The sequence below is a fragment of the Malaclemys terrapin genome, chromosome 8, assembly GCF_027887155.1.
Source record: "Malaclemys terrapin pileata isolate rMalTer1 chromosome 8, rMalTer1.hap1, whole genome shotgun sequence".
Classification (NCBI taxonomy): domain Eukaryota; kingdom Metazoa; phylum Chordata; order Testudines; family Emydidae; genus Malaclemys; species Malaclemys terrapin.
The window spans coordinates 21,462,583-21,523,530 of record NC_071512.1 but is presented as its reverse complement, the minus strand read 5'-3'; the positions used below and the strand labels follow the sequence as shown (position 1 = coordinate 21,523,530).

The window sequence follows — 60,948 nt, the reverse complement described above, 5'->3', positions numbered from 1 at the left end:
ACCTCAGTCCTGATCTGCAGCCTCCGCTGCTCCTGTTGATCTAGTTCAGGTACTCCCACAGATCTGTCAATAACCCTCAGTCATGACTCACAGTATCCTCTCTTATTCCCAATTTAGGCACCTTGTGACACTGTTTGATAGTTCTGGGATATGGGCATAATCATATGTAGGCAGCAGGACTAAACTCATTTACTCTTTTGTTTTAAGGCAGGAGTTGAACTCAGGCCTCCCGAGCTGAATGGCCAGTGCAGGAGAATTAAGATCATTGCATTTCAGTTGCTGGACAGAATTATGTAGTCAGCAAAATCAAATTTCCTTCTAGAATTCCAGTAACTTGACCTGAGCGATTCATGTACAAAGAATACTTTATTCAGCTAAAGTTGCCTCTTTTTCTGCCAGAGGAATGACCACAAATGTATGGAGATTTTGTCAAAATGATTGGTTAGTCAAAATCATTCAATGATTTGTTTTCATAAATTTCCTTTTCCAGGTGGTTTGATATTCTAAATTTGAAATCTGAGCTGTGTCTCTTAGATGTGATTGGTCGTATAAGTCATGTGGTATTGTTTATGCTCTCTGATTGACTGAGCATAACCCTTAACATCACATTTTTTGGTGTTCATGTGCACAGAGAAATCAAACTTAATATTTCATTCTTGTTATTATTTGAGCATGAGATTTAAAATTCACTTAACACTATTAAACTTCAACTACATTAAGTTGCAATTTTTGGGGGAAAATTTTAGTCCAAAGATGGACAAAATTGGAAATTTTTGTAAAAACAGGTTTTTGTCAAAAATGTCCGTTTTTTGGATTAGACTGAAAAATGAGATTTTTTGTTTGTTTTGATTTTAAGTTTAGCATTTTTCTCCCCTGCCACTCCTTCCACCCATAGTGCAATAGCAAAAAAATTTTAAAAAAGGGGTAAAAAGGGGAGGCAGGCATGGGGGAAAGCTAAATGGAGGGGGGAAGGGAGAAAAAAAAGAAAAATTAGGCATTTTGAAAATGAACATTTTTGATAATTTCATAAAAAAATTCCTATAAAAATTGTTCCTATTTGAAACCCACAGGATGAAAATGAATGACATTTCTGGCAATATTTCTTCCAGTTTTTTGACAAAATTTGAACAAATCTTTGCAGAAAAATCTGGTGCAGTGTTTGCCTATTGTGTTACCAGCCTGCAGTGCCTTTAAAGCAGAGACATAAAAACAACAGACCCTGTGGAAAGGAGTTGGACTTTTACTGGTCACTCTTACATCATGGCACGGAAAATGATTTTGGGGAGTTACCAGCAAACACTTTCTAGTATGTGTTTGCGGCAGGCATCACCTAGTTGAACTGGGACATCCACTAAGGACAAATGTTCTCTGAGTCTAGGCCAGTGCCTCTCAACTTTTCCAGACTACTGTCTCCCTTTCAGGAGTCTGATTTGTCTTGCACACCCCAAGTTTCACCTCACCTAAACTACTTGCTTACAAAATCAGACCTAAACTTACAAAAGTGTCACAGCACACTGTTACTGAACAGTGGTTTACTTTCTCATTTTTGCCATATAATTATAAAATAAATCAATTGGAATATAAATATTGTACTTAGATTTCAGTGTATAGTCTATAGAGCAGTATAAACAAGTCATTGTCTGTATGAAATGTTAGTTTGTACTGAGTTTGCTAATGTGTTTTATGTAGCCTGTTGTAAAACTAGGTAAATATCTAGTTGAGTTAATATATCCCATGGAAGACCCATACACATACCCCTGGTTAAGAACCACTGTTCTAGGGGTTAATCAGAGACCAAAATAATTTCACTTGGGCCACGGCCAGGTGCCCTGAGATGGAAGTTGAGGATGCTATTTCACTATGTCACAAGCCTTTCCCTGAATTTGACTCTTTTTGTTTTTGTTTTGTTTTCATTTTTTCTTACAGCTGCAAGGATCTGAACGTCCTGACCCTAATCTCACAGTATTTCCCTCTCTGACACGTATATCACGAAGTACAAAGCTGTTTACTGGGAGGCCTGTGGCTGGCTGGTTAACTGGTTAACTGGACTTAGTGTATTTTTACAACTCTTGTTTGGACTTGGAATGATCACAGTGAGGGAACGGGTCTTCATTATTAAAGGAAAGGGTTCTGGTCCTGACTCTCACTGACTGGGTGTGTGATCGTGGGCAAGTCCCTCTGCCTCTCAGTGGCTGTTCCCCTAGATCTAGCTGAATTCCTGTGTGTGAAGCATGGCAAGATCCTTGGTAGGAAGGCAATAGAGAAGGGCAGTGGGTTAGATTGCTATCTGGAATCTCACTATGAGCAGAAATTTGAAATAGGGTTGCCAACCCTCCAGGATTGTCCTGGAGTCTCCAGGAATTAAAGATTAAAACATTGTCATCTGATGAAATGTCCAGGAATACATCCAACTCTAGTTGGCAACCCTAGTTTGAAAGTATGTGGTCCCCTCTCCATTCCAGAAACGCCAATCTCTCCCTGTGGGTAGCTGTGTGTCTCTGCGGTAGCTGCACACTGTCAGCTCATAGTCAGAGCCCTGGCTCATCCTGGGGGCAGGCCTTGTTCTGTATTGTGCTGCACTCTGCTTTTCCCTCTTGTGGTCCAGGCCAGCCCCCAGCCCAGCTCTAACATGCTAATTTCTATGGTCTCTGGGGATGCCGCCTAAGAGGCATGTAGCCAAGTGCTATCCTGACTTGGTCTCTGCTGAGACCTGAGATGTTTCTGGCACAGTAGCTGCTGCCACCTACTGGCTGTAACAGTTAACGCCTCATAGAACAGAATATCATTTGCACTTGACATTTTTCATCTTCGGAATAGCTTTACAAATACTAACAAAAGAAGCTTCACACACCCCTGGGTGGCCGGGGACTATTGTTATCTGTGTTCTGCAGATGGGGAAACTGTGGGAGGGGGCAAAGTGAGTTGCACAAGGCCAGAGTGGAAGTCACAGCCCAGAACTCAGGAGCTCCCGGTGCCTAGCCTCATGTTCAGACAAGTCAATCACCTGGAAGGCTGCCTGCCTAGCTAGTGCTGCTCTCCAGGTTCAGGTCTCCGTGTGTGAAATTACATCTAACAACTGACTGGACTACCAGCAAGAACCTTCACAGTGTCCCTCGCAGTGTCCCCTGCCTCTAAGGGCTGTTTGATGGGCTGTGGCCACGTGACTTGTGCTGGGTCCCAGTCCAGTTTATAGGGAACAAAGAGCCATCTCAAGGAATCCATCCCCTCAATTGCCCCTGTGTTGGCAGCCTCAGCAGAGGTGAACGGTGGGGACTCCTCCCCTCTCAGCTGTGGAGGCAGTCCATCCACGTCAGGGTTCAGACACATCAGCACTACCTGCCTCTGCCCAAGCCGTACCTTCTTTGGGGATCTAAACAGGGGGCTTCAGGCTCTTGCACGGTCAATCTGGGAATGCCAGACAATGCTAAATTCACCTGGATAATTTAAGGGGAAATTTAAAGGATCTCTAGCAAAGACCCTTTGCTTAGTTCCCCGAATCAATGAGAAGTTATGCAAAAAAGGGCTGTGCTCCAAAACTCATTAATGTCCTTTATTGTGCATAGCAGAACTGGAAACTGCAATCAAAGGTTCTTCTGAGGTTGTTTATTAGTTTTGCAGATAACAGTGGCCAAGTGCCGGCTGTGGGGCTGTGATACTGCAGAGTACAGGCTCCTCTGACATTCCAGAGGTAGAAGAGGAAGGGGAACTGGCTTTTTTTTTTTTTTTGTCTGACAGACTGTAACAATGGTGTTTTTGATTGCCTGCCAGTGGATCTGGGCAGTGGGGCTGAGCTGAAGGTTTAGCAGACTAGTTTAATGAGGTTTGTTCATGTCCCTTATCAGAGTTCCTGTCAAGGTTTCTGCCGGGAGCTGCCTCCTGCCAGGTGCAACAAGCAGCAAGAAGATTCTAGTTACCCTTCGGCCTGGTTCATTGTAGTCAGCTGGCCAGCCCCTCCCCCACATGTAGCAGGAGCTCCTCCTCACTACCGTGCATGCTTGGCTGTTGTGGTCTAGGATGTTCCTCTACCTCTCTATTCGGGGGAGGCTGTGCTTCCAGGCAGCGATCAACATGGTGCACAGAAGCCTTTGGCTGGGATTGGAGAACAAGGAAACAAAATTCGGATGGGGCCACAACATTTGGGATGCACGACCTGTCTGCTAGGAATCCATCCAGGCTAGGGAATACAGAGATCTAAATGCAGGGTGTGGCCGGTGAGTGAACTCTGACACCGAGTGTCATCAGGCCCCTCCCCCGGATTGTGACCACTTGGACCCATCTCCCCTGCCATTCACCCTCACCCAGCCCCAACTCCCATCTGTGACCCATCTCCCCAGCCATTCAGCATCACTCAGATCACACCTCTAGTCTCTCATCATGCAGCCCTATGGTTAGCGCAGCAATTACTCACATGGGAAAGTGATATTGGCAAAGTACCTGGGTATTTTGGCTGCCTTTAAAGTGGGGAGTGTTTTGTCGTTTTTGAAAAAAGCATCACTGAATCTCTCTGCTTCCTTTTGTTCTTCATTTGAACCCCCCCGCACCCCACACTTTCCATCTTTTCTCTTTAAACAAGGAGAGCCAGCAGATGTTCCCAGCCTGCTCTCGGCAAACCATCAGGCCCACAGAGTAGTTTGGGAATCTGTGTCCCACAGGAAACCAGCTGGGAGTTGCCACTTTCTTAGGTCTGTAGCCCAAATGTGCTCCGAGGGGTGACTTTTTGAGCCTTTACCTCAGGTGGCTTCTTGTTTCCATTTTACAGTGAATCTAACACTCATGAAAGGTTCTGTATCGCCAGGTCTGGAAACCACAGTCCCCTCTCTGCAGAGTATCATGGGCAACATGGACAAAAGTATCTTCTGCAGCCTCCACCTTGGTCTTGAAAGTTCGCCTTTAAGGGAGAGAAGGCAGATCACTCTTCCTGATCCATTCACTCTTTGACCTTTTTGCATAGACTGACAGCTGGGGGCTTTTTGTGGTGATGGCTTTTGTGACAAGAATGCCTGCCTACCGGGGCCCGAACTGAGCCTCCCAACTCATTTCACACCATCTGAAGTAGACTGGTAAGAATGAATGGAGGTGATGGGGAGACTCTGGACCTCTCACTTGTTCTGTCCTTGTGGGGTGCAGAGGTGTCACATGAGGAATCTCTGCTCCATTGCAGAAGAGTCAGTGGCAACCAGCATAGTGTCTGGGACTAACCTCTGCCTGGACCCCAAGGCTGGGTAGAAATCTCTGAAGAGCTCAGTGTACACTTGCATGCTCTCACCCAGTTCCTGTGTGTCACGATCAGGGGTGAAAATAGAAACAGGGACTTACCGGTACTGGGCTGGATTGGGGCCAGCTCTAGCCCCCGGAAGGGGCGGGGCCTCAGGCAGAAGGGACGGGAATGGGGGGGTCAGAGCCAGCCCTGGCCACCCTGTACCAGTAAGTGCTCTCCCCCTCCCCTGCCAGGGTAGCTGCGGCAGCCAGGGGCTCCGGCAGCAATTTAAAGGGCCCAGGGCTCGGCCGCTGCTACCTCCCCGGGCCCTTTAAACCGCTGCCAGAGCCCCCGGCTGCCGCTGCTACCCCAGGATTCCCCTGATTCTACTATCCCGGCCCTTTAAATAGCCCCCGGAGCCCTGGGGTAGCGGCGGCAGGGCTCTGGCAGCCATTTAAAGGGCCCAGGGCAGTAGAGGCAGCGAGAGCCCTGGCTCTTTAAATAACTCCCAGAGCCCCGCTGCCACTACCCCAGCGCTCCAGCAGCTGGGATCTGGCCGCTGCTGAGAGCCCCAGGCCCTTTAAATTGCCGCCTGGGGAAGCCGGGCCACCCCGGTACAGCGCACCGGCTCTTGCCAGTACGCCTACCGGGGCGTACCGGCTTACTTTCATCTCTGGTCACTATGTTATCTGTGTGGCTTGGATTTGGTTCTCATTCAGGAACCTTAGGGAAGTCTTTGAAATTTGCCTCTTTCTGCCACAGAGTTGCTAGCAGCCCCTTCACACTCTTTATTATAACAGTGTCTGGGGACGGTCAGGGGAGAAGCATGTAGAGAGGCAGAAGGTAGTGTGTTGTACTGAGAATGATGGTACCAGGACTTTGTGAGCCAGCTTCTTGGCTCTGGTTAGCTGTGCTTAGGGCTTATGGAAACCATACATCACCTGGAGCTGGTGTCTGTTTTCCTCTGCACTAGCAGCAGTAAAGTCTCCTAGGGACCATTCCATAATCTGAGAACTGCTGGAGCGCAAGATGTTCTTGCAAGTCACAGGGGTAGAGGAAAGGGGCAGGGCAGAGCTGGCATAGAGCGGGCTACACCTATTTTATGCCACCTGGGGATTCCCCTACATCAGCTTTCATGAGCAAAGCCAAGCTGCTAGAATGGGGGCTGAGGATTGGTCCCCTATATATCCAGGAGCCCTATATATCCAAGAGAGGGCACATGATAAATGATAGTGACTTATAGCATAGGGAAGATGTCCATGTTATTTCCCCTCCATGGTTAGCCACATGGAATTATGGGCCTGATTCGGAACTGAGTTATCCTGGGGTATAAAACAACCAAGTGAGTAATGACGCTTAGGAACCATAGTGATCCTCACCTCAGAAGTACCCTGGATAGCTAACCAACCTCTGTGAAAACACGCTGTTATCACTCTTACTTCACTCTTCCTCCCACCTTGTTGGGTAAACTCTCGGAGCAGGGACTGTCTTTTGCTGTGGTTCTGGTACAATACCCAGCACAATGGAGCACTCTGAGGGTGACCAGATGTCCCGATTTTATAGGGACAGTCCTGATTTTTGGGTCTTTTTCTTATATAGGCTTCTATTACCCCCTGCCCTCTGTCCTGATTTTTCACACTTGCTGTCTGGTTACCCTAGACCTTCACCACTGTGAGCCTCTGGGCTCTACCACAGTCCAAACAATAAATGACACATTTGCTTAGAAACAACATGTAGAACTAATCCTCACAACCACGTTATCACGGGGCAATGGGAAACGCTCTCACTTCCTTCTTCCTACTGCTTATCTGTGGCCTTCACTTTTGTCCCTGATTAGTCCGGAAACTCTTCTGGGCAGTGACTGTGTCTTTGTGTTTGAATCACCAGGGACACTCACAGTGTTAAATACAAGCGACCACAATAATATGAATTAATTAATAACCAAATATATGTTTTCCCACAGAGCAACAGAGATCTATGCCGCAGCCTACACCACTCTTAGTTCCTAAGCCACCAATGCTGTCAGCCACTCTCCTGCATGGCTTGGTCTCCCGACTAATCAATTTAAACACAGCTGCAGCTACACCATTTGTTGCAACAATGTATCTTTTTGTGTGCTCTAAGCAGCTTCTGGCCAATAGAAACACAGCAGACCCACGTGGCCTAATTTTCAAAGGGCTGAGCAACTCTAGCTCCGACTGAAAACAATGAGAGCTGCACGGGGGGAGGCTACGTTCAGCATGTGGGAAAATTAGACACATGGAGTGCAGCTTAGTCCAGTTGCTGGACTAATTGCGTAGCACTGTACAACAAGCTGCTTCAGTTGACTGCAGTTCATGCATATGAAAGGAGGTTAAGAAGCACGCATAAGGAAGAAGTGGATCAGTGAAATGTTCTTGATGCTGAGCTACATGTCTGAGGTACGAATGAAAAGAGGAGTCCGTAAAGGCAGGGCCAGCTGGCTCCATTTCAAGGCGTGGCCAAGGCACAGCTGCAGCTATGCGGCTGTAGCACCATGATGTAGATGCTCCTTACCTTGATGGAAGGGGTTTTTCCATTGGCGCAGGTAATCCGCCTGCCTGAGCGGCAGTGACTATGTCAAAGGAAAAATTCTTTCATCAACCCAGCTGCAGCGACACCGGAGGTTAGGTTGGCTTAACTACATCTCTCAAGGGTGTGAATTTTTCAACCCCCCCGAGCCACGTAGCTAGGTCAATCTAAATGTTAAGTGTAGACCAGGGCTCAGTGATCTCCAGATACAGCATTGCTACCTACTGTTTCAGTCAGGCCCACCGACGGGGGTGGGTTGGGGTGGGGAGAAAGGAGGCTGGGCCCGGGTGATTTAGAAGGACCCAGGGGCCCCTGGCCCTTTTAAATCATCCGGGTGGGCCGCAGGGCTCCTAGGCGAGCTCAGGATGGTACCAGCAGCGGTGAAGGCAACTGGGCAGGCAGTGGAAGCCCTGGTCATGCCAGAAGAACCCATCCTGCCTAGCCCAGTGGCGTAGCCAGCTTTTAAGAGGAGGGGGAGCAAACCTAAAAAAGGCACCCCCCTTGGCTCCTCCTCCTGACACGCCCCCCTGGCTCCTCCTCCGGCTGCACCGCTGACCGCCCCTCCCCCCGCTCCTCCAGCCACCATGCTGCGGTGCCCACTGCCCCCCCATGGCTGTCGGCCGTGCTGTAGGTGGCCAGCCTGCGCCCCACTCCTTCGGCTATGCTGCAGGTGGCCAGCCTGCGCTCCCCCTTGTTCTCCGGCCGGCGGCCGCCTTTGGAAAGGCGCCGCTTTTAGGCAAAGGGGTGAGGGGAAGCGGCTGCTTCCCTTGCACCCCACTAGCTACGCTATTGGCCTAGCCAAACACATGCCCCAGCAAATGGGTTCCTCCCACCTTCCCTCCAGACAAGAAACAGGTTTTCCCCTTTGCTGCCCAACGTCCCAGGGCCTTCCTGGCCTTCTAGGTGCACCCAGGAGACAAGACCCACTCCTCGCCCCCTTAATGCCTGGTGCAATCAAGAAGCAGGTCCCCCCACCCCCAAGCTGCCTGATGTGCCAGAACTTGTTGGCAGCTTGCAGTGCATCAGAAGTTGCAGGATGGATGTGAGCTCTGGGCAGCCGGGTTTTTTCTTCCCTTTGGCGCTGTGTCCCAGTGACTTAGAATGCTAGGCCATAGAGGAAATGGCTGGGTCAGCCCACATATAAAAGTAGTACCTAGTCCTTCCGCCGGAGGAGCTCAGTGCCTTGCTAACACTGACAGACTCCCCACACCCCCATTTTGCCCAGGGTCACATCGCAATAGGGCAACCACCCTTGTGGGATGAAAATAAGAGAAAACTGCAGGAAAGATAAGGGACAACCCGTTTTTTTGAAGGGACGTTTTAGAGAAACTCCATTCCCCTTTCCACTGCATGTATTTTTCTCTCCTGTACATTTCTATTGCCTGCAAGTATGTGATGCAATTGTGAGCTTCAGTTTAACATTTAAAATAGTCAAGGGACGACCCTTAAAATAAGGAATGGGTGGTCACCCTAAGGGACAAATCAATGAACTATGGGACGGGTGGTCACCCTAAGGGACAAATCAATGAACTATGGGATGGGGGGTCACCCTACCAGGGCCGGCTTTAGGAAGTGCGGGGCCCGATTTGAACAGTTTTGACGGGGCCCCGGCAGGGATGACTGAAAAAAAAACCCGTAAAAAAACACTTGGGGCTTGTACTCACCGGGTGGCACTCCTAGTTTTTGGCGGTGGGTCCTTCACTCGCTCCGGGTCTTCGGTGGCACTGAAGGACCTGCCGCCGAAGTGCTGCCGAAGACCCGGAGTGCTGCCGGGTGAGTAAAAATTAACAAGGAGCCTCTAGCCAGGGAAGGGATTCTCGGCCACTTGCCCCCACCCCGGCGGTCCTGCCACTGAGTGCGGGGCCCTCTTAGGCGCGGGGCCCGATTCGGGGGAATTGGTGGAATTGGCCTAAAGCCGGCCCTGCACCCTACACAGCAAGTCAATGGCAGAACCAGAACTGCAGTCAGATTGCCTGACCGTAGTGCTGTGCATAAAACCTCTAGACTATGAGAAACCTCCAGTGTGCTGTCCCAGCATAAGAGTCCTCTCCCCTACCGTCTTGGCAGCTTTCAGACTGGGGCCCGAGTCTCTCCTCATCCCCTTCCAGTCCAAGCCATCTTGCCTGGGGTTGTCTCTGTTGCCACCTGCTGTAGGGCCTGATGACAGAGCAGAGCTTTTCCACTCAGAGTTGATATTTAACCAGCATTAAAACGTCTCAATTTCAAGGGCACAGAGGGGAGTCAGAGGCAGGAGAGCAGGGCAGGTAGCCAGGCCGGAATAGCTTGTTTAGTCAAAACAACAGCTCAAGAACAAGACGGACAGGCTGCTGGTCCAGCCTGGACTGATGCTAATCTGGCTCAAAACAACCCCAACCTGTTTTCCCAGCCCCTTGTGGATTTACTTGCTGGAAACCCAGCTCCGAGGTAGCTTTGGTGCTTCCCTTCTGTGAGCCAGGAATCTGAAAGCGCTGAGCTGTTTACAGCACAGCTCCTGGGTAACTCATTGACCTCAGCATTCAGCAGCACTGCTGGGAAACAGAGGTCCCCTGGATGATAAGCTGCTCTCACAAGAAATTCTTTTCCTTGTGCGAGGGAGTGGCTGTGCTGTGTGCCTGCTTGCCTGGCTCATAAACACACACACAGCAGTGCTGCTATCCTCAGGCACAAGGGTGCCCACGCAGTCCCTCTGGGGCACTTCCTGAAGGGTCTGACCTGCACAGACACCTAGGGAGAATGCTGGGGAGCAGTGCGACCTTGTGCCGATGAAGAATCAGGTCAGTACAGCCGCTCGCTGTGCTGGGCAGTTGCATTTGCCTTCTGTGGCAATCTGCCTGTCCCGCTGCAATGCCTTTTGCCTACCTGTGAGATTTCTCAGCTGAGTAAACATAGCTGGGAGGCAGGGTTTGCAGGCATTTCAAACACCCCTGTGAATGGTACACAGCCACATGCAGCCCGGCGGAGGCGCTGGGGAAATGGAGCTGGGATTTTCAGTCCCAACTGAGTTAGGCGCTCAGATACCTTGGTGATGGGCATGGCCTAAGAGCCGGAGCAGAACAGACTAGTTTGGTTTCTAAGGGGACTCAGAGTTCACAGGTCTAATGAGCAGGGAAACGCAGAACAGAGCTGGCAGCCTTTCAGGTTTTACTGAAGTGAATGTAGTATTGGTGAAAGGTGCTATTGTGACAGCCTTGGAGACCGAAGCCTGCTGTGTTATTACCACAGTACAGGCAAAGCCTGGGCAATAGGCAATCGCAGGGCAAGGTCCCCACCCCATGGCTTAGTGCGCCCCACTGACACTGACCTGGAGAATAGCCTTAAGGGAGGGCTGGGAGTGAGTCTCTGTGGTTCACTCAGAACATGGCTTCCTTCCAGAGACTGCCAAGCAGGGGGCAGCTAGTGCCAGTTGTGCTGGAGGGCTCGGGTAGGGACCCCTCTCCCATGAGGAGTTGGGAGTGGAGACCGCTCACGCCTTTCACAGGGCTGGCTGTTCACCTAAACCAGGTGAGGCTCCTCCTCAAACCAGTGGCGCCCAAAACCAGGGGCTGCATGTGAAACTATTTGCTTAGTCACTAGGATGAGGCTTTTTCACTGAGCTTGGGGCCAGATTTCCAAGTGCTCAGTGGGCGGGGGCTGGAGAGGTAGGAAATGAGGGAAGTACTTTGCTGGGTGCCAAGTTCTTTGGAAAATTTGTTCCCAGCACAGCAGCACCTGTCTGGGAGGGATTACCCCTCTCCCCCCACCCCCAACCCCCTGCTTTCGCAGGGACAGTTGAAATCACCTGAATCTGAATTTCACCACTGGCTCCTGGATCTTTATACTGGGAGGCCAAGTACCCCCTAACTTAGGGGTTTTCAAAATCTGGAGCTAAACTTTGTGAGTTGAGCCCATTTCCAGTGTCTCTTATGTTACAGCCAGGAACATGCTCCTTTGGTCTGGAGGGACCAATGGGGCAATACTAGGGAATCCAGCATGGTTGCTTTCCAGCCCACTTTCTGTCTGCTCCCCTCAGCTGCACAGCTTTGCAGAGAGACTAGGAAAACAGGGCTTGTTTGTCCTGTACAAACAAAGCCAGGAAGAGGAAGTTGCAGCACGTCTGGAAGGTTGCAAAGAAGGCGAGTCACAACAAGATGTTGGTGAGAGTATGGGTCCCGGGGCAGGGATGGCTAAACCGAAGCTAGGCAGTGGTGGAGGATAGGAGTAGAACTGGGCAGAGAAAGAGAATTGCATGTGGCAGAGGATTTGATAGTTCAAAATTTGGGTTTTGTTCTGAATAGGAATGAAAACATTGAAATTCTCCCCAAAAGGGCCTGGAACCCTGGCTCCCCTCGAGGCCACAGACCTTGGAAGCCCTGGGGTCCCTGGCTTTGAATAGAGCTTGATAGTGGCCTGCCCTGGTGCCCTGGAGTCTCTGACTCTCAGACAGATTGCCTGGTGGGCTGTCCCTGAAAGCCTGGAGTCCCCAGCAGCTCTCCAGGTGGGCTGACATGGAGCTGGGTGGGTGAGCTGGCAGGATGCTTGGGGTCCCATCCGAACTTTGTCAAAATCAAACGGTCTCCGCAAAGACGATTCAGTTTTGCTGAATCAGCAAATTCTGATGGCTACAATGTTTCACTGGAATTGGTTGGACCAGCTCGAGTTAGGAGTACTCGGCGCTGGGGGCTAACTGGGCTAAATGCACTGATACCCAAGGCGGCAGTACCAACTTGGCCAAGGAGCAATTCCCTGTAGGATACAGACACTGCCATACATGCTTAAATGGACTAGGCTGAGCCACACTGCCTCCTTCTGTCCCAGTCATTAGTATTATTTATATTATTGTCGTCCCTAGGAGGCGCAGTCATGGCCCGGGAGGACTACACCGTGCTAGGTGCTGTCCATCACTCTGTCATGCTGCTGCTTCTTGGGAGAAGTACAAGCCACTCTCTGGCCTGGCTTAGTAGTGTTCTAAGTTGAGGAAACACTTTCTAAATCAGCACTTGTTCCTTTAATTCTCTCTTTGGCCTATTGTTCCCTTTGGCCGTGCCCTGCAACACAGCAGGAAGGGTGTGATATACACAGTTACTTTGGGTAGGCACAGCACTGCTAATTTAGACTAGTCATGTCCTCAGCCGATGATGCTACAGATGAAAACCAAAGCAAGGTATCCTGGGTAGGTTTATGACCATTCAGTTCCTGGTTTAACCCCCCTATTCCTACCAAGAGCACTGTCCATGCCATCTTTCCATCCCCTGGGCACTTTTGGAGGTTGTCCGATAGGCTGAGGCTAAATTGCACCCTGGCTATAGAGATTCTGCTGGCATCTGCCACTCTGAATGTGCCTACCTATTGGGGGGAACGCCATGGAGCTTGCAGTGACACCTGGCACTCTGAGTCTGGGGGTGGGAAAGGACCTTTCAGGCCAATGTGTTGCTCTTCAGTGACCTGAGCCATGAGTTTAAGACCTCTCCCTGTGCAATTAGGCTGTATTTGCATTTATAGTGCATCTCAAAGATAGGCCTGTGACAAGAATTAAGGACTGGGCAATAAGAGTTTAATGCCCGGCTCTGCCATGAACTCTGTGTGACCTTGGGCGAGTCATTTTCCTCTTTGGGCCTCAGTTTCCCCATCTGTGGAATGGGGAGAATAATACTTTCCTAATCCACACGGCGGTTGTGAGGCTTAATTCATCAAAGGTTGCAAAGTGATCCCCGGATGGAGGATGCTAGAGAAGCCACAGCAATATTATTACTGCAGGTGAGAGGTGCTTGTGAAAGAGTCCGATGCAGGGTTGGCTTTTGCAGGCAGGGATGGAGGGGAATTCAGTGTCAGTGCAGAGAGGGTGTATGTCTAAGATGAGGCAGGACAGCAGAAGAGGGGGGTCCAGATGGCTTCCAGGAGAACCCCAACCAAAGCCTACATGTGGATTTCTTCCACCAATCGCTGAAGCCTGGAATGCCAGGAATGTACTGCATGGCATTCAAGATATGATCTGAAAAGACAGAGAGAAACGAACCCACTGGAATCACAGAGCTGACAGTGGGCAGCCGAAGCCGCACCGGCCTGGGAGACGGGCCCAGCCCCACCCCCCGCCTCGCAGATACCCAGCAGCCATCAAAAGATGCATTGTGCATTGAGAGTCTGAGTCCCAGTGCCAGTGGGGATGGAGCGCCATTGCAGGGCTGGGTAGCACCGGACTCACCCCAAGGCCGTGAGAAAGGACGACCTGCCGGCCTCGGGCCTGGGTGGGATGGTGGACACATGGGCTGCTGCTTTGGTGTCCCTTTGCAAAGGGATCTTTCATTATGGTGCACAGGTAAGCTGTCTGTAAGGATATCAGCCCCCTGCATTCTCCTAGCTACTGTACAATGCTGAGCTGTGAGTCTTTTAGCCTTATATCTCACAGTTCTGCCAGACTTGCCGGGAAAGGTCCTCGTGTTCAGGTCTGGCTCTGTCAGACTGCTCACCCATGCACAGGGATAGCTGCTGTTCTCTCTCTTTCCCTCCCTTTCCCTTACCACTGGCTTGCCGGTGCTTCTGCCTTTGACATGCAGTGAGAGCATTCTGCAGAAACCAGCTGTGTCATCAGGGAGGGGAAGGAAGGAGTCATTCAGTTTGCTTGTGCGGAACTTTCTTCCAGGTTTCCCTGAGAAACCTTCAGCAATCCTTTGCCTCCACTTCTGCCTCCTGACTGATGGCTCCTTGGGGCAATAGTAGGGCTTGCAGACAGCATCATCTCATGGTGTTTGCCTTTTTAGGTCTGAATGCACATGGCAGGCCCCTTTGTCTTGGTGCTGTCAGGCCTGGTGACCTGATCTGGCAGAGCTAGCATGCTGGAGAATGTACTGTAGGGAGGAGTCCTGAGGTGGCATGAAGACTGGCTGGATGATCTAATAGGGATGGTTTCCCCCCAGGCTGTAACTTCTCTGAATCGCTGGGTTCTCTCTCTCCTGGAAGGAGAGGAGGGCCAGATCCTGATGTCAGCTACTGTGGCGTAAATCTGGAGTGAGTCCACAGCAGCAGAATCCCTGTGAATTTTCACTGCGGTAGCTGAGTTACAAACCTGGCCCATTGTTCTCTTGCACCCGTTGCTGGAGGAGGCATTCAGCCCGGGGTTGGGATTCGCTCAGGAGACCTGCTGTTAGACGTTACAAAATATCATCTCAGCGGAGGGGGGTGAATGAGTCACTGTTGGGAATTGCCACGAAACCCGACAACCAGTTTCAATTCATGTAACCAAAGCGCTCCTAGTTCCCTTTCCGAGGCAGCAGGAATAAAAATAAACACTGGTGAGGCAAGCCTGTCCCCCAGTCGTCCATGCTGAGCCCGTCTGAGACAAATGTCCCCAGCGATGTCCCGCCAGGGCTGTTTGGGAAACCCGCGGCAGCAGCAGTGTGAGTAGATGCAACACTCTGGAAGCACTGCCCTTCATTTTTGTTGAGGTACCATTCCAGCGGGGTCCCATGGCCAAGAATACCCTACTATGTGTCTGATCTGCTCTGTCTGCACCATGTGTTCTTCAGGTGAAGAGCCGGATTCCTGTTCTCCCACCCCAGCCATACTTCTGCCCACTTGGTCCAGTCTGCAGAACTACACAGCTGAGCCTCAAGAAAAATGTTTCCCGGAGGAGACCATGGCATCAGGTACCTGAAAACTGGAAAAGGGGTACATCCCACTGGGTCACAATGAGATGGACACTGCAATGTTGGTGCCAATCAGCCTCCTGCAGGGCTACTGGCCACACTGGGTCAGAGATAAGGCTGTCCTTGTTATAACAGCAATAAGAGCATTAAGTGTGGAGAAAGGAAAGAAAAAGTGACATGGGGGAGGGACTTGTGAAATGAACACTAGTCAAGCCCTAGTCTTTGAGGCAGTGTGGTCTAGCAGATAGGGCATTACAGAGGAGTCAGGAGACTTAGAGTCTTTTTCAGGCTCTGCCACTGACTTATTTCCTGGCACTGGGCAAGTCACTTCACCTGTGCCTCAGTTTCCCCATCTGGGGAATAGGGATAGTGCTACTTACACTCCTTTGTAAAGTGCTTTGAGTTCCTCAGATGTAAAGTGAAATATAGACGTTTAGATAGGGGCTTCTGCGTGTAAGCAAAGCTCACTAAATGAGCCGCCCGGGGCTGTCTTTTCTACTGCTAACTATAAATATGGTTTATAATTCCATGTGCAAATGGCAGTTTATTTTACAAACTGGCAAAGCTGACTAAATAAAAAGAACACTAGAGAACAGTTATGGTCAGAAAAGTGACTTACAAAAGCAGCTGCATTGTTACAGTCTCTCATCTCTTGGTGCACGGACCTCTTACAAGTCATATCGGCTTCCTGACAAAAACTGGGTTTTAATCCTGTTATCCCTGCAGAGCCAATGCAGCTGTGGAAGAGCAAGCTGGATTTTAATGCACTTCAGGCATCATTAATGTAATTGCCGGCTAAAGTTCCAATTCCAGAATCTTTATGGCCATGGTTGATGATGTGTGAAGCAGAAAGAATGAGGCTTGATTTTCAGATGCTGGCCTGAGCCAGCAGTTAGGAAAAATCTCATTTTGACTGACAAGATGATGAGAAAGGAATTATGCAAATTACTGAACCTCCTGCATTGAAGAAAAGTAAGAACTACAGGATCCCCCAAGATGTGGCTTTTACAGGGTCATGTTACTGCCCAGATCAGGGTCTGACTTGAAAGCAAGCACCACAGCTCAGTACTACTCCTGTACTGGGGCAAAACCAGACCGTCATTAAGGGGTGTTCCATGATGAGGGTCGTTAAGAACACAATAATCCCACTAATCTTTCTCTCTCTCTCTTTCATTCGTGAGTCAGGGTGATACACCTCTACCCCGATATACCGCGACCCGATATCACACGAATTCTGATATAACGCGGTAAAGCAGTGCTCCAGGGGGGCGGGGCTGCGTACTCCGGTGGATCAAAGCAAGTTCGATATAACGCGGTTTTACCTATAACGCGGTAAAATTTTTTGGCTCCTGAGGACAGCGTTATATCGAGGTAGTGGTGTATAAGAGACAGTGTGTAACCCCCTACATTTGTTTTAAGAGCGTTTTGTAAGGTAGAATTTACTGTATCTCCTGTGTGAAAACTGGCAACCGCCCTTCTGTCTCCGTGATGTCTTGTTAGGTAACCCCAGGCAGCTGGGTCCAGGCGATCAGCCTGCACAGGTAGCAGAGAGCCCTCTGGAGACCGAGTCCGTGTCATTGGCTGTAGGGGAAGGATTTCCAACTGGTAAGATATTGTCTTGTCCATGGTCAGTGTTTCTAATGATAGTATATAGCAAAGACTGACCCACTGACCAAATGGATCTTCCCAGCCCACCAGTTTTTACTCTTTAATATTAGCATCCAGAGAAACTACTTGGGGTGAGCACTGGTCTGACCTGTGTTATTTAAGCAATGTAGCTAATTGAGGGTCAGAGGCATGGGTGGGGCATGGGGGAGCAAACTCTATGCCAGGCGGGCTTTAATGCCAGGTGTCATAGCAGGACACAGCTAGGCTGGTCAGATGTCGCCATGTCCCATACCTTAATACCTTCCTCCTTCTTTACAGTGCCTAATCACCCTTACAGGCTGTAGGTAATCCCCATTAGGGTGAAGGGAAGTTCATAAAAGTGAAAGACTAAGAGCAGCAGATGGAGCAAAGCCAGTGCAGGCAGGCATTGTGCAAGCTTCTCCCACACAGCTCAGCCAGCAAGCCTCACTGTAGGGTCTGCAGCTCTGCAACTGCACCTTTTGCTATTCCACACAGCTAAGCCAATGCATCTCAGTCCTGAGCTGCAGTGCTCTGATGTTCCAGTCCTGGAGCCTGTCCTCTGCAGAGTCAGCCAGTCAGACTGTAACACACAGTCATGTGATGGTTTTGCATGTGGATGACAGTCCATGAGGATGAGCCTTCCAAACTCATCTGGCTTGTCCTCTAACCCAACCCCACTAGACTAATGTTCGGTCTAAGGGTGAGGTCAGTGCCCAACATGGCCAGGTGGGGTGCTGGTGCTTGGGTTATTGTTTTTTATTCTTCTTTATGTAACAGTTGCTCTTCTTTAATCAGCCGTGTTTCATTTTAAAGAGATTGCGCTCGTGTTCTCTGTTGAGAGTCGCGCTTCTCAGTGTGTCAACTCCCAGCTGCAGGAGGCAGCAAGGAAGAAGCTGTGGGCCCTGGAAAATGATGACAAGGATGTCTGTGATCTTTTCAAGGTGAGAGTCCCAGGTGTGTGCATGCAAGAGCAAGAGACGGTGGAAGGGAAACTGCTCACATACACCTTGACTGGATGGGAACCACATGGTGATAGGAGAGTGGTTGGTGCTAGAGGCAGCCAAAGAGTTGTGAGGTTTTCAAAGTTGTCTGAGGGAATTGGGGGCCAAAACCCCACTGAACGTTAGCCTATGCAGATAGATGGATGGTAACCACTTTAGAGAGAGTGCAATTCCCTTTCATTTTGTGTCAGCCAAGGTTCACGGAAGATGTTGGGATGTTATAAGACTAAATTTAAAAAGATGCTATGTATTAATGTTCATTGGCCTGGTCTATCCTTCTGCCTCAGTTCTTCAAGTCTCATAGTAGTACCACCATGCTCTTTGCTGATATCTCTTTGGTGGTCTCAGCTGCTCAGAGGCTGGCGGTCTGGAAGAAGAAATGAATACAACTGCTGGTGACAAGGGAAAGTCTCTTTACCTCAAGAGGCAGATCTACAGCTCTCAGAATCAGAGGGTCCCTTGGATCAAGTCACAGGAGGGAAGGATTTCTTACACCCCTTAAATCCAGCTGAGCAGTAGTTTGGGAGGTACCTCTGTCTTGATTAAACACTGCCCTCCCACCCCCATTGAACAATACAGATATCTGCATTTCCTAAGGAGAAGTGCACTGGTATGTGCAATAAGGTTAGGAAAGGATTTTGTGGGGAGAGAGTTAATTCCTTCCCACTCAGTCTGCTGCATCAAAGACCATCAGCAATGATAAGGAGAGAAAAACTGAAGAGATTCAGTCCTTCCTTTTGGAAGGACCCAACTGGCACAGCCTCCAGTAGGCAGCAAAGCCCTGCCTGTAACCCTGGCCATGAACTCAGAGTTCCAGAGCTCCAGGTTGGAGCACATCAGAATCCTGGTTCTGAATCACAGTTCTAGGCCCTTCTGTTATTAGCAAACATGAAATGTACCATGGTCATCCCTTTTGTCCTTCCCTCATAGCATGGCTGCCAGGGCAGAAGTTCCAGCTGAACCCCAGGGCCTTCTCACATCCTTGTCCTATCTTCTCTCTATAGGAGCTGTCAGCCAGGCTGGTCTGTATCCAGGCCCAGAAGGATCAGTTCCTCCTCACCTTCAAGACCATAGAAGAAATCTGGAAGTTTTCCACATATTTGGCTTTAGGTAGGTATTTAGGCTTTGGCACTCATCACACCAAGCTAGGGAGAGGGGGTAGTCACTAAGTGCAGAGGTTGAATCAGATCCTCAACTGCCCCATGTGACGGGTTGGATCACAGAAACCCCCTTGGGAGCTGCCACCCGATGTGCAAAGACTACCCCTGCTCCTGTTTTCCCTGCCAGCACAGGACTCCAGCACCCTGTCTTGTTGAGCCAGACACTCCTGTCTGGCTCCAGACACAGACCCAGGGTCTGAATCACTTGTCCCAAAGCTGCAAGTTTACCTGAAAACAGTAGCGTGCTTGTCTTTAGCACTCAGATGCCCAACTCCCAATGGGGTCTAAACCCAAATAAATCCGTTTTACCCTGCATAAAGTTTATGCAGGGCAAACTCATAAATTGTTCGCCCTCTATAACACTGATAGAGAGATATGCACAGTTGTTTGCTCCCCCAGGTGTTAATACATACTCTGAGTGAATTACTAAATAGAAAGTGATTTTATTAAATACAGACAGTAGGATTTAAGTGGTTCAAAGTAGTAACAGACAGAACAAAGTAAGTCACCAAGCAAAATAAAATAAAATGCGCAGATCTATGCCTAATCAAACTGAATACAGATAATTTCCTCACCAGTTCCAGAGTGCTCCCTTTTACAGGCTAATCTCCTTTTAGCCTGGGTCCAGCAATCACTCACACCCCCTGTAGTTACTGTCCTTTGTTTCAGTCTCCTTCAAGTATCCTGGGGCGGGTGGAGAGGCTCCTTCTTTAGCCAGCTGAAGACAAAATGGAGGGGTCTCCCACAGGTTTAAGTAGACTCTCTCTTGTGGGTGGAGACCTCCCTCCTATGCAAAGCCCAGCTCCAAGATGGAGTTTTGGAGTCACCGGGGCAAGTCACATGCCCCTGCGTGACTCAGACTTTGCAGGCCAACGCCATTGTCCACATGGCATCTTGCATGTCTCCAGGAAGACTTCTCATGTGGATTGGAGCATTCCAAGATGCATTGTTCCCTAAGTGTCTCCTGATCAGGTACTTAACCTGGCAAATTCCTTCCTAAAGAAGCTGACCAAATGCCTCACAAAGCTTACTTAGAAATCAGGCAAGCATACAGCCCATATTCTTAACCTCGAGTAGAAAATGATATATATGTACAAATAGGATGAATAGATATAGTAGACCATAACCCTTACGGAGATATGTTACATGGCACAGGCAGCACAAAACATATTCCAGTTATGTCATACATACATTTATAAGCACCCCCTCCCCATAAAGCCTTATGGGGTACACTGTCACACCCCATGCCACAGAAAGCCTGTGAGTAAGCATTAAGCCATGCCAGGGATGCCATTGGCTAACAGGGTGGAAAGCTTAATGAACAAGGACGGTGTAGGAGAAGTATGTAGCATGGTACCCAGCTAGGGTGACCAGATGTCCTGATAAAATCGGGACTGTCCTGATTTTTAGCTGTTTGTCCTGCGTCTCGACCGATCTCTGGTCAGGATGCAATTTGTCCCAATATTTTGCTCCGCCGACATTTTTTTTTTTTTTTGCTCCGCCAGCAGCACTTGTTCCCCCCCCCCCCCCCCGGTGTCCCGATATTTTCTTCCTCTCATCTGGTCACCCTAAGTGCAAGAGACACTGAGTCCATATCTGCTAACCCCTTCATTGCATACAATGGAACTGGGAATCACTGATAAGGATGGACAATATCATCACCAAAGCGGCTGTTGCTGCACTGATTGCAAACAGCTGCTCTGATGGATGGCAGAAACGGGACTTTGTCCTTTTACAGACTAGGAGTATATGGAAAAGGAGTGTGTTTAGACTGTTCTTTCTTCGGTTTATAAGGCTATGTGGCTTGCTGTTTGGAGCATCTTCTCTTCGACCATGGGTACTGGCTGAACTGTTCTTTGGTGGAGGATACTGAGATCAGAATTACTGTAGATGAAGATCACTTGGCCACCATGTACCTGGGTCTGCTACTCCAGGAAGGTGAGAAGCAACTGCCCATCTGGGGACATGCATCCCAGCAGGATTGTGGTTTAGAGGGTGCAGAGCCATTCTGGGTTCCAGATCGCGTGGGTATATAAGGAACACTGCTAATTGCTTCCCTACTTCTGTTTGCAGGTCACTTCTTTTCCAGAGCAGTGCTCAATGTGCTTCAACCCATGGAGGGGGGAGAGGAAAGCTTAAAGCTCCACAAGAACGAGCTAGTCCACGTGAAGGACATTGGGAAAGAATCGAAATGGGAAGGGATGTCCTTATCGACAGGTCAGCGAGGCCTGGTGGCTGTGGCAGCCGTAGAGCCACTGTCCCACCCATTTTACCAGTAAGTACACTGGCCGTGATGTTCTACCCAAGGGGCCGTGCTGCCCACCCAATGTTTGTTCCTGATCATGGCACATTCAGGGTCCCTATTGCCAGGGCAGCACCAAATCCAGGGTACGGGAGTACTCTTATCGCTGAGAGTGACGGGCAGCCCTTTGTGCCTGAACAGTAGTGGTCTAGAATTTCAACATATTTGTAAGATCAAGGGTTTAATTCTGGTCTCACTCTGCTTTTATGATGTTGGTCCTTTGACGTCAGTGGACTTACTCTTGATTTATGCTGGTGTAACTGGGAGGAAAAGCACAGCCCAAGGTTTAAGTAAAGTTGGCTGAAGTTGAAGGCTGCCCCAGTGGCTGGCTGTTGAGGAATTACTGTTAATATTATGGTCCCTCATGACAGATACCTGGCTAAGCTGTCGTGACATGGGCATCACTCTCAGCAACCATTTTACTTGCTCAATGAAACTCCCCTCCACAGCCTGTGAAATTCATCATGCTTTTAAGTGGGTGGCATTTTATGTGCTACACAAGGGTCACTCAGATGCCTGTACCTGCGCTTCTTACATACTACCCCCTAGCAATATGGCATGCCCAGGGTTAGTGGATTGGCAGCACTGGACATGTGCCATGTGAGCTCCTGCTACCTAAGGGTCCCAGAGCACTTTTGGTACCCATCTGACCTTCTCCTTGACAATGTGGCTGGTGGCCTGAGAACACTAACATTTATCAAGTGAACCATTCTCAGAGAGAACTGATGTGTTTACCCAGGGTTTCCGCTGTTTAGGTGGTTTCTGAAGAACAATCCAATGAACTGCGGCATCTCCAAGGAGATCAGCGGGTCAACCTCTCAGCCAATTGGTGTGTACACCTTTTTAATAACGCAATCTTTCCAACATGAGGCCACCATGGCCCTTACAACGCTAGGTTCAGCTATGGAAGGGCCTCTCCCACAGATGCACAAGGCACATCTCTCTTGCTCCGAGAGTGACACTTGAGTTACAAGAAGCAACGGAGGAGAGAAAAACAGCATCTTCAGGTTCTCCAGTATTCTGCATGGGACCTTGAGACCGTATGTGCTTTGAAAGGCTGACCTTAACAGCCTAGGGCAGAAAGAGCTGCCAACAGCCTGCAGCATCCTCTTATATTCTTTCCCCCCTTTTCCACCTTTCTTTTATTCTCTTTTCTCTCTAGTGCCTCTGTTTCCCTTGGTCCTGTAGGGCCTGAATTTTAAACAATTAGAAACACAGAAGTACATACGCCAGAGCACACCAAACTTGTGCCTACAATCCCTGCAACACCATACAGCAACTGAGTGAGTGCGTTTGCACACAGTCAGTTCTGGGCATTTGCCTCCTCTGGTAACTGCATATACAAATTAGACACATAACTGGGTGCAAGTACATGCCTACCTGCAAGTCAGACCATGAAACATTCACACACATCTCTGGCAAACTCTGTTCTATGCAGAGTCAGTTCTGCTGTGAGCAGTATGATGCAGAGCACCATGCGTTTAATTTCCCCCGCCAATCTTCATTATTGGGGTTATTTGCAAGGATTTTGGTCTTTGTCCATCAGGCGTCTGATCTGCTTTTATTGCTTAATCCTCCCTCTCCCTGATATCACAGGCACCTTCGCAGAAACCACAAAGAGGAGCAAATCAATCGGGGACAACGGGATCCTGTTTTCATCCACTGCATAAGCATGATCTCTTATTGGCCACCCCACTTCCAATGAGGGAAGGTCCAAATATGCTTAGCAATTGGGCCAACCCACTAAAATCAGATTGTTTCCCTTTGTTTCTCAGGCAAGGGGCAGTGCACGGCCACAGAGGATCACAGAGGGAGAGGATGGGATGAACTGAGTTTCTCCAAGGGAGACAGCATAGAGGTTGTTGGTTTTCTTATACCAGGACTGCAGTGGTTTGTGGGGAAATCCACAAGCAGTGGGACCATTGGCTTTGTCCAGAGCAAACACATAGCTGCAGAGACTTGTGAACCTCTGTAAGTATGTTGCTACATTCCAGACAAACTCCTGGGGAAGGAGGGAGGGAGAGAAGGGCTGACTTAGAGCCATTCCAGGTATGTGCAGAAATCCCGGTTTTCTTGCAGGGGCCACGTCTAGATTCCATCCCAGGTGTGCTCAGAAACCAGGTTCTCCCTCCAAACAATAAACAGCCTGAAGGAGTCTCTACTTAGAACAGACTTAGCTTGGACCTCCTCACAGTCCTGGGTGTCACGGGACTGTCCTGCTTTGAGCCCCCTCAAGGCCCTGGTCCCAGTTGAAGGGAACATTTCCCACATTCAGGATCACCCTGTGGGGGGGGGGGGGGGGCGGAGAGGGGGAAAGGGACCCGGTAACCCTGTTTGAGAGGACTCCAAACCGAGTGGTGTTGCAGCCTGGTGCAGGGGGTCACAGCGCCGCCCAGCTGCCCTTCCACCTCCCGAAGGGCAGACAAGCCAAACCTGAGTGGTGCTGCATTCCACATTAGCCACTTGAAATGTGGCAAGGTATGTCAGCTGTCACTTTTCCCTTGTCTCAGGTAGTTCTCAGACTGGCTGTTCATGCCTGCTAAGAACAGGTACTATTCTAGGCTCTGGTTTGTTTTATAGTTACACTTGTGTGCTGCTCCTCCTCCTCATTTTAGTGTCACACAACAATTGGCTCCTTTCCACCCTTTCAGTATCAGTTGTAAATGTTTATTGGCCAGGTAGCGTTGTCAAAGAGGCTGCAGGTTCCCCTTATGGCGATACACAATGAGCCCCGAAGGAGGCAGAAGAGAGCACTCAAGAGAGTTCTTTTCTCCAGGAGAATGCAGCCATTCTGTCACAGCTCCATGCTGAGTGACAGTAAACACCCGCGCCAACACCATCAAAAGGAAAAGGCAAGAGCCACCAGATGAGGCAGGCAGCAACCCCCTTACCCCGTACAGCCCTTGGCAGTGGGCTCTGTCGGATGTAGGCCCCAACTAGAGATACCGCTACAGGGGCTGCAGGTTCATAGAATTAGCATTTGGGTCTGTTTTTCACAGGGTTTCCGATGCCTCAGGTAGCCATTTCTGGGGGTGGGATAACTCAAGATCTTGTCTCCTTGTGGCTTTCTTTGCCTAGTTGGTGGAAGTCCTGTGAGGAAGCCAGACCGCATGTTTTTTTCTACTCCAGAAGTGGCTCCCGGAGGCAAATAATAAAAGCCCTATTAAAAACACACATAAAAGTGCTAAATGGAGTGCCTCATACCATGGGTGTAGATTGGGGAGAGGGCAGGGGGAGGTGTTGTCCCCCCCCAAACTGCAAGCCTCGGGCAGAGAATTTGTCCTCCACATGCAGCCCCATTGGCCTGACTGGGTCTGACGCCTGTGCCTAATACCCCTAGTTGCCCCGTACATGAGAGAGGGAGATTGCACAAACATAGCCTTGGGCTTCTGCAGCTGTGTTCAGTCGTGCAGCCAAGGGGGTGCCATTGTTGTCCTGTCTGAGATCCCAGGTACCTTTGCGGGTGGCTAGCCCCTCCTGCCACACCTCCACTACCGTTTCTAGCATGCTAGCTCAGTCAAAGCAAGTGCACGGACCTCCACCTGAGCTGGAAATTACACCTCTAGTGTAGGTGTACACTCCAGGCCTGCTGATCGCTTATATTCTGCAGAGGTTCTCGTCTCACTTAGGGAAGATTTTCCTTCCTCTGTAAAGGGCCATGCTCCTGTTAAAAATCAGATCCTTCCCTTTGCTTCTGTTCTCGCTCCTGTTCTGGTGAAAGCATTCTTACAGTGGAGCTTCCTTTCCTCTATAAGGCTTTTTGCCCCTCACCCTGGGTATGTGTTGGGGGTTGGGAGGAGTCTGCCTGTGCACCCCAGCACAGCACTCCTGGATGTGGGCAGGGCAGAGGGAGCCCATCTCCTTCCGTGAGCCCAGTCCTGCTGCGTAGCCAGACTGGCATTCCCTACCTCCACTCCAGCTGCTTGGCCTTCACCTGGGACGTGGTGCAATAAGGTGGGGTTATTCAGAGCCTGGCCTCCTCTCCTGGATGCTGCTCAGGACCAGGGCTCCCTGCCTCCAGTTTGTGGTGGAGCACTGCTGGAGGTGGGCTTGGCAGCCCTGCCTCAGCTCCAGGACAAGCTCCACCGGCAGGATTTACCTAGGGATGGGAGGCAAGCAAGGCTGAGAGCCCCGTTGTGTTCCCATGGCAGCGCTCTGATGGGGGAGGGGAGCTGGGCTCCTGTATCCAGCCATGACAGAGCTCTGATGGTGGTGGAGGGGTTGGGAGCCCTGTCTCTGCCCCGTGGTAGAGCTGTGGCGGGGGGTGGGGGGATTAGAAGCGGGTGGCATAGGAGACCTGCACTGGCTAATTCCCACTGCTTTGTGCCCCAAACACAGGGGAAAGTGTTCAGTGTTTCTAAGTGAAGAAGAGAAATCCTCCCTTCTCCTCCTCCTGGACAATGGCAGCGAGCAGCACTACGCCGGCCTTCTCGAGGACCTGGCCCGCACAGACATCACCTCTGTGTACAGGCTTGGTGAGTGCCCCCAGATGCCTCCTTGGTGCTGCAGCCCTGTCTCTCCTTATACAGGGGCCAATCTGGCAGTCTCTGGCAAGCTCCCTGTCTTATACCCACATTCAGACTTTCAAGGGGGAAATAAAGTGCTAAATGCGTGCAGGAGGGGCCGTGACTTGGTCAAATCCTAGAAGTTATAGGGAGGTCTCCATCCAGACCTATCTGCTTCAGGACCTATGAGAGCTGGGCCTTGCTAACACAACCTGTAACTTGGGAGAGTGCTTCCCTCATCTGATTCCAGGACTGGTTCAGGCAGGGTCATCCTAGCCCTAAACTGTAACTCACCAGTAGAGGTTGCTGCACTTAACTGGTCCCGGCCTTGGGTAACCTGTATGTAGGTGCTAATGCTGCACCGTAGCCCATAGTAAATGACCTTCTCGTGGTTTGAGGCAGCTCCTTCGGGAGATGGGCCTAGCTTGCCAGGATTGGACGAATTAGTGAAGCCCTTTCAAAAGGACTTAATGTTGAGAGGCAAAAAGAATTCAAAGGATTTTCTTGTCAAGTGGGAAACACAATGTGTGTGAACAGAGATGCCCCCACTTCTGCTCTCTAGCACAGCATGTCTGGGCTTGCGGTGGGATTCTGAGATTGTTAAATGGCTAAAGTGAACAGAAGTGACATCTTGCTAGAGCAGGGGGCTGGGAGCCAGGATTCCCAGGTTCTATTCCCAATGCTTGTTGGGTGATCTTTTGGCAAGATACCTAACCTTGCAGCCTCAATTCCCCCATCTAAAAAATGGGGATAAGAATATTTAGCTCTACCACGGTTTGGGAGGTTTAATCCATTAATGTCTGTAAAGCACTTCAGATGGGAGGCAAGAGAGCTGCAGCATTATAAACTCTCTTGCCTTCTAGCTTTGTGCTTTAAAGGACACTTTTCTGCACACACAAGGCAATTACCCTTAAATGCATCACCTGCCATGTCCAGAGTATGCGAAAAGGAGTGTGAAAGGCAGAGCATGTGTGTCCCCTAATAGCAAGCCTCTAGGGGTGAGGGTGTTGCACACATAATGAGAGTGAAGACAGGCTTGATCCCCAGAAAGTACATTAGCTCCTGCCCCCTCCACTAGCAATTTGCTCCCTGGAGTGCCTCAGTATCAGGGAGAGATGGCATTGATAAGATCTTGAGCCACAAAAAATGAGACCCTCTCGTTTCCTGTGTGGGTGTGATGTTGCCAATACCCAATCAAAAAAACCCTGCTACGGTCCAGCATTTGGGAACTGTTCTCCATGTTCTTGCTTTGATCCCAGCCCTTCAGGATGTGGGGCAGGGAATTGAAATTCTAGCTGAATATGGAGTATGAATATAGAAATAAATCCACTCCATTGAGTCAGAACACCATAGTTTAGCCGAGATTCAGCATCCTGGAGAGAGGGCAGCGGAACCCTGCCAGGACAGGTTTTGCAGTTACAGCACTTGCCTCTGGCTGCTAGCACTGACCATGTTTTATTTCTGTTGGCCGTGTAGCTGGTTTCGAACCCACAGCCACGTGCCCAGGAGGGCCATCTGGTGAGTACATGTGAATGGGGAGATGTACTCTGTTCCGCGGGATTTGGAGGAGGAATCTCCATGTGGGGAAACATTTCTCTGTGGTCTATATGTCCCTTTCAGAGGCTACTCTCCAGGGGTGTAAGGATGTCCAGCTGTTCAAGACCTTTGGGGAAGCTGCTGCAAACGGCCTGTCCACACCTAGTGATTCAGAGCAGTCTAGCCCGGAGGGCGAAGCACCCCCTACTGCCCTGGAAGAATTTCTTCTGCGGGAGCCAGATGACCTCGATGACCCCAAGTTCTTTATTGACCTGAACGCTGGGCACATGGAGGACTCTGAAGTCTCTGACCCCATACTGACCTTCCTTAACCAAGGGTGCTATGTGGCCCCTTTCCAAAGCTTCTATGACCTCTCCTTTTCCTTCCTCCGCTCCACTTTTTATGGCTTCTCCGATGAGGACAAACTGGTCTTGTACCTTGAAACCTCCAGAAACTGTGCCAAGAGGACTCACCTAGGCTGGGCTCATACCAGGCTCTGTTTCCTTCTGGGCAGAATGTGCATCAAGAGGGTAAAGTTCTCCCAGGCCCGGGTTTATTTTGAAGAAGCCATGAGTGTCATGGACAAGGGGTTTGATGATCTGCCCCTACTGGCTGCACTGTATGTGAACCTTGCCGCCATCTACCTGAAGCAGAAGATGAGGCACAAGTTCTCCTCCATGCTGGGGAAAGCGGTGGCCCTGCTGACCTGCTTGCCTGGACACCTCTTCAGCTCCGAGAACGAGTTGGAGGTTGTGAAGTACGTCCTGAGGGAAGCCATCGTCGTGGGCAATGCCCCCTTGGAGGCCCGGGCCTGCTTTCTTGTTGTCAAGCTTTTCCTGCAGTTGGGCAAATATGACGAGGTCCTGCCCTTTGTGGAGCGCCTTCAGTTCCTCTCTACCTGCTTCTCCAGCCAGGACTCCAGTGCCACATGCTTGGACACCACCCCTATCCTGAGCTACCTCTATGACAAGAAGTACTTGCCGTACATCACGTTGGCTTCCACCAGGCTGTTTGTTCCCAGTGGCATAAAGGGGGCACCGACACCCATATGGAGAACTGGCTTAGTCCTCCAAAATATCTCCAAGCTCTTGGGAAGCCAGTTGGGCAGGAGCAGCATCCCAGCAATTGCTTGCCTATATCTCAGGCATGCATTGAACTTCTCCCACGAGAGTGGAGCTGTGTCCATGCAGAAGACCTTGTGTTCTGTCTTGTCCAAAATGTACCTCCAGCATGGCATGTTAGATGGAGCACTTTATTACTCGGCCAGAGCTGTAGCCCTTGGCAGACTGATGAGTGAGGAAGAGGCCTTCGAATCTTCCCTCTGCTTGGGGTGGATGTATGTTCTGGCCAGCCAGCCGGCTAAGTCTAGGGAGATGATGTTGCGGCTCCTGCATTCTCTGCGCGAGACAGACAGTGTTACTCAGGATGGGGCAGTTCACAACCTCCTGGCCATCGCCCTCAAAGAAGAAGGACAGGTGAAGAAGGCAGCAGAGAATTACCTATGGGCCTTAAACAAAGCCAAGGAGACTGGCAACAGGCGGAACCAGGCGATTGCCCTGGCCAACCTTGGACACCTGACTCTCTCGTGCAGGGCGACCCAGCTGGCAGAGAGCTACTTCCTCCAGTCTGTTCGACTGTACATTGAACTCCAGGGTGGGGAAGATGCAGAGATAGAGCTGGTGCAGGTCCTGCTGTGGCTGGCACAGGCCATGGTGAGCAGGCACAGGATAGAAGACAGCAAACTCTGTTATGAGCTGGCACTGGTGTTTGCCCTGAAGTCACACAATGTGAAGAGTGAGTGTATTAATTAGGGTTTTGTTGGGGGAGGAGGAGGGTATACAGAGAAGGTACATGCCTTTCTGCTGCATCTTCTTAGGTCTCTAATGTACCCCATTTAATCGTACCCCCTCCCCATACCATACAGGTCAGCTTCATATCACTGAGTCCCTCTGCCATTTCTACAGCAAAGTATCCCCAAATCTTGGGGCCTGCATTACCTACCATGAGCACTGGGTATCCCTGGCACAGCAGCTTCGGGACAGAGGGATAGAAGGGAAAGTCCTGCAGACCCTCAGCCGGCTCTACCAGACTCTAGACATACCCAAGTAAGTCAGTCCCATGGCCATACCCATTTCAGAGGTTGCTGGTTGGGAGTCTCTGCTTGAGACCAACAGCTTCCTCTCAGATGTACAGGGCAGGGTCTCCAGTGGGCCAGAAGAAGGAGCAATTATATGTGTGTCATAGCATTTACTGTGCCTCACACTCTATCAGCAAAAGTAATGGAAAAGGAAACATTTGCCAGCTTTTACTACACCATCTCTGCCGATATCTCATATTGTAAGTAAAGGGGGAAATGATTTAATTACAGATACAACTATATGGTAACTTGGCAAATGTTGAAATTTTAATGGTGACCATTATGCAATAGGATTTAAAACAGGTAGTGGTTCCTGATATTTGAAGCACGTGGAAATGCACACAGTGCCTTATCTCTTGCATACTGCCTGAGGTTGTAAGAGCTGGCAGCCTTGCTCTGACCTGGCACACAGGATACAGAGTGAAAATTTTAATAAGCATCTCCTTAAGAGGCTGTGATAGGAGCATCTTATGCAATAAAGAGAGCTTAGTACAAACAGGTGAGTTATAACCAACTGAACTGGCTCTGGGTCAGATCCACCCCTTCTGTAACTCTGCTGACTCCAGTGGACTCATGCTAGAGAGGAATTTGGCTTAATGTCAACCGAAAGGGGTTCCCTAACCAGGGGTTCGAGTTGTGCTGGACACTCCAGAACGCTGTTCTGGCACTGGTTTTTTTTTTTTTTTCTTTTGGTGCTCCAGTACTTCCATTACTGAGTGATAGTACCAGAAGTACTGGGAGTATGTTCCAGCACTTCTTTTTTTAGCAGGGGGCTGGACTCGATGACCTTTCAAGGTCCCTTCCAGTTCTAGGAGATGGGATATCTCCATTATTTTTTTTTTTTAGGACTTAGTCGCTGTCCCTAACCACAGTAGGAATTCAGCCTCTGACACTCTAAATCAGCAAAAATCTGATGGGTCTTGCATGGTACCACAGAGATCAATAGGCTCAGAGCTCTATCAGATCAACTGAGGGTCCAAATTCTAGGGGGAAACACCTCCTAGGGGAAATACCTTGCTTCCAGTGCCCCTCGATGCACAGACAGATTAATAGATTCCTAGGCCAGAAGAGCCTATTGTGATCGGTTAGTCTGACCTCCTGTATAACACAGGCCAGAGAACTTCCCCCAAATCGTTCCTGATGAACAACAGCATATTTCTTAGGAGAAACATCCAATGTTGATTTAAAAGATTGCCATTGATGGAGAACCCACCACAACCCTTGGTAAGTTGTTCCAATGGTTAATGACCCTAGTGGTTAAAAATTTACACCTTATTTCCAGTAAGAATCTGTCAAGATTGCGCTGAAACTTAGTCTGCTAGATCAAAGAGCCCATTATCAAATACTTGTTCCTTGGGTGACTCTGCAGGGGTTCTATTTCTTGAGGCATAGATTTGAAGGCTGTCAAGGACCATTAGATCAGGGCCCGTCTGATCTCCTGTGTATCACAGGCCAGAGAATTTCACCGTTACCCCTCGATTGAGCCCAATAACTTGGTGTTGATTAAAACAGAGTTTCCAGAAAGACATCCAGTCTTCGTTTGAAGACATCAAGCAATGGAGAATCCACCACTTCCCTTGGTAGTTTGTTCCAATGATGAATTACTCTCCCTGTTCAAAATTAGCACCTTATTTCTAATTTGAATTGGTCTGATTTCAGCTTCCAGACATTGGTTCTTGTTGTTTAATCCACTAGATTAAAGAGCCCTTTAATACCCACTGTTTTCTCTCCAGGAAGGTATTATACTCTGTAATCAACTCACCTCTTTATCTCTTGAACAGATGAGGCCAGAGGGGACAGAGAGGTGTGTAGAGTTTGACAGACAACTGTAGTATTTCGCTTTTTAAAGGCAAACATGTATGAGTTAACACCAATCTCTGTGGAACATTTAATTGGCCAGGCATGTGGTCATGCAGTAATTTGGATATTAACTTGCCCATGCCGAGGTCACAGTGAGCTGAGGGGGAAGGAATGTAGGAAGCAGACACCTGTCCTGTGAACCGTTCCCTCCCTGAACTAAAAGGACAGCTGAAGTCTTGGCGCCCCAAGGACAACAAACAAAGAGGCAGAGCTGCCATACTGTGCTGGTATGCCTGCATGCCACTGCCCCCTGCTGGATGAAAAATGACACGCTCAAGTGCTTGTCAGTTTGCCCCCTAGTGGCCTGGAAAGAGGAGCTTAGCCCTGGTATGGTGCTAGTGGAAGTTCCCCTTTAGCTGGAGTGAATGGGAGAGAGATGTGTTTGGGGAACCAAATGTTGCTGACTGCAGGGCTGATGTGCGTAAGTGCTCATGGCTCGTGTAGTTGGACTATGCATGCAGTGATTTGCTCTGCACAGGAGTAACCTTTGGGATTAGTGCAAGGGGGCCGAAAGGAAGGTGGTCCACATGGGGCTGTGACAAAGGGGGAAGGAATGCAGGATGTTTTGCCAAGCTGCGGTTTTACAGTTTCTCTGTAATGACTGATCACTTGTTAACCCTACAGGTCCCTGAGATGGTCTCTGGACTGCACCAAACAGAGCTTAAGGATCTTCATTGACCTGGGGGAGACAGCCAAAGCGGCTCAGGCCTGGCTGCAGGCTGGGAGGCTCTATTACCTCCTGCAAGAGGATGAGCTGGTGGAAATGTACTTCCAGGTAGGGTGTGGGTGGCTGGAAGCGTTTGCCATGGCAGCTCTTTGCTATTAATCTATAGGCATGGCTACCTGTCATCCAGCCACCCGAGTGTCTTCGGCAAGAAGATCACAACCATGCAGAGGGTCCCCTCACTGTAGGGTGACCAGATGTCCCTATTTTATAGGGACAGTCCCGATATTGAAGGCATTTTCTTCTATAGCAGGGGTAGGCAACCAATGGCACGCGTGCCGAAGGCGGCACGTGAGCTGATTTTCAGTGGCACTCACACTGCCCCTGTCCTGGTCACCGGTCTGGGGCGCTCTGCATTTTCATTTAATTTTAAATGAAGCTTCTTAAACATTTTAAAAACCTTATTTACTTTACATACAACAATAGTTTAGTTCTATATTATAGACTTATAGAAAGAGACCTTCTAAAAACGGTAAAATATATTCCTGGCACGTGAAACCTTAAATGAGAGTGAATAAATGAAGACTCAGCACACCACTTCTGAAAGGTTGCCGACTCCTGTTCTATAGGAACCTATTACCACCCACCCCCTGTCCCGATTTTTCACACTTGCTGTCTGGTCACCCTACCTCACTGTTAACTGGCAAACCACCAACTGAAGGAGAAGTGACCACACTGGTGTGTATGGAATAGCAGTTATTGCATGCACAGCCTCTCCCTCCAACCACTGGGGTTTGGTGACCTCCTGAGTGAAAGGCATTGGATTCAGCATGTGAGAATAGAAACTGGGATTTTCAGAGGGATTGTCGGGTTAGGTGCCCAAATCCCATTGAAAGCCATATAGACTAAAGAGCAATATCCGAAGGGAAGTGGTGGAAGCCCCATTGTTTAAGATTAAGAATAGGCAGGACAAAGCGTTAGACCACGTAGAATAGGGAATAACTCTATCTTGCCAACGGGGTGGACTGGACAGCATGATCTAGTAGGTTCTGTCCATCTCTAATTTCTATGATTCTAGCATTTGAATAGTAAAGGGGAAAAACAGCCCATAATCTCTGGTGGAAACATTGATTGTAGGAAGCAATCTCCTTTAAAGATGGTGCTCCTCCCATCAGCCCCAGACTAAGCAGAGCAGGGGGTTGCTAATGGTGTGATCTGCTGCTAGGATGTGCAGTAAAGCAACAGCCTGGATGCACAGCATCAGAAACCCTTTAAACTGGTGGGACTGGCTGGCACGGGGCTTAGTGCTGGTAACAGAGGAGAGAGACATTCACCTTTATGTCACCAGCATGAATCTAAACCTAGACAGTAGTGACTGGAAGTTGTCAGGATCAGATGGCTGCTCATTGACCTGTGTGTAACGAATGGGTGGCCTCAGCCTACTTCCTGATGGTCAAGTGTTCACAGCAGGCAGATCAATGGCACCATCATCAATGGTAATAATTCATGCCCTGGCGGGTGGTTTCAGCAGGGAGGCCACGGGTTTAATGAGCAGTGAAGAGTCACCTCTCATTAAGGAAGGGGAAGTATAGGCTGAATATCAGGCAGCAATTCCCAACTGTGCAGCTCTCCCAGTCTGAGAGAAGCTTATTTATAATATTAAACATACAATAAGGAACAATCCTGCACTGGCTGGGAGATGACCTAAATAGGACCCTGTAGCCAAATTCATCATTGAAGCAAGTGGGTGCTGCCCCACTGATGTCGATGTAGCCCAGACACCTACACGCGCTCTCTCCAGCCATACATTTGGCTTAGCTGGTCTTTCCCCTCTAGATTTTGATTCCCTCAGCACCCTTCAAGGTAGTTCCACCTAGTCATGGCTGAAGCCCAGCGGCAGGGCAGCATCTGGGGAAAGCTTGCCCAGTCACTGGCTGCACTGTTCCACTTCCGAGGAATAATACTCAGATGTCTTTGGTTTCCAGGGATGTCTGTCTGGCACATCACCGCTGCATGGCAATTTATGTTCCGGTTCTAATGTCAAAACTGCACCCATGTCACTTACATAGGCTAGCTGTGCATGCATAGCAGTAACTGTGCATCCAAATGCAAATGACCGGTTGGTCTCCTAATTGCATGCATAGCTGTTGCAACTGAAAATGCAAATTATGCATATACTCAGCTCTGAAGACTTCTTATTGTTATAGTGAAAAAATCACGCAGAGTGTGAATGTGGTGCTCTCACAGGCTGTCTCTTTCAGGCTCTCACCCTGAGTCCTTCTCCTTCCAGGCAGCCATACAGACTGCTCTGAAACCAGGGGAGTTGTTCTTGGCCATGGACCTGTATGAAGAGGCTGGGGATATCTTTTTCAATGGCAACCGAAACAGGCACCAAGCAGTGGAATATTACAGGGTACCTACCCCACAAAGCATTGGCATCAGTGTGACCCTGCTGTGCAAATGGCCACAGCGAGATCTCCAACGGAGCGGCATGTTTGGTGAAGTCATTCAGAAAGGGCAACAGAGAAGCTGAAAGGGGAAGATGTTGGTGGGGAGGTGGGATGTGTCCGAGCATGAGAGAGCAAAGACGGCCATTGCACCCTGCTGGGCATGGCCAGAGGCACAATGCATCAGGTAACCTAGCTCTGAAGCCCAGACACCTCTGCGTCAGTAAGAGCTCAGCTGCAAGACGGGACAGGGTTTCCTAGGAAGCCTGAGCTGCTGCTTCCCTGGAAACTCACAGGATATACCGAGAAACCGTGGTTGTCTTTACACAGAATTACAATGTACCCAGGAGAACTGAGTTCTGAGGCTTGCAGGGCACCGGCTGGTGGAAAGTGCATGGGCTGTAGGGATGCTTCATGGCAGGGCAAACAGCCAAGGACAGAACCTGCCAAGTATGTTGGGCTGAGGGCAGAAGCCATTTATGGTTATTACACAGCTCCTGCTACTATAGCGTCTGCAAGGGCTTTCCCCTGAGAGGTAGGCAAGTGTTATTAACTCCTGTGCGTAAGGGCTGAGGCAGAGAGACTTAGCAACTTGCCCAAGTCACACCGGGTCTCTGTGGCAGAGCAGGGAAATGAACCTGGCTTTCTATAGTCCCAGGCTCATGCCCTGATCCCTGCACCATCCTTCTTCTCTAGCTGGCACCTTGGGGCTACTCTGTGCAGTGCAGGGTTTGAACTGGAACTGTCCAAGATGTCTATGGGCTATTGTCCCCTCTCTCCCCAGGGAGGTGCTGTGCCTTTGGCCAGGAAACTGAAGGCCACCAGGACAGAGCTGCGGCTGTTGAATAAGCTGGCAGAGCTGCACATTGGGCTGCAGGGCTACGAGAAGGCCCTAGAATTTGCCACGCTGGCAGCCAGGCTCAGCAGCAGCATAGGTGAGTGGTTTGGTCCCCAGGCATCAGACGGAGTTGCCTGTCCCCATGTCTTTTCCAGAGTGAGTGGCCGGGGGGGGGGGGGGGAGAGAGAGAGAGAGAAAAGTCTGTCTGAATGTATTGGCCAGGAAGGTAAGCTCCTAGTTTAATGAAGGCTCTGGATGGTCTTTTACTGTCTCGGGTAAAGTCTTCTTTAAGCACATGGCTGGGGCCCCAGCTGATAGTCTCATGGAATGCCCGGCTCTCCCGCGCTATCGTGGGGGAGACCGTTGTTTTCCCAGAGCTTGGGATATTCAGGGTGGTTGTAATGGGATGATACCTCACTGCCCTGGTTCTTCTTTCCCCAATGGGACTCCTCACCACCCTGCATGGAAGTAGCTTACCTGGGCAAGAATTGCTTCTGCCAATGCCAATATACAGCTCTTAGCTGCAGCCTGTGTTGAAAGAGCCCGTGCATACCCAGAGAATTATATATTGAATTATATACACAGAGGCAGTAATCCCCTGTTAACCTGTGCCGATGGTGACAATGATCCTGTTGATGGCCATGTCTCCACTGTATCAGAGGGGTAGCCGTGTTAGTCTGAATCTGTAAAAAGTAACAGAGGGTCCTGTGGCACCTTTGAGACTAACAGAAGTATTGGGAGCATAAGCTTTCGTGGGTAAGAACCTCACTTCAGATGCAAGTCTGAAGAAGTGAGGTTCTTACCCACGAAAGCTTATGCTCCCAATACTTCTGTTAGCCTTAAAGGTGCCACAGGACCCTATGTCTCCACTGGACCATCTTCATGTCCATTCTCACCCATCCCCTCATTCACAGATGTCCACGCTTCCCCTGACTGTGAAGCACACCCATTCCAGAATTCCTCAGGGTCTGTGGGCTCCATGCTCAGTTGTCCAGGAATGGCAATGATATATAGCTGGCTGCAGTATCATTATATCTTTTTCCAGGAGATCAGTTGCAAGAGCTGGTTGCATTTCACCGCCTGGCTACGGTGTACTATTTCCTGCAGATGTATGAGATGGCAGAGGACTGCTATCTGAAGACACTTGCCCTGTGCTCTCCAGTGCTGCAATGTGCGGAAGAGGCCATGTACTATTCCAAGGTTTACTGCCGCCTTGGCAACCTGACCCTGCACAAACTGAAGGTGAGACGCGTCTTTCCATGGTGTGCAGTGCTGAATATAATGGTCTTGCTGGAGTATCTGCTAGAGTATCCCTATGCCTATCCTGGAATTCAGCTGCTAGAACGGGGTGGGGGTCCCACGTCAGTGTAGTCAGAGATCCGGGGACTGGGCCCTGGTCCAGTTCCAGGACTGGGCACTTCAGTTCAAACCAGTCCCTCATGTTTTCCCTTGTCCTTTGTGGTTAGGATGAACACGATGCCGCTGCCTATTTCCTGTTGGCCCTGGCTGCTGCCACTGAACTGGGAGACCAGAAGCTCCAAGGCACCATTCATGCCAAGCTGGCTCTCCTATACAATGCTCCCCTGTGGCACAAGGGCCCGGACTGGTGTGCTACATATCGGACCAGGTGGCTGAGCGAAGGAGGACATGTTGTCTGAGAAGCCACCTCATGGGACCCACATGCTCCAACACAGGAAACAGCCAAACCAAGTTATCTTCTTACCTCATTGCTGAAAGGCGGCCATGTGCCTTCAGAGCAACAGCAAACGGCACACATATAGACCTGTGCCCCGGCCTGTTCCCGAACCAGGTTATCCTCGCACGTCAAGCAGTCAGATGGAAAGACCAGCTGTTTGGGACGAGACACCTTCCGCTGAGTTTACTCGCAGGCTTTGCTCTTGGGTCACCTGGAAACCGGACAAAATCATCATCCCAGCCTGGTCAGTTGGCATTAACAGCAAAGCACATAAGTAGGAGACACTACCACCACTGTACTGTTTATACCCCTTCCAAACCAGACTCACTGCCTGGGTAGAGCACATGCAGTATACGTGGGTATAAGTGGCAACTCAGTTATCAGCCTGAGTTAGGATGGAACCAAAGTCCAGTGTTTGGGAATGCACATGATGGAGGTTATGGAAGTGGCCACTAGATGGCACTCCAAGAACGCAGCTGATCTGAAGGGAGGAGTGCTGAAACTGATCCCAGTGGTGGGAAAATGTTGTGTATGGTCATCAGTCTGATGCTCATTCATCTCAGAGAATACACCCTTCCCACCTGCAGCCCTACAGACTTGGGTTGAGCAAATGGCCTTTGGGGCCATCGGTGGGAACTTTGGCTCTAATTCCAGGGGTATTTTAACGTGTCCGATAGCAATTGTATTATTTATTTCTGTATTTTCTGTTCAGTCTGTCTCCTGTGAGGGGACAGATGAGCTACATAGATGTCACAAGCACACAGGTTCCATTATAAGGCATCCCTCCTACAAAGCACCACCAACTCCTTCTAGTGAGAGGAAGGCAAGATGTATATTCCGACAGCTAGTCCAGCCCCTATCTGGGGACAATAAATAGGTGGCATTTTCCCATGCAGGAGGGAGGAACTGTCCTCCCGAAAGCCACAGGCAAAGGGTAGGACAGGATTCTGGCTTTGCAGCATGAATGGGAAGAGGGAGGAGCCCATGCATCGGCCTTCTCCCTGCACAGGTGAGGAGATTGCTAAGCTGCAGCCTTGCTGTCACTTTGTGCAAAGCTGCAACATGCATCCCCAGTCATACCACAGCAGGTGCACAGGGATGATGAGCCAGGGCCATCCCCTCAGCCACATTGGCCTTGCCTCCTAGGGGCTGTGCTGCACTGATATGTAAGATGGGAACCCAGACTAGCTCCCAAGAGACTACACTAGTTCTGTCTTAATATTGGTGCCTACTGGGAAGAGGGGGTGGAAGAGGCTCTTCTCTCTGCCCAGCTCTTTCTTCCTGTCCTCAGCCCCTGTGCACAGGGACAGTCAGATTTTGGCCTGGATGTTGCAGAAAAGTAACCAATGTCGCATTGCACAAGGAGCAGCAGCAGTAACTGTTGCCTGCAGTAACAGTTAGCCCCTCGGTATTTTGTTAGGTCAGTAGGACAGGGCACACTGTGACGCTTTGAGCTGCACTGGGTGCTGGAGATGTAGAAAGACACTTTAGAGAGCGGCAATGAAACAAGCAGGTAGGCAAGTGCCAAGTACGCACAGTGCTACTGAACACCTAGCACCTGGCAATACAGTAACTCTTCGCTTAACGTTGTAGTTGTTCCTGAAAAATGCGACTTTAAGCAAAACAATGTTAAGCGAATCCAATTTCCCCATAAGAATTAATGTAAAGGGGGGAGGAGGGGGTTAGGTTTCAGGGAAATTTTTTTCACCAGACAAAAGACTATATTTTATATATATATACACACACACACACACAGTATAAGTTTTAAATGAACAATTTAATACTATACACAGCAATGAAAATTGTGAAGCTTGGTTGAGGTGGTGAAGTCAGAGGGTGGAAGAGGGTGGGATATTTCCCAGGGAATGCCTTACTGCTAAATGATGAACTAGCACTAGGCTGAGCCCTCAAGGGTTAACCCATTGTTGTTAATGTAGCCTCACACTCTACAAGGCAGCACAAATGGAAGGAGGGGAGACAGCATGGCAGACAGAGACAGAGACACACACCCTGTGTGTGAGAAAGAGAGAGATGCACATTGCCTCTTTAAGTACGCTGACCCCACTCTAAGTATATTGCCTTTTTAAGTAGATCAGCAAGTTGAGACAGCAGCTGCTGTCAGCAAGCTCCCTCCGTCCTGAGCCCTGTCATGTGTTCCCCTCTCCCCCCCCCCACTCTATGGAGATGGGGTAAGCAGGGTGCAGGAGCAGGGGAGGGGGACATCCTGACATTAGCCCCCCTCTTTCCCGCCCTCTTCCCCCCTCCCGCACAGCAAGCAGGAGGCTCCCGGGAGCAGCTCCAAGGCAGAGGGCAGGAGCAGCACATGGCGGGGGGGAGGGACAGCTGAACTGCCGGCAACTGATAGCCTGCTGGGTGGCTGCTGCACAGGAAACTTAGGGGAGCGGGGAGCTGATGGGGGGCTGCCGGTCCACCCTGGTTCCAAGCCCCCACCAGCTAGCTCCAATGGGCTGCTCTTTCTGCAAGCAGTGGACAAAGCAGGCAGCTGCCAAACAACGTTATAAGGGAGCATTGCACAACTTTAAATGAGCATGTTCTCTAATTGATCAGCAACCTAACAACGAAACAACGTTAACCGGGACGACTTTAAGTGAGGAGTTACTGGGGGGGGGGGGGGGGGGAGGGATAGCTATGTAGATGACTTGGCTGTCTTCTTACCATGTCTCACCACTAGAGGGCAATAAATCACAGTTCTTCCAGCTTGACACTTCTGAGTCCTGATTGAAAACAAACAAGGAAGATTTTCATTTTTAATTGATATGGATTTAGGAACTGGTGTGTGTGTGTGAGGGGGTTTAGGGGGTTTAAGATGCTGAGGCCCAGTGCTTCAGGAATACCTGTGGAGGGCTCCATGTTTGGACAACTAGAGGCTTATACGTCCAGCCCTGTATTCATCAAAGGACACGGTAGAGAGCATTTTCATGCCTAAACAAATGACATTTATTGCCCTAATGCTTTTTGCAAACACTGACTTCATTCCTCGCTCTGAGCTGTATGGAGCATCTGTCGACATGGCAATGGATTGTTTGCTGCTTGTTTATCTGAGTGTGACCAGTCAACAACGCCATCAGCCTGTCAACCCTGCCCTGGGGATAGCTTGGGGACAGTAAATCCTAATCCCATCCAAAGTACTGCAGGCTCTTAGAAGAGCCATTAGCAGCCCTCTCTCCTCCTCTCGCTACTTTTTAGTCTCTTGTCTCAAATTTCAGTGGAGTTTGCCCAGCCTGAGCCAGCAACCTCCTGAGATATTTGAGGTTGAGTTCCAGCCTCTTTTGCTGTCCGAAATATAGGGATTAAAGATGTCTCTCTTTTTCATTCATGAGCTCAGACCAGCTGAGTGGGGCATGGACCTTGCCTTAGTTTGTTGGCTCTGAGGGACACAGAGTATGGATACGGTAAGGGTAAGGGAATGCTGTGCCCTGGGATGGGAGGCCAAGCACTAGTATTGCTTCAGTCTGGCAATGCCTAAAAGTGACCTTAGGTGCACTACAAAGGTTAATGTGACTAGTGAGCGAGGAAAATGTTTTTTTATTCTGTTCATGGTAAGACAATTCAAGCAGTCGACATCACTTGGATGACAGAGAATGATCCAGAACTTTCCCATGATGTTACACAGAAAATATAGGACTTGAGGATCTGTACAATGGTATCTGGATTTTAGCTTTGGTTCCTCGTTGAGTTCTTCATAGATCTTCTAGCTGAAAGTGGAGGGAAATGCAGGGCTCAAGATGATCCAGTATTCCAGCCTTGGGGCTGGCTGGAAGTTAGAGCATCCTGAAGAATGCAATTAAAGAGTCTGGTTCTCATTTAAACTGACATCCCTTCACACCACTCTGGTAGTGTAAGTGTAGTGTAGCTTGCAAGCACTTTAAACCCCATTGGTATTTCCAGAGAGTTGTAAAGGGGGCCTTCTCTTCCAGGACACTCTCTGTCATGCCTCTCAGCTGGCTAAAGGACACAGAGTGCAACAAAGACCCAAAATGAGGGACATAGAAAAATCACGTATGCAGGAATGTCAAATGCTGTCAGGTTCCTTTCTTTAGAGACAATAACTCTTCCTACAGCCTCAGTGTCAGAGTTTTGCATTTCTGATTTTAACCACTTTCAGCAATGGAAGTGAGAAAGCCTCAGGTGTGGGTACAATGGTGGGGCTAAGATGAGTGATGTCCCTCAAAAGGAGGGACCCACCAGAGCTCTGCCCATGGTAGATTTCAGCCGGAGTTCACAATGGCTACTTTCAGATTGTGCGTCATCTAGTCTGAGGCACTTTCACTTATCAGCTCATGCTTGTCTTTATTTGCATCTTTTATTATTACTGATTAATATTTGTATTGTGGTAGTGCCCAGACACTGCCATTGGGCCCTGTATTGCTAAGTGCTGCCACAGACACAGGCAGACATCGTTCCAGCTCCAGAGATTACAGTCTCACTATCTTAGTTTGCATTTATTCTTGTAGAAATTAAATAAACCTCATAATTGGTGCAAAGTAAATTCCCCTTTAAAAAAAAATTCCTTTCAGTGTTAATTATCTAAGGTCTTATTTCTAACATAGGTGAGAAAATTGGCCAGGTCAGCAGCTGGTGTGAAGCAATGTAGCTCCGCTGAAGTCAATGGAGACATGCCAACTTGCTCTACCTGACAATCTGGCCCATGATTTGTACCTGACATGGCCCCTTTAAATCACAGCAAATGATTCTGTGCTGCCTGGGAAAAATAAATAACAGAAAGAATCTCTTCTTGGGAATGTCCCATGTAGCACCAGTTCCCTTCCCCACTACCCTGTCAAATCTGGGCTGCTTTCCTAGTGGGATGTGAGGTCATGATAGCCAGGGATAATTCAACTGAATAATAATGCTTGGAAATAAAATATCAGAAGGGTAGCCGTGTTAGTCTGTAGCCACAAAAACAATGAGTCCGGTGGCACCTTAAAGACTAACAGATTTATTTGGGAGTGTGAAGACCTGGTGTTCCTCCAGCCATTAACACTGTATCATGGACAAAGAGCAAGTGAATAGATGCTTTGTGACTTCGCAGCATTGGAAGGTGGAGATGGCCCATGTTCCAGCTCAGAGGAGACTCTGTTACATCCCTGGAAGAGGCAGACACTGCGAGGAAGAGGACAGGAAATCCCACTTGAATAGGACAAGTGAGATGCCCGATGCCACACAGTGAGTTGGCAGAAGAGTGAGGAACAGAATCCAGATCTATTGTCCTCCCAGGAGTCCTCAAAGTTCTCCCTCCTAATGAGAGGTTGTGGCAGGGTGACAACTCACCGGCACGGCACCTCCTGCTGGTTGTCCAGGAAATTAGTTCTTTTTCAGCTTGTGGAGCACCCTCTGCCGGCTGCTGCCTTGCTTGCCATTGGCCCCCGTGTCCCTCCCAGACCCCAGTGCCCTTGTATACCAGGGTTCTGCCCCCAGCAGTAGTTACCCCTCTGTCTCTGGGTCTCCCCTCCCAGGGGAGCCCCCAACACCTACCCCCATCTTGCCTCAGTGGCTACTGCCAGTCATCATCTAGCCCCCGCTCCCTGGGGCAGACTGCAGTCTATAAATCACTCATCATTGGCAAGGGGGGTTGGACCAGCTGCCTCTGCCAATTCCTGGGCCGTCCTTCTGCAGCCCTAGTATCCTTGTGGGCCCTTAACTCGGCCTGCAGCCTGGGGCTTAGCTAGGCTGGAGCTCCCCAGCTCCCTCTGCCCTTCCCCAGCACTGCTCCACCTTAGGTACCTTCTCAGCTTCCCAGGCAGCCAGGTTCTTCTCTCTCAGAGAGCTAAAGAGAGAGTCTATCCTTCTGGCCCACCACTCTCTTATAAGGGCCAGCTGGGCCCCGATTGCACTAGCCACAGCTGTGGCTGCTTTCCCAATCAGCCTAGCTTTTCTCCACCGCAGCCCTCTCTAGGGCTGCTTTAACCCCCTCAGGGCAGGAGCGGGGTGACCACCCCGCTACAGAGGTGCTTGGGAATAATTGTCCTTTGGAACGTGCACTGGGTCTGTTCCCATGCTGCGGTGTCTGTGTGTTTGTTACCCTTACTGTCCGTGGGGGAACTGGGCAAGGGAGGGGAACCAAGGAATGGAGAAGCAAGATGTGCTGCAAACCAAGACTTAGGTAGGGTTACCATACGTCCGGATTTCCCCGGACATGTCCGGCTTTTTGGGACTCAAATCCCCGTCCGGGGGGAAATCCCAAAAAGCTGAACATGTCCGGGAAAATCCGGTGTGACGGGCAGGGAGCTGGCCTGGGGCCGGCGGTGCCGGGCGGCCGGGGGGTGCGCGGTGCCGGCGGTGCCGGGCGGCCGGGGGGTGCGCCAGGCCGCCGGGGACCGGCAGTGCCGGGCGGTGCGCCGGGCCGCCGGGGGCCGGCGGTGCTGGGCGGGCCAGGGGTGCTCGGCCGGGGGCCCGGGGGCCGGCAGTGCTGGGTGGCCGGGGGCCGGGGCCGGCACCCCAGGGCCCGAGCCGACCCAGGCTGGAGCCGCCGGGGGGGCCAGCCTGGGCCGCGCCTCCTCCCCCCACAGCCCCCCTTACCTGCTTCAGGCTTCCCGCGAATCAAATGTTCGCGGGAAGCAGGGGAGGGGGCGGAGACTTTGGGGAGGGGGCGGAGTTGGGGCCGGGGCATGGGCGGGGCTGGGGGCGGGGCCAGGGCCCTGTGGAGTGTCCTCCATTTGGAGGCACAAAATATGGTAACCCTAACTTAGGTGCATTGGCAGAGCTGGTGTCTGTGTGCACAGGCCTGGAAAAGCAGCTGCAGGTCAGGATTGTGGTGGACTTCATCTGTGTCCTGCATCTCAGTCTCAGCCCACCGTGGCACCATGATCCGTCCCATCCTCCCTGGAGCAGCTGCAGGTCAGGATTGTGGTGCATAGGCAGAGCTGTGATGAGGAAGCCCCATCCCATAGGACGTGGACAAAAGGCTGGACCATAGGGAAAATCCTACCTTGGCAAGGGGGACAGACTGAGAGGTCTAATAGCTCTTTCTCCAACATTAGTCTCTATGATTTAAAGCATCTATCCACCCTGCACCTGGTGTTAGCCACCACTATCCACCCGTCTTTCTCATGAACACTAAATTCACCCCAAAGGGTTAAAGAAGCAGAGTAAACGAAAGTTTGGATCAAGTCTCTTCTCACAATAGGTAGCCATCGAATTATGCTGCTCCAGTCTGGGACCCTCGCCCTGGGCAGCACATGGCTCTGTCTGATTCTATACACTGGACCCAGTTGGGACTTGGTGTCTGGTCATGGAGATTGTTCAATTCACCTTTCAGCAAAGGAGGCTAAAAATGGCACAAGAGGGGAAATGGTGTGTATGGGAATGTGCTTGTCTGTGACAACTAAAAACAACAGTCCCAGTCACTGTGCCCGCCAAAGAGTGTGGTAGAAATCTCCCTGCTATGGGAATTACTAGAGATGAGCATGGGCTCTAGCCCATGCATTTCCCGCAGTTGGGTCTGAGTCTGCCCTCACTCACGCAGAGTTTGCACCAGTCTAATGCCACTGAGCAGTCACTCCTGATTTACACCAGCGTGAGAGCACAAGCTGGCAATCCGTGTTCATATTCTGTTCATGCCTCAGGGGCCCTTTTATGGGCCTGTAAGAAAGGGAGATCGGATTTCAGTTCCCGGACAGTGGAAATACCATGAAAAGAACAGCTCTTGTGTTTCGGAGCCCCATAAATGGCTTCCCAAGTCACAAAAAAACAACAAAACCAAGCCAAGAAAACCCTCTGAAAAATGTATCTCGAGATAAAGACAGAAATATCAAGCTAGCTGGTTTCATTTGGTTTAACATGGCTACCCCTGTTTCCTGAGGAAGATGGATGCCCAACAATAATAACAATTACAAGATTTTGTACAATACTAAGGTGTCAAACAACAGCCCTCCGAACCTCAGAGGAAAATAGCTTAGTTACCCAGCAAGTTGAGATAGCCACCCAAAAGGTGTCAAGTGTTGTTAAAGTCTATATCACCATACATAGAAATATGAGGGAGTACCACAGAATGTTAAATATTTAAGTAGGTTATGGCAGTCATGTTTAATTTTGCTATCTCAAATAAATGTGACGGAAGGGATGTTGTGATGGTAGCTTCCCAGTAGCGGATAGTATGCTTCTGGATAGGATACTGTCTGGAAATGTAGAGAACTCCACTTTCAGGAAGTACATGATAAGAGAGGATATGTGGAAGATACGGTTGCCACCTGCCTAGGTGTTCCCAGGATTGTCCCTTTTTTTCAATAGCTGTCCTGGGAGCTCCGTGAAGGTACACAGTACCTCAGTACACAGTGCCAGTTTTCCAGTCTTATGGATCATCCTGGATGTCCCAGCTTTTTGTACCTCAAAATTGGCAACCCTAGTAGAGGAAAGCCTAAAACCTGAATGGTGCATGGTCTTGGCTCTTTTGTCTTATCCTTTAATATTAAACAGAAGGATCAAGTTGGTACAAACTAACTGTCGGGGTTTTATTATGAAAATGAAAATATAACTCTGAAATGTTGCAATATAAATTGTGCTGCCTGGTGCCACGAGGTCTGCACACTAAATGAAAAAGGAAGGAAAGAAAGAGAGAGAGCAAGTGTTGAGTGCTGTTCTATCCTCTGTCTTTGACTCAGGGCATGACTGGGCACACTCAGACCTTGGCTACACTGGTGCTGTACAGCGCTGCAACTTGCTGCGCTCAGGGGTGTGAAAACGCCCCCCTGAGCGCAGCGAGTACAGCACTGCACAGCGCCAGTGTAATCAGAGCCTGCTGCGCTGCACACTCCCTCGCTCGTAGCGCTGCAAGCTATTCCCCTTGGAGAGGTGGAGTACATACTCTCGCAGCGCTGGTGGCGTGACTACACTCGCGCTTCACAGCGCTGCTGCGGCAGCGCTGGGAAGTCCCGAGTGTAGCCAAGGCCTCAGTTTGCTCATCTGTAAAATGGAGCTTATCCCACTTTGGGAAGGTGCCTGGAGATCCCCAAATGAGACATGCTGTAGAACAGCAAAGCTTTAGTGTCAAATCACTAATTTCCAAAGGAATGCCCTGGCCTGCTAACACCCTGCACCAACATTTCTTAATTGTTTTATAACTAGATTGTTACACAAGTTACTTAGATAATGCAAATATCCAGGATTGCCCAACAAAACCCCCCAATTACAATAAAACCAGACAAAAACCCCTTTCATGTAATAAGGGATCATAAGACTCAGGGTGTATCTTCACAGCAAACAAATGTGTTCTGCATTTGGGTTTGTTAACGGCTTAAAATAGCAATGAAGACACAGCAACTCAGCTTTAACTCAGGTTATCAGCTCAGCTTCAAGCCTATAAGGGAGTGGGGATAAACTCAAGCTGAGTTAACCGGAGTTAAAAGCCGACTTACCGTGTCTTCCCTGCTGTTTTAGCCCAAATTAGATAACCTGAGTTAAGAACCTTTTATTTGCAGCATAGATGTCTCCCAAGGGTGAGATATTCAGAACTGCTCAATGGCCCCTAACTGTATGCCCATTGACGTTAATGGGGAGCTTTAGAAAATCCCACTCTCAGTGTAAGGGACCTTTTTTTCCTCATATAAACATGCTGACATTTGGAACTACACTGTGGCTGGACGCTTCAGCCTGCACTGCTTAGGGGTACAGAAGGGCTGTGCTGCTGTGAAAGCCCATTTGAGGAGTTCTAGCTGCCCCAACCAGAATTTGGTTTGGGTAGGGTGAGCTAGGTAGGAAGTACACACTGCAGGGGACACTCACCATGCAGATATGCTCTTATTCGGCCCCATGACCATGGTGTCAGAGCACCTGCCTTGTGTTTAATTATAGAAATAACTACAGCTGATTGTAAAATGAAAACAATATGCCAGGGGTTAACAGGAAGGCGCTTAGCGCTCTTGTTATGTAAGAATTTGTTCTTCCTCTTTCGAAGGCTCTCTGGTGATCAGGGGCCAGTTTCTTTGTTTTCGTTCTGATTCCTGGATTGTGTCACGACAGCCCTCACGGCGTTTGAGCTTTGAGCCTTTTCTTTTGTCCGGTTTAACATCATTAAGCAGCGTGACAAGAATCGTTGGCACTTGGGCTGTTTCTTATGCTAGTGGCAGACACTCACGTGAGGCGAGATGCCTGCTGCCAGTTTTCCTGTGCATGCTTCCCTCTCAGTGACGCTCAGGAGCCATCCGGACCTCATGGTGTCGTGTATGAGCTGGGAAAGCTACCAGGCAGGCAGATTGCTCAAGACTTCATCTGTGTCCTGTATCTCAGTCTCAGCCCACCATGGCACCATGATCCGTCCCATCCTCCCTGGAGCCAAGGCAGGATGAGGAAGAATTAACAGGGTAGCAGGATGGAAGGCAGATAGTGAAAAGCAGCCTGCAATTAAAATACTTCCCATCCAGTCATCATTTGATAGCACAATGTTGCTGCCACCTTCCTGCAGGTTTCCATCCCAACGGCATACACTACCTGCCAATCGTCTCTATTTGGAGGGGACTGTATTTTAAACCAAATATTTACCCTGTTCCCCACTCTGTCCTCTTCTAGTCCAAATAGATTTCAGAAAGAGAGTGTCTATTTGTCGTCTCCAGTTGTTTCCCTGTCTGGCTTTCAAATGCTGGCAGAGCTGTCTATGCCCCAGGGCTCCCTTGTGGGTGTGACACACGGTGGGCTCTATGAAAGGTAACCTAGAAACCATACACTCCCTACTTTGGTCTGCCAGACATAAATAGCACACCCGAAACCTAACCTTTTAGCCTGGGGGATGTGGTTAGTTGCCGGTGGCCATTTGTGGAGGGTGAATGGGCAACCCATTATATTATGATACAAATTGTTGTGTGCTGTAGCTTTGTAGTTCAAATTTGAAAAGGTGCCTACAGCATGGGTAATGTGCTTGCTATCAATCCGGTCTCAAATTTAGGAATACTTGGCGGTACAGTGTAACCAAACTGCCGTCTTGTGCTCCAGAATCTCAGCTCTCATTTTAAAAATGTTTTTATCCCCTTCAGTTAGGAAGAAACCCTTTGAAACATGGCATGAGTGTAAATGATGTAGCAACATCTGATTGAGTCTGCAGAGAGTCTGGAACAAAAGCTAAGAGAAGTGTGACTTGCCCCATTCATCTCAGTGAGGTGTTAACTCAGAAGCTTTGCCAGGATAATTTAAATGTCAGCATTGTTACCTATTTCAATAGTGATGAAAGCACAGAAGAAAAGAGAAGGACAATTGTATCATGAAGAGCTGCACAATCTATTCTGAATGGCATCTAATTTTGGCATCTAAGTGGGCAGAGTTCCCCAGAGCACCACTACTTTTTTGCAATTTGACCCATACTTTACATCTCATTCCACTAATCTAATCAAATAAACAAGCATCATGTCTCAGTGGTAGCTGGTTATCTTATCCTGTATCTTGTCTTTGCTTCAGCGTCCCTATCAGCTCTTACACGTTATCGAGCTGTTGGCTCCCTTCTCTGCTCTGTCAGCACTGCCAGCTTTCATTGCCCATTAGTGCAAAAGTGTTTGAGGGGATGATGAATTTTCTCCTACATCATTCCTTGTGCAAGGGAGGGTCTCTGTCTAAAATTCCATAAAGCCACTACCTTTTCTTCCTTCAAGTCCCTTTTTAAAACTCAAATCAGGTGCACTGGTAGAGCTATTCACTATCCCCAGCTCTGTCATTTCCATGTTCCCCATCCTTCATCTCACGGAATTGCTTTTGTCCACGTGTTGTATCATTGTATGCTTGGATTGTAAACTCTTTGAGGCAGGGGCTGTCTTTTTAATTTCACATGTGCACAGCACCTAACACACTGAGGTCCCAATCCCTTCCTGTAGGGGTGCTACCACAGTTCAAATAAATAACAATAACTCTTCAGTCACTCTGCCATACTGCATACCAGAGCTCTACCATTCAAAAGGTTGGTACTGCATTCTTAATGTGTTGAGTCATCCAGGCATTTCTCCCCCACTATAATAATGCACACTAACAGGTTGTAGTCAAGAGGCCCACTGCACTGTATACAAGGCAGTGTGTGGGAAGGGCGGGTTTAATTTAAGCAAGTTATGTTATGTTTAGTGCCTCTTGGCTCTTGCTGGGGCTCCTACCATCCATCTCTTATAGGCTGCCGACCATGAATATTTATGATCTCAATTATAGTTGAAACAAAACCTGTGCTGCTGGGAAAATAAGTTAATTTTAATTTAAATTGCCCACTTTATATACTCCATGCACCTCTGTGTGGCTGAACAGCTGGTGTTTACCAGTCTCCTCATTAGCTTCCCATCCCAACTAAGGGGGATGCTGATCGAAGGCTATCATGCCCCCCTTAGATAACGCTCACTGGGATTCTTCCCCAGAGCCAGTCTGCCCTTCAAAAGTACAGCCAACCAAGAAAGAAACCAAAGCACAATGTTAATGAAAATGGAGGAATAAAGGAACACTCAAAGGCTGTCTCCAGCTGTGAAACACGTGTGTCTATGTATGAGTCTCTTCGGGCAGAGTATAATGCTACAATAGACCTCAGTTACGAACACCTTAGGAATGTAGGTTGTTCATAACTCTGAAATGTTCAGCACTCTGAACAAAACGTTAGGGGTGTTCTTTCAAATGTTTACACTGAATTGACTTAATACAGCTTTGAAACTTTACTATGCAGAAGAAAAATGCTGCTTTTTAACTAGCTTAATTTAAATGAAACAAGCACAGAAACAATTTCCTTGCCTTGTCAAATCTTTTTTTTTTTTTTTACTTCTACCTTCATTTTTTTTAGTAGTTTACGTTTAACACAGTTCTGTACTGTATTTGCTTTTTTTTGGCCCTGCTGCTGCCTGATTGTGTACTTCCAGTTCCAAATGAGATGTGTGGTTGACCGGTCAGTTTGTAACTCTGAGGTTCAACTGTACTATTCAAAGGTGTCAGTTGTACTAGAAAAACCCTTGTCCACTGGGCTCAGGAGCCATAGATTCCAGCATGCACTTTCTCAGTTTATTCCCATCCTATAAGCCCTTCTGTGGCCTTAGAATCCCTTGTGTTCCAAGACGCCCCAGAATTTTTACATAGTCATACCTCTTCTTAAAGGGCTGGAATTGCTTTAATTTTGGGAAGATGGTTTTGAGTGGTAGAGGGCGGATTCTACAGTTATCTCCCAGGAGTGAGGCTGGGTGGGTGGGAAGAGCCTCAAACTGTACAATGTGTATATCACCTTGTTCCACAAACCAGATTCCAGGCTGTGTGATGCTCTATGTTAGAGATTAACAGGTCCAGCACCCAGACTCAACCAGACCCTTCCTTCTTCCAGGTTTCCATGCTCCTGACCTCTGTACTGAATGGACTGAGGGCAGTTCATTAGAAAGCATAACTTCTAGTTCAAAACCACATAGTATTTACACCAAGATGAATACATATCTATCTATGGGCCAGAGGTTCATGGGGATTCCACCCACACACCTAAGCTACAGGGCAGTTGCTAGTAGCTGTGCAGTGTTAGAGGTATCATCCTTCATGTGATCTGTAAACCTCAGCTCAGCCTATCTCCAAGGAGCTGTGCTGGTGGAAAGGAAAGACCTCAAGGTGCATTTCAAGAGGAGTTTAAGAATAGCTTCATTGTCCTGGGCAACGTTCCTTGCTTGGTGGCCTGTTCCAACACTTGATGAGGTCAATGGAAGAGCACTAGACAGGATCCTGGTAGGGGCTCAAATGTCTCAGGTTGTTAGTGAGCTATTGGTAAGAGCAAAATGTCTCCTGTATTTGTCCATAGAGCCTGACTGCTTTATGAAAGAGATGGTCCCAACCCTAGCCCTAGCTCTGCACATCCTGGCCTCTCATTTCTATAATGGGCTAAGCCAAAACCTCCCATCTGAGCACTCGCACATGTGTGTGGAATCTGGATTCGGTTCTAGATGCACATGGGCCCTGTCTCTGTTTTCTAGATACTGAATGTCTGGAGTGTGGAAGGCTGCAGTGAAACCAACTCTCTGCAAGAATTCCAGAGGGCCAGAAAGTGTCTTAAAGACTGATCCTTGTTTCCTGAGTCACGGAGTGATGCAGTGACTTAACCATGGTAAATGGTCAAGTGGGGAGTAGAATGCAGCCCTCCTGATGTCCAGCCCTGTGCCCTCTCCATTAGAGCAAACTGGGTCATTGTGCTGCTGACTGTGTGCAGGACAGTGAGCTGAAGGAATGCACAAGGATGTTTGCTTGTGTATACCTTGCAGGCAGTTTGATGTTGGAGTGAATGCAAGTTTTTCTTACGATAACAGGAGACAGCCTTGCACATAGGTCTTCTGGTGATGTGGTGTATTGAGAGGCTATTCTGGTATGTATTGGTCACTGTAGCGAGGCAGTGGAATACCCCACAGTCCCGCTGAGGGCCGAACCTCCCCTAACACCAACGTGGGCGGAGCCACCGGGTCTGGCGCCTGCCCCTCAGAGGTCACGATGCTGACCCGGAAGTATAAAAGCCCGCCTGCAGAGCTCAGTGGAGAACAAGCCGGTGGAGAGAGCAGATGTCTGTGGCTGAGCTCCCACTTGGGAGACAGCAGCAGGCCGCGACTGGCCTGCTGACTCACCAGGCCAGCTGAGCCTACCCCTCGCCTGGTACCCTGAGGAGGACTGGCCAAGCCTGCCCCTTTCCAGCTACCCCAAGGAGGAGCCGAGCCTGCCCCTTTCCAGCTACCCCGAGGAGGAGCCGAGCCTGCCCCTTTCCAGCTACCTCGAGGAGGAGCCGAGCATACCCTTCGCTACCTACCCGGAGGAACCGATGCTGGTGGAGAGCACCGAGGACGGCCCAGGTACCCTACGAGGGGGAGTGTGGAAGTAGCCCGGGGGCAGCCGACCCCAGTCTGGCTGCAGCACTGCCAGAGCTTACGTCAGTGTGTTGCGGCCAGGATCCCCACTGACAGCAGTGAGTTTCTGCTGCTGCTAGGGCCCCGGGCTGGGATGCAGTGGAGTGGGAGGGCCTGCATCCCCCCCTGCCACCCACTCCTTGGGTGGCAGACTCCCCCTTTCCCTAGCCTGGAGAGACTGGGACCTCTTGCTCCTTGACTCAGCCCCTGCTTAAGGGCCTGGGTTCCTGACTGACTGTTTGATTGCTGCCCCACCCTGACCTGGGCTGCTACAAACATTGGCTCAGCCCCTGCTTAAGGGCCTGAGCTCCAGACTGCGTGGTTGCTGCCCGCCCTGATTGAGGGCCCAGGGCTTTTTCTAACCTATTGGCTCAGCCCCTGCTTAGGGGCCTGAGCCCCTAACCGTGTGTTTGCTGTCCCAGACTGCCGCTGGGCCAGGACTGACGGCGGACCAGAGCGAGGCGGTGGGATACCCCACAGCCCCGCTGAGGGCCAAACCTCGGCAGAGACTATTACAGTCACTCACTGGCCTGTTCCGGCTGATCAGATCTCAACAGAGTGCACAGTTTACTGTCTGTGGTTTTTGTCTTGTGTTCACAGTGCAGCTTTGTTGAAATATATGCTTACCCACTGCTATATGAACAAGGATTTATTTTTTCACCATACCTAGCTTGCTTCCAAAGGAGACAATATGATCCTGACAGGATCTTTGGGCTGTAGTTCTAGGAGGTCTTTAGCTTGTCAATCATAGTCTTTGCATATCTCTCTCTTCCTTTTTGTCTGTTACTCCTTTCACCACTGCTTGTGAGGTATGTGCTCATTTTGACATCCAAGTTATGTGCTCATCTTGACATCAAGTGTGGTACTGGACTGCTATTAGTGTCTTTGGTAAGTGTTTCTCAATTCAAGAATGGCTTGCCATATATTTTCTTTGCTTTTTGCAGCTTTTTTTAACAGAGACTTAGCAATTTTAACTGCCAATCAGCTTTGCCATTTGACTGGCTGTGGCATGATGATGATGTATAGAATCATAGAATCCCAGGGTTGGAAGGGACCTCAGGAGGTCATCTAGTCCAACCCCTTGCTCAAAGCAGGACCAATTCCCAGACAGATTTTTGCCCCAGATCCCTAAGTCGCACCCCCAAGGATTGAACTCACAACCCTGGGTTTAGCAGGCCAATGCTCAAACCATTGAGCTATCCCTCCCCCCAAAAGGTCATCCCGTTCAGCCCCCTGCCTTCACTAGGAGGACCAAGTACTGATTTTGCCCCAGATCCCTAAGTGGCCCCCTCAAGGATTGAGCTCACAACCCTAGGTTTAGCAGGCCAATGCTCAAACCACTGAGCTATCCCTCCCCCCCCTTGTAGTGTGTGACTGGATTCCCATTCCCAAGTAAATTGCACAAAATCACTGCAGATAAACTGTGATCACTTGTCTGAAACTACATCGTATGAGATACCATGCCTACTGAAATGCTTCCTAGCTTTGTCTATGATGGTTGCTGCGGTAGTATCTGACAGCTCATCTAGCTCCTAGAAACCTGACTAATGATGTACAATGAGGTCGTTTGGGTGGTGAAAAGGTCCGTTCTCTCTGTTCTCCAAGGTCTGTTGAGGATGCTGTGGCTTTCCAAGCTTTCTATTCCAGAATGGCTATTACATTTTCTTGGGTAAGTTTCTGTTCTCAATGATCACAGTTTGTATATATGATGCTATCTTGGATGTTCATCTCATATCATTAGTTCCAGAGAGAGGCAGGTGGGCTTCTCCCCCGGTCCTGACAGAATGACCAACATGAGCACTTGTAAATCTTCGATTGCATAGTTTGTTCTCAGACTCTTTCCAACCCCTATCTTGAAACTGGCACAGAGTTGACCTGGTTGATGCATTCTATGTCTTTCTTGTATTTCAATCAGGTTGAAGATCTCGTATTCTTCTTCAGTTGCCATATTTTCCCGCTGCAATGCTGCTTTCGATAAGAAGTACATCTCAGTCCCTTTCCTGTAATGTACATCTCAGTTCTGGCATTGGAGTTTCAGTAGCATGCACTAAAGGCATTTAGGGGCCATGAGCACTGGCTTTTTAACTCAAATGGATTCCCATCCTTGAACATACTCGTCCAACTTCTCACATGTTGACATTATTGCAATACACCCCTCTTCAGTGTGGGTATATTTTTGTTCTGTTGTTGATAGTGCCTTGGTTACAAAAGCTTCTGGCTGTCCCTTTCGCAGGAGTGATGACCAAAGCCGTGTTTCCCTGGTATCACATTGGATGGTTGCCTCTTCTTTCACACTGTTGTATTTCAGGATGGGATAGTTGGTCACCAACTTTTTGATACAAAGGCTGCACCATTTTGAAGTAACCATGTCCATGCTGCATCTTTGGCCCCTAGCCTCCTCAGGGATTAGCACACATTTGCAGGCAATCACAATTTCATCTTATTATTCAATTTTAGATTGACTTCCCCGTCTCTTTCTAAGAAGACAAATGTTGTCTCCTAGGCAAGTTACTCAACGCCCGCTGTTCTGGTTCCCTGACGCTGCATGAGCAGTGCTGTTCCCCCCTCAGTGTTTCCTTTGTTGACATCCAGTGTTCAAAACGGATAATAAAATTATTTTAAAAAACCCACCCGCCTTTCTCCTCCCTGCCGCTAGAGCCTGTCATTCAGAGGGATCCTGCTATCGCCTTTATGACAATGAGGTGTGAGTCTCTAGATGGAGGGTGTCTGTTTGCCATTGTCTCCATTCCCCAAAGGCCCCTGTGGTCAGACAGACAAAGAGAAAGGTGCCATTTCTGATGTCCCAGTTCCTGACAGCAGCCCCCCAGTGCATGCGTGAGAATCTCAGAAATGATTAGCAGCTCGTTAGTATTTCCTGACACACAGGCTAGCGTCTCTCATGTTGGGCGGTCACACAGACACAGCTCTGGCTCTCGCAAGCATCCTGAAACGCTCCCTCTGCCAAACCGCAGCTGCCGTTTCTGTGTGATTGGGGGAAACGAGCCCTTTCCTTCCCCGCCTTCAACAGGGGTGAGAGGCCTTGGGTGATATGAAAATAAATGTGAACCACGGTCAGGACAAAAGCGAGTCCCAGAGCCAGATACTATTACAAACAGTGTCTTTCCTTCCCCTCCCCCAGGCCTTGAACATTCCTGGTGGTTCCCCTTCTGCCCCTGACAGCAAGGCTGCTGTCTTAGGGTTTGGCTTAGCATGAGGACTTGGTTGTTTTTGGTACACTTTTCAGAGAAACATGTGCCCTGGACCAGAGAGATGTGCAAATCCTCCCTAGTAAACTATGCAAGCACCTCAAAGGAAGTGGAAGAGGGTGGGTTTGGGGAGGAGAGCGGGGGAGGAAGTATCGGGGGGATGGTGGAGGAACTGGCTACTTGTTTCACTTCTAATGTTCTGGTGGTTCAGAGCAAGGGTGGTGGTGCTTCATTTCATTCACCTACTGCCATTCCAAATCAGCAGGGAAAAGGAATTTACCCCAGCTCCCTCTCTTCCTTGGAAAGTCAGTACATGTGTATCCATATCAATGGGATGATGACCCTCCCAGGTGGACGTGAGCTCCCCTGGAGACATAACAGAGGGGCTATAGTTAGTTTGCAATGGAAATGGAGCAGATCTCTCTCCTCCTCCTTCCTTCACTTTCTAAGCAGCAGGGTGTTTAGGGCAGGACGAAATAGCCTCTAGTGAACAAGATGGAGGTGCTGGTGTGAAAATCAAGTAAAGGTGTGCTACCTTGAGTTCCCTTGAGTGGAGGGAGCTAGGGTGTAGAACTGGAGACTAGATGCGTGGCCCATCAGTTCCATAAACTCAGGACTGTATTAGACCCTAGCGCGGAGGGAGGACACCTTTAATTGGCACTAGTAGAAGTTCTTTTATCATTTCTGTGGACTAGCCATTGGGGCGATATTTCTCTCTCTCTCTCACTCACACACACCATTACACAGCAATCTGTGTGGGCACACAAACAGTTGGACAAAAGACAACACGGGTCTCGGTCACTATTGATTACCTGAAGCCCTGTGGTAGCTTCTCCACTCTGGGCTAACTCCATGCAGGCCAGTGTTCCCACCTCAGAGGAAGGTGAAGTCTCAGTGACCAAGACCAAGCTCAATGATTAAGAAAACACACTGAGTGACTGCAACCAGGTCCACTTACATTCTCTGTAAAAGGGGAAGCATAATACTAATTCACCTGTGAGCATCTCAGGCCCAAGATGCTCAGAGCCAATAACACCTTGAGGGCTACAGCACTATAGCTGAGACTCAGGAGAGTCCCCCACAAAAGAAAGGGTTAATCTCCTGTTTTAACAATTTTTTGACTGGGCATGTCGGCTCTTCCTGTTCTTGCCAAGACACCCATGCTCCAGGGTTCTCCTGGGACTGAGAACCAAGTTAATTAAAAGATATGACAACTTTTAACTGAGGGGGCGGAAGAAGCAGGTCCCGAAGGAAAAGGCTGAAGGTATCTGGAGTGGAGAAATCTTCAGAGGACAGCTGGAAGGCTTGATTGGAGCCCTTCTCTGGAGTGAGTGAGACAGTGAGGGGTCCCTCAACTGTGTGACAGAGGTGGCAATTTCCTGCAGTACCTCTGGGAGATCTTAGTGACTTAAGTTTAAATAACTTGGGAGTCCATTGTATTATGAATGCAAAATTTATGTATCATTGTGGGATTGTGTGTAACTTCTCTCGAGGGGAGTCATGGCCAATGAAAACCCTGGGAAGTGTTGGGAACTTCAAAGGACTATTTTAAACAATGTGCCAGATTAGAAAACACTTTTTGGATGAACAAAGTTAAGTGGATTTCATAGGAAACATCTGGAGGGGAGGGGAATGCAAATTTCCACCTCCAGACCCAATCTTTTGAAGTTGCGCCCTGAGAAGAGAACCAGTTGATGGGCTGTTTACCTGTTCATGGTCTCTGCAGCGCAAAGATCCAGGCTGTACAAGGGAAAGGCTAACCTATGCATTTGTGCTCTTGTTCTGAGCAAAAGGTGCTGTGAACCTGTAACCACAGAAAATGCCCGAGGTGGGATTTGAAGAACTGACTCCTACTACAGCCCTTTAGCTGGTAACCTTATTAGCATATGTGTAGGTTCCTTTATTTTTTAAATATGTTTTTTCTGTAATGCTTTCACCTTAAGAATAAATGTGCTTGCCTCGGAAAAGCTGTGTGGCACCTTATAACTGGGGGCAATTATGCTGCTTACAGCCTGTGGTTAAGCAGGCCTGGTTAAACAGTCTGACTTGTGGGAGAATTCATGGTGCAGGCAGAGAACTGTGCATCCAGGAAATACCCTGATCGGGAGGGAGAAAGATATGGGTCTCTCTGCCCAAGAGAGGTGACGACTGAGGAGCCCGGAGTTTAAAAGTGAGTGCCCACGCTGCACCACAGAGGGGGAATACAGTAGCCATTAACTGTAACAATCTGGTCACTGGACACACTCTCACCTCCCAGGGTCCCCGCTAGCCGTGTGTGTTGGTTCTAGATTTGGATTCTAGGTGGGCGATACATTACAAGCTGTTTCCAAAATGCCTTACATGAGCTCCTTAAATTGCCTGTGTATATGTTCCTGTATTCAGGATGAGAGATGTGCACGCAGACATATGTCCCCAGGCTGCTGTTGTGATAGTTGTGTGACAAAGTGCAGGGCCATGTGATGAAATGCTTTCGTCATGGGTCTTTGACCACCTCACCAGCAGTTGGCTCATTAAACTGTTCTGAATTTGGGGGGAGGGATAGCTCAGTGGTTTGAGCATTGGCCTGCTAAACCCAGGGTTGTGAGTTCAATCCTTGATGGGGGTCACTTAGGGATCTGGGGCAAAATCTGTACTTGGCCCTGCTAGTGAAGGCAGGGGGCTAGACTCATTGACCTTTCAAGGTCCCTCCCAGTTCTAGGAGATGGGATATCTCCATTTATTTATTTATATATGTATAAAAGCAACACACACAGTTCTCTGCAGATTAGCCTATAAATAGAGAGATGAGCTAATATTTAACTCATTTGGGAACTTGGCACACAGAGTCTATGCATTCATCTCTCTTTTTTTTTTTTTTTTTTTTTTTTTAGAAGCTTTAATTAAGCTAGATTTAGCTGCAGCAGGCCTGGGGACATCTCAAGTGAAGACATGTTATGGGTAAATGTTTACACATAGTAAATATTTCTTCTCATTTAGTTAGAGGGTGATAATTGTTATCAGATTCTGAAGGACTCAGAGCTTGTGTAAACACTTAAATCATCCTCCTCGGTTTCAAGAGACTAGTCAGGAACTGTTTGGAAATCTCTTAAGTTTCCATAGAGCCAATAAACCATCCATTTGGGTTCTTTATTCCCCTTGAAGAATTGCTCGTCATTAGCCATGCTGCCAATAGGCAGTCTTTAGATGCCACAAGATGACAGGCGCCAGCCTCACAATAAGCATCACCATAGCCGGCACTGACTGGCAGCCTCAGTAGAGGCCAAATCCTGAATCAAAATGAACCAACCACAAAATGTAAGAGTAAAATACTTCCCAGTGCTGCAGCAACCTGCCTCTCCAGGGCCTGATCCTGTGAGAGACAGAGGGCCAATTCCCATTGATTTTAAAGGGAGCCGAAGGGCCTCAGTATCAGTCAAGGATTTTGTGGTGTGCAATGAAAGCATTTCCACGGACTGTATATACTTCAGCTAATGTTGGTATAGGCGTGATGTTGCATTCGTTATGGATCTGACAGTTATTGTTGCAACAGCGGCCACTGGGGATTGAACTGAGAATTACAGCTGGTTGGGAATTTTTCAGTGAAACTTTTTATTTTTTTGGTCTGAAAATGCCAAGATGCAGGTTTAAGTCCCTGCTCTGAATCAGGCTATCGTCTATTCTTGGATAGCTCTTGCGCTCATCCCCTGGCTGGGATGATTTAGTTGGGGATTGGTCCTGTTTTGAGCAGGGGGTTGGACTAGATGACCTCCTGAGGTCCCTTCCAACCCTGATATTCTATGATTCATGTTTTTTGGTGAACATTTTTGAGGCCTCATTTTTGTTCCAACATGGAACAAAATCAAATTTTGAACCCTCTAAATATTTTGTGAAACAGAATGCTTGCTTTTTTGGCCAGCCCTGCCAGGGACCTCCTGAACTAAAAGCATGAGTTGCTACAGCTTGAGCAAAAGAACTAAGCCTGTGTCTAGGAGCTGTAGCAGGCTCACACCCTGTGAGGACTGGGCACAGCGAGGAGCATAACACACAATGAACAGTGTATTGCATAGTCACCACAGATCCATGGCACTCACATATTTCAGGCTGGGTTTCTGAAAGGAGCCTGAGGTAGCTAGGCACTTGACTTCCATTGAATTCCAGTGGGATTCAAACACCTTATTTCATAGATTTTTAAGATCAGTGAACAGAATCATTAGGGTCATGTCGTCTGACTTCTTGCATGACACAGGCCACTCACCAGTCATTCCTCAAGTCCATATCTTCTGATTAACCTATATATAGCATGTCTTTTAGAAAGATATTCAATCTTGATTTAAAGACTCCGAGTCATGAAGAACCAACCACATCTCTAGGTAATTTTTTCTCATGATTAATTACCATCACCATTAAAATCGTGCATTATTTCTAATCTGAATTTATCTCGTTTTAGCTTCCAGCCACTGGACCTTGTTATACCTTCGTCTGCTAGAATGATGAGCCCTCTATTATCAGAAATCTTCTTCCTGTGTTGAAACGTACAGACTGTGATCAAGTCACTCCTCAACGGTCTCTTTGTTAAGCTAAATAGATTGAACTTCTTTCATCTCTCACTGTAAGGCCAGTTTTCCAGACCTTTATAATTTCCTTGTACATCCGGCCAATCTCTGCAAATAATGTGCAGGGGTATGTGTATAGATGGAGCTTTTCTAAGGGGGTAAATTACCTTTTTGGGGTAATTTAATATTCTGCAGAATTCTACAGTCAGGTTGGGGAGGACACACAGAGTTTGATAATTTTCTTGTCTATGACAACATTCATTTGACGTTCAGTTCATCAGTTTAATAAAAATGGCCCTGTTCTTGCAGCCTTTACTCACGCAAAATGCTATATAAACACATATCAAGAAGTGCTGAAGCATTTAAGATTCAATAAGTGGATGTAATAAACAATCATTGAGGACTGAGAAGGGAAGACAAGGGTAGCAGCTAAAGGAGCATGTGGTGATGTTGACTTGCTATGTACAGAGTGAGATGGTCTGAGTCATTTGACGTTTTTAAAATGACAGACATAAGTACTTACAAGAGATCAGCACTAGGCCAGTGACATGTGGTAGTAGATTATATTGCCTGGTTTTTAGGAGGGCTGAGGAGGGGTAGGAGCTGTGGGTCTTCTAGTACCTAAAAAAAAAAAAAAAAAAAAAAAAAATCAGGCTTTGTAGATTGGGATTTCCATCTGGTATCCCCCTTTGACTGGCTAGGCTTGTGTGAACAGTGGTGGGATTCTTCAGTTCTCTATTATCCCGCTGATTGTTCCTGAGAAAGGTGCCAAGATTTAACAGCGACTGGTGGGATAGGAACTGGCTCAGATAACCCTTAAATAAATGAGAAGCAAGGTTCTAACAATGTGACTAATGGGTGTCTGGATGGCATGTTCCAGAACAGACTGGTTTGTCTGCATGTACAGCGGAGACAGCGTGCTGCCTGAACACCTGTTTGTTTTAGATGTACAACACAGGAGGTTCTGTTCCTCATTCCGGCAATGCAGGTCAGATTTAAAACATTTTGATTTCACAGCCGAAGCCATAGAATGACACAAAAGCAGGCCTGATAAGCCATGGTGCAAAATCCCTGAGAGCGGGGCTCTGTGCAGCTGGCTATCCTTATTTGGCAGGGGGGCTGCTTGCTGCTTTTCCAATACCATAGTACAGCCCTCTGTCCAGTCCTCCCAGTCTATTACATTTCAATGACATTAACATTTCTATTCCTAGTTTTCTCTCCCAGTGCCCCTGTTTTTACCACTCAAA

At 49.0% G+C, this 60,948-nt stretch overlaps 1 protein-coding gene across 4 annotated transcripts; it reads left to right on the top strand.

The window, feature by feature from the left end:
* The first annotated feature begins 10,223 nt into the window (after window positions 1-10,223).
* Window positions 10,224-38,726, top strand: SH3TC2 (SH3 domain and tetratricopeptide repeats 2). Of its 4 annotated transcripts, none has more exons than XM_054037657.1 (18): window positions 10,224-10,521; window positions 15,247-15,366; window positions 16,867-16,971; window positions 17,791-17,936; window positions 19,001-19,106; window positions 20,951-21,094; window positions 21,230-21,431; window positions 22,214-22,287; window positions 23,234-23,429; window positions 25,797-25,933; window positions 27,440-27,481; window positions 27,584-29,293; window positions 29,424-29,604; window positions 32,121-32,271; window positions 34,451-34,573; window positions 35,392-35,542; window positions 36,491-36,687; window positions 36,912-38,726. In XM_054037657.1, exons 2-18 carry the CDS (start codon window positions 15,357-15,359, stop codon window positions 37,101-37,103), a joined length of 3,867 nt encoding a protein of 1,288 aa, XP_053893632.1. In that variant the 5' UTR covers window positions 10,224-10,521; window positions 15,247-15,356; the 3' UTR covers window positions 37,104-38,726. The 4 variants fall into 4 exon arrangements, with proteins under 4 accessions (XP_053893632.1, XP_053893633.1, XP_053893635.1 ...); XM_054037658.1 differs by having other exon boundaries at window positions 10,225-10,521; window positions 17,809-17,936; XM_054037660.1 differs by lacking the exon at window positions 10,224-10,521 and adding an exon at window positions 13,905-14,039.
* Window positions 38,727-60,948: the final 22,222 nt, after the last annotated feature.

Bases quoted from the DNA above. Each gene is read 5' to 3' on its own strand.
- SH3TC2 (XM_054037660.1), top strand. From the start codon at position 13,985: ATGGGCTGCTGCTTTGGTGTCCCTTTGCAAAGGGATCTTTCATTATGG. The intron at 15,367-16,866 runs GTACCTGAAAAC...ATGTCTTGTTAG, and splicing joins GGAGGAGACCATGGCATCAG to GTAACCCCAGGCAGCTGGGT. The intron at 32,272-34,450 runs GTAGGGTGTGGG...TTCTCCTTCCAG, and splicing joins TGGTGGAAATGTACTTCCAG to GCAGCCATACAGACTGCTCT.